The 72,089-nt window shown below is 39.3% G+C and overlaps 1 protein-coding gene and 1 pseudogene across 2 annotated transcripts; both read left to right on the forward strand.

The window, feature by feature from the left end:
- Positions 1-20,114: 20,114 nt before the first annotated feature.
- Positions 20,115-21,881, forward strand: LOC141564642 (elongation factor 1-alpha 1 pseudogene; annotated as a pseudogene).
- Positions 21,882-24,197: 2,316 nt separating this feature from the next.
- LOC141564645 (platelet glycoprotein VI-like) lies at positions 24,198-27,035 on the forward strand. Of its 2 annotated transcripts, XM_074307372.1 has the most exons (7): positions 24,198-24,314; positions 24,923-24,958; positions 25,139-25,414; positions 25,714-25,998; positions 26,100-26,203; positions 26,410-26,475; positions 26,725-26,863. In XM_074307372.1, exons 1-6 carry the CDS (start codon positions 24,248-24,250, stop codon positions 26,452-26,454), a joined length of 813 nt encoding a protein of 270 aa, XP_074163473.1. In that variant the 5' UTR covers positions 24,198-24,247; the 3' UTR covers positions 26,455-26,475; positions 26,725-26,863. The 2 variants fall into 2 exon arrangements, with proteins under 2 accessions (XP_074163473.1, XP_074163472.1); XM_074307371.1 differs by lacking the exon at positions 26,100-26,203 and having other exon boundaries at positions 26,725-27,035.
- Positions 27,036-72,089: the final 45,054 nt, after the last annotated feature.

A 72,089-nucleotide genomic window follows, 5' to 3' on the forward strand; every position in this document is an offset into this window, starting at 1 on the left:
CTGGGAGGAGATCCCACGGGGAGGGGGAGGGGGGCTAGCTCAGGCCTCAGCCACAAGGCTGCCAAAAGCCTGGGGGAGACCTTCAAGGCTCTGTTGTGGGCCACTGGGAGAGGCCTTCAAGGTCATGCTCTGGGCTTAGGGAGAGCCTTCGAGGCTCTGGATGAGGACGGGCAAGGCCTGCGAGGCTCCTGCCCAGGGGAGGGGGAGCAGCCCACCCCCTCCCCTTCTCCAGCTCCTCCGCAGACTCCAGAGTTGGGGGGGTAATCACAGACTACTGCGAAGGAGGGTCCTCGGCACCCCGAGGCGGAGCTAAGGGGATGGGGGCCCAGTGGGGGGGGGAGGGCGGGATGGAGAATCCCTCCTCCTCGCTCCGCTCTCCCGCCCACGCCGGAGGATGCGCCGACCAATCAACAGGGGTGTCTCGATGACGTCATCGATCACCGGGCAGACTAGCGGATCTTACTGAGCCGGGAGCACGAATTTGGAACGGGCGAAGAAAGCATCGCCCCCTCCCCCCGCCCGCCCCCTCCCCCCAGTCCCCTCCTCCCCAAGGGTCCGCGACCGAAGGAGACAGAGACAGCTAAGGAATGAGAGACACAGAGACAAGACCCGGAGATACCGCGGGTTAGAGACACATAAAGGGAGGTGGGGAAGAGACAGGGAGTCAGAGAGAAACAAGGAGACAGAGACACAGAGAGACAGAGACACAGAGAGACAGAGACACAGAGAGACAGAGACACAGAGAGAGACACAGAGAGAGACACAGAGAGAGACACAGAGAGACAGAGACAGAGAGACAGAGACAGAGAGACAGACACAGACAGAGACAGAGAGACACAGACAGAGACAGAGAGAGAGACAACAGGCCCCAGAGAGAGCCAAGGAATGAGAGGCACAGAGACAAGGACCCGGAGATACCGCGGGTTACAGACACATAAAGGGAGGTGGGGAAGACATGGGGAGTCAGAGAAACAAGGAGAGACAGAGAGAGAGAGAGAGACATAGAGTAGAGAGAGAGAAACAGAGGGAGGAACAGACCCAGAGAGACAGAGGCAGAGATAGAGGCAGACAGAGGGAGAAACACAGAGAGACAAAGACAGAGGGAGAGGAGACAGAGACAGAAAATACCGGGGAGGGAAGGGCACACACCTTGTCCTATCCCCTCAACCCCCAACTAGGAAGCCTTCTCGGCCATGTTTAGGAGAGGGAAGGGAGCTGGAATTCTGGGATTTGGGGAGAGGCCAAGTCCCTGGGGTGAGGGATTTAAAGAGACTAATTTTTCATTCCACAAATAGAAGTCGAGGCACAGAGCACTGCAGGGTTCCCAGCCAAGGGGCCGAGAGCTCAGGCTGGGGCTGCCCCAAAGGGGCCTCCGTTGTCCCCAGAAGCCAGGACGCCCGTCTGCTTTGGATCTCCTCTCTGCCTGGTGGCTCTTTCCCATACTCCTCCACGGCCAGCCCACCCTCCCATGGCACCATCTTTAACTCTCCCCAGCGCTGTTGAAAGGCTTAGGGGAAGGCGCCATTTCCCCTCTCCGAGGCTGGGGCTTTCAGAGCTCTGGGTGGGGTTAATCAGAGATATTTCCCCTGCTCTGATTTCCTGAGTAATCTGTCACCTGTCCCCCCTCATCCCAGGGTCTGGGACCACCGTGTCCCCCACTCTCAAGGTCCTGCTGTGTCTCCGGGAACTCTGAGCAGGGGGAATTGGCCGTGGCTTATTCAGGACTCTCCAGGCTGGAACGGACCTTAGGGAGCGGCCGGTTTGGCCCCGAGACCATAGCTCCCCGTGATCTATCCTGGCGCACCCATGAGTTTGTGGGCACAGCCAGGCCTTGAACTTGTCCCCTGGTGCCCAGCCCCTCTCAGACCAAGCCCCAAGCCAGCCTTCTCGATCTTTCCCTGAAAGAGTCGGCGGGAAGGACGCAAGGGCTGCGTCTCTGCCGGAGGTCCGGGAGAGCACGGAGACGGGCGCCTGGCCAGAGGAGCTGGTGTGGGAGGGGGCTCCTGCTGCCCAAGCCCAGCTGGGCTCTGGACAGAGCCCGACTCTACAAAGTCCCCCAGAGGAAAGGTCTGAGGGCTAAGTCTTAAAGGGGACAGGAAATCAGGCCTGGAGTCAAGAAGACCCCAGTGCAAATGCAGCTTCAGATACTTCCTGAACTGTGAGACCCTGGGCGAGTCACTTAGCTCCTGTCTGCCTCAGTGTCCTTATCTGTAAAAATAAGGATAATAGTAGCAGCCATCTGGAATAAAGTCCTTAACACGGTGCCTGGCACATTATTATGACTCCGGTGGCACAAGGAGGGGCCAGTTTACTGTAACACCAATGGGGATCTCAGGCCACTGGCCCGGCCTTGCCATGGCTGCTGAGGGGGGAGCTGGACAAGTGCAAGACAGATTTCTCACCACCATCATCACTCTCTGCTCTCAAGTCCCACACCTGGAGCTCAGGACTTGGGAGAGCCACGGCTCAGTGGGATGCCCAGCCCCTCCCCCGTCCCTGGGCCCTGCCACACTCTGGGCCAGGAAGTCTCCAGAGGAAGGAGGGCAGTGATGGCCCCTGGGGGGCCCCAGAAAGGCCTCCTCTGCCCTCCCTCACAGGGCGCCCCCCCCCCCCAGTCCCCTCTGGGCCCAGGAGTCCCTGCCGCCCAGCTCCTGGGAAGCCTTGAGAGCAAGCAGGACACAGATCTGGGTGTGGGGCTGAACTTTCCCCTCCAGGGGGCTCAGGGTTAGTTGGTGAGGGGAGGCTCCCCCTTAACTCTCACCCTATTCCCCAGACCTAAGCAGACTTCCTTACTGTAACCTCAGTTGGAAAAATCAAGCCTTATATAAGACCTACACTCTCCAACTCAGTGAATTGGGAATGTCCCAGAATGCTCTCAGAAAAGTTGGCGTGTTTGTCTGACATGCTTCCTGCTCAGCCCTGATCCAAAGGGGGAGACCAAGAGAGGGGACAGACAGAAAGGTGGGGAGACAGGGGAAGGGGGTGCAGCTGCCACAGGCTCGGGGAGGTCGCTGGGAAAAGAACTGGGGAGGGGGCCTGGGAGAGGCAAAGGCAGCAGGTGAGCCTGCAGGAGACCCCCTCCCCAGTCTGTTTCCGTCCCCTGCCTCCCCCAGGCCAGAGTTCTGGAGTTGGGGGGGGAAGTGTCTCAGCTGTTGTCATTTCAGCTTCCTGAGTGACTTTTCCTAAGGAATATCCCTTCTTGCCCCTAACCCTGCTTCTAGCTTAGTGACACAGGGATCTGTGTGCAAGTGAAGAGATTTGGGGCAGTCATGTGGCAGATAGAGTCCCAGCTCTGGAGGACCAGAGTTTAAATCTGGATCCTGGGCAAAACTCTTAACCTGGTTTGCCTCAGTTTCCTCATCTGTAAAATGAGAAAGAAATGGCAAACCCTCCTTTCCAAGAAAACCCCAAATATGGTTATGAAGAGTCATTCAGGAATGAAACACCTCAAATGGTTTCCCCTCCCAGCCCTGGGGAATACATATTACGATGATCACCATGTTACAGCTGAAGAAACTGAGGCAGACTGGCTTGGCCATAACCCAAAAGTTAGTAGATACTTGAGGGCAAATCTGGGCTCAGGATTTGTATGAGCCAGCCATTGAACCACCCAGCTGCCTCTGATGGGAAATAGGCCCAACCCAAACAAGTCAAATCCTCAGAGTCTCCTTGCGGGGGCTGAAGACTCTCTGAGGAGGTAGAGCCCCCAGAAGCACCCTATTCCTCTCGACACTCCCCTCCCCCAACCATATCCCTGTCCAACCTTCTCCTCTTCCTCCTCCCTCGCTTTTCTGTGTCTATTTGTGTAGCCAGCTTCTGGGTGGTCCTTGTCTGGGCCCGAGTGTGCTGGAGTCTGGGAGGTGAATGTCCGGGTGTGGGAAGACCCAGAGTCCTACCTTCTCATCCCTTCCCCTTCCACAGCCAGATACCATTAGGGAGGCTCTCCAATGGGAGATGAAGACGCACTCTCCCTGTAATGGGACTGAAGGAATCCCCCAAACCTTCTTAAGGAACTTTCAAAGTGTTTAAATCGGGCAACACCCTGTGATTTCTTTTGACAAGGTGTGAACACTCCTCCTCCGAGTCAAGAAAGGAAGGAGGTGACTCCTCTGAGCAAATTAGCCACATCCCTGTCGCTTAAAACACGCTAAGCTACAGAGCTGTCTGAGGAGAAAATGCCTGTGGGATTAACAGGATTCCACTCTTGCCTTCTCCTGCCTCCTCCCGGTCAAGCCCCTTGGAAGAGCTTCTAGGTGGCCCAGTGGATGGAGCGCCAGGCCTGAAGTCAGAAAAAAAAAAATCTCTTCAGTTCAGAGTTCAAATCCAGCCTTACTACTTGTGTGACTCTGGCCAAGTCACTTAACCAGGTTTGCCTCAGTCTTCTTACTTATAAAGTAAGTTGGAGAAGGAAATGGCAAACCACTCTAGCATCTTTGCCAAGAAGGGGTCTTGAAAAGTCATATGACTGAACTAGGCGCTGTATCCTTCAGGAAACAGGCACATAGAGTCAGGAAATACGACCAGGGAGGGAGGGAAGAAGGAAGGCTATTTACAAATTCATGAAATGAATTCCTAGGTTGAAGGGTTTTTTGTTTTGTTTTTTTGCTGAGGAGATTGGGGTTAAGTGACTTGCCCAAGGTCACACAGCCAGGAAGTGTTAAGTGTCTGAGACCAGATTTAAATTTGGGTCTTCCTTCAAGGTTGGTGTTCTACCCACTGCACATCAGCTGCCCCAAAGGTTTGGTTTTGTTTTTTTTTCCAGATTTCTTCCCACCACCACCACCACCTTTTTTTCTTTGTTCTTCCAGAGCTATACTTTTTTAAACTTTTTTTTTTTTTTTTTTTTTTTTTTAGGTTATAACATGTGTTGGTCATGCAAAACATTTGTTAAAAAAAAAAAGATTTAAAAACGCTCAGGAAAAATAAAGTTAAAAAGGATCCTTCACTCTGTATACAGTTACCATCAGTTCTTTCTTTGGGTATGAATGGCATTTTTCATTGCAAGTCCTTCAGAGTTGTTTTAGATCTTTGTATTGCTGAGAATAGTTACGTCATTCACAGCTGATCTTACAACTTGTTACTTTGTACACAGTACTAAGTACTTTGTACTTTGCAGAATATTTCATTTTGTATCAACTCAGGGAAGTCTTTTCAGCTTCTTCTGAGAGCATCCTGCCCATCATTTCTTAGAGCATATTAGTATTCCATCATAATCATATACCACAATTTATTCAGCCTTTCTTCAATCTATGGGCGTTCCCTCAATTTCCCCAAGAGAGGAGTTACTATGAATATTTTTTCTACACAAGTCTTTCCTCTTTTTTAGAATCTCTTTAGTGATACAGACCTAGAATACTATTGTTAGGTCAAAGGGTATGGTTTTCTAGCCCTTTGAGGATAGATTGATTGAATCAGTTTACACTGTTCCTTATTTTTCAAATATATTTTATTTTTATTTATGTGTAAAGATAGTTTTCAACATTCATTTTCATAAAAGTTTGAGTTCTAATTTTTTTATTTTATTATATTAACTCAGCTGCCCTATGAGCAATTGATATTTTCCCAATTGTTTAGATCTGAATTTATTTGTGTCAAAAATAAAAACTATCCTATTTATGCAGGATGGCTCTCCAGGAAGGCACATGGGGAAATTTAGGCAGTATAAAAACTCAAGACATCAATACAAATTTTTGAAAAGTTGGGATTGACAGGTTCCTGACCAAAGTCCAAACTACACAAAATGGGAGTCTTGTTAGATGTTTTGCTGATCAAAATGAGGAAGATGGGGTAGGGGAAGACCTGCTCAGAGAGGGGTCACACAGAAGGAAGGATCAAGCCTGAGGAGTCCACAGCATCATCTCATCTTACCGAGTTCAAATCCAGCCTTAGACATTTACCACTATGTGACACCAGGCAAATCACTAAACTCTGTTTGCCTCAGTTTCCTCATCTGTGAAATGAGAGGGAGAAGGAAATAGAAAATTGTAGTAATAACCCTGCCAAGAATGAAGTCATAAAGCATCAGATGTGACTAAAATAACTAAAAAACTCCTTCCCCAACTCTAGACTCTTCCCTTAAACTTCCCTCTCTTGTTCCCCCCTCTCTCACTCACTCCCTGGTTAAGCTGAACCCCAAAGTCTGTGTGCTCCTACATGTCCCCAGACCCCCTTCTTCTTGCATTTGACTGTCCCTTTACAAAACTCCACCCCCATTACCCATGCATATATCTGGTAAATAAAAACTATTAAAAAACAAACAAACAAACAAACAAACAACTCTACCCTCTCTGAACTAAAAACCATAAGGAACAAGAAGCTGTTAGTTCCCTTTCTTAAAAGACTAGGGATTGGGAAACTCACTGCTGGGCTGACCTTAGCAGGATCTTCTGCCTCTTTCTCTCTGCCTGCCCTCTCTCCAGAGCCTGGAGCCACCATGGCTCCCATTGCCCTGCTGTGCTTTGGTAATACTTGGGGAAGGAAATCCATGAACACTCCAGGGAAGAGGCTCTTGTAGCTTTTACAGTGGTCTTGCATATTAGTGTGGCCATATCCTAACCCCGTGTCCCTTTTACAAAAGGAGAACCTGAAGCTCGGAGTGGGGACTGACTCACTCCAGCGAGTAGAGGCCTCCTGGAATCCCCCCAATACTCCCCCACCACTCTCCCCCCACTCCCTCCATTCTCTAAGTCCAGGCTCTGGCTTGCTTTTTCTTTCATCTGTAGGGCTGGGTAGGAAGGAAGCCATGTCTAATGGGGGAATCTTCCCCCTCAGGACTGTGCATGAGCCAAGGGAGCAAGACACAGGCAGGTGAGCCCTTTGTCCCATCTCAAGCCTTTCTGCTCCTGCCCCTCAGGCTCGGCAGCTTGGGCGAGGTTAAATGGGGGTGCCTATGGGAGGAAGCACGCTCTGGAATCTGATTCTTTTTCAGAGTCACTCCTTAGACCCACTCTGGAGGCTGACTCAGGTCAGGGGAACACCTGTCACCCTCAGATGCAAGGGACACCCTGGGGCTACTTAGTATGGATGAAAGGAGAATCTCATTCTCTAAATGTGTGGAATGGAGGTTCATTTCCTCCTCCCCTTTATGACAGAAGAGACTGTGGGGAGTTACTGCTGCCTCTACAAGAGCCTGTGTGGCTAGTCCAGGGCCACTGAGGCCCTGGAACTGGTGATGGCAGGTGAGGCAGGACCCTCCATCCCCCAGCACCTGGCTCTATCCACCCCTCTGCCAGGCCTGAGCCTGTGTGCCCAGCAGGTTCATCTTCCCCTCTCCCAATCTCTGCTCCTTGTGTGATGGTAAAGCCCTAACCCTGTGTGTGTGTGTGTGTGTGTGTATTTATGGGAGTAGGGGTGGGAGATGTTGGGGGGAATGCGATATACTACTACAGAGGAGATTTAGGGGGAAGAAAGGGGGGTTGATTATCAACGGTTATGGGGGTGAGGAAGTCTAGGGAGAAGATCCCTGGGGCCAAATTGGGAAGAGGATGCTGGGGATCCCAGAAGCCCGCTGGGGAGGAAATGCTGCCACAGCCTGTATGTTATGGCTGTACTCATGCCCTCTATCTTCTTGTTACCCCCAGTCCCACCCCAGCCCTCTGCCCCATTCCTCTCCTCATGGGGATACAGTGAATCTTGGAGCCAGAAGAAAGATAGGACTTTTACCTTAGAGAATCAGAACGGAGACCTGTTGATTCTGTTGTAGGTCTTAGCCTGAGCTTCCTAGGGAAGAGTAAATGGGCTGTCTCCCAGGACGGAACAGAGCCTTTATACCTGGAGAGGAAGAGGAGGATGGCCATATCCATAAGTCCTCTGTCATTCACTGTTGGAATACACAGGAGAGCTGCTGAAATACACGGGAGCCACCTGACAGTGGCTGCTGGAGATCCAACCCAGAATACATCTCCTCTTGTGAAAGGATGATTTAAGGAGACTGGGAGGCAGTTGCCTTCTCTGACCTCTCTTACTGAGAGGCAATGGCCTTGTATGACCTCTATCCTCCTTCCTCTGCCTCCAATTTATTTTGTTCCCAGTCCGCAACACCTGTGTCAGCAAAGGCTGCCCTGCAGCTCCTTCAGATGTTATGATCCACAGCTGTGCAGGCTCTCGGGGAATTGACCTGAACGACTCATAGGTGAGACCAAGAGCAGTGGCTGCTCTGTCATTCTAGGTTCTCCTGTCAGTAAAAAGCATTTATTAAGCATCTACTGTATGCTAATCTTTGGGAGTTCAAAAGACCTTTCTCTCAAAAGCAAGCAGACAAATTCTCAGCAGGATAAATAATCAATGGAGGGAAAGTGGTAGAAATCAGAGGGCTTGGGAAAGGCTTTCTGCTGCTGGGATCTTAACTGGGGCTGGCCAAAGAGGCCCCAAAGAGAAGGACATGAGGAAGGAGAAAACTCTGGGCTTACACAGGGCAGTGACATAAGAAAACTAGAAAGAGAGAAGGAACCTGGGCCATGAAGGACTTTGAATACCAAGCCAAGGAGTTTATATTTGATCCTAGAGATAATAGGAAGCTGCTGGATTTTACTGAGTAGTGGGAAACACGATCAAATCTTGGCTTTAGGAAAATCTTATTAGTGGCTGAATGGGGGATAGACTGAAGTGGGGAGGGCCTTGAGGCAGGCAGACCCCCTGGTAGCTCTTGTACGGGTTTAGGTATGAGGCGATGAGGGTCTGCACCAGTTTGGGGGCAGTGTCGGAGATGGAAAGATGCTCTTTAGGGAAAAGCAACAAGAGTTGGTATCACGTTGAACATGGGGGATGAGAAAAGGAGGAATTAGGGATGAAGCCTAGATGATGTGTTAAATGGTGGTCCCCTTGACAGTGATATGGATGTTAAGAAGAAGGAAGAGTTTGGAGAAACGATAATGTGTTCAGTCTGGGATGCACCAAGTTTAAAACGTCTACGAGATGTCCAGTTCAACACAGTCATTAAACAGTTGGAGATTGGAAGGCAGGAGAGTTTAGGGCTCTTCAAATAAGTCTGATATCCACCTGCCTGGACACACTAGCTAAAACCACAGGTGGAATATCATAGAGGGAGAGGAGGCCCCAGAATCAAGCCCAAGATTAACGGGTGTCATTTAAACGAAGATTCAGAAAAAAAAAATGAGGACTAGTCAGACCTGTAGGAGTAGAACCAGAAAAGGCAGGGGATTAGCATAATTTGTGGGATTAAATGGGTCAACAAAGAGAAGAAGGGGACTCCTGCAGTCTCTTACCAAGAAGAGCTGGGTGAGGAGGTGAAGCAAGGGATTGAAATATGAAGAAAGAACTAGGAAGGGGATCCCTGAAGAGCTTTGCTATGAAGCAAAGAACCAGTAGGAGACACGGAAGGTCGAAGGGGTGAGATGGGGGTGCAATCGGCTAAAGCAGACTTTATGACCCAGTTGAATTGCAATAAGGGAAATGTTAGGGTTACTAGGTGAGAACTCAGGTTGTCTGGACAGTGACAAGGTGAGAATTCAGGTTGTCTGGACAATTACAAGGTGAGAACTCAGGATGACTTGACAGTTCTCTGGCTCAGACCTTTGGTTGGGGCCTTTAAAGGGAGTTTTCACCTTAGGAATTCTAAGAGGAACAAGCTCATTGGTTGGAGTACTTCTTCCCAGAAGCCCTTGCATTATCCCACGCCCATTCTCTGGGAGGATAAAAGAGGACAGCACTCCAGAGATAGGAGAAGTCTCTGCTCTACATCAGGCTTGATGCGGCTCTCTGCAGGAAGGGAAGTCACTTCTCTGGATAAGAGTTAAGGGCAACTGTCTGGAGACAAAGGTTCTCTACAGGAAGAAGAATCTGTCCAAGAGATTTGAGTTGACACAGCAGATCTCCTCCCAGAGAATGGGCATGGGATAATGCAAGGACTTCTGGGAAGAAGCACTCCAAGCAATGAGCTTGCTCCTCCTAGAATTCCTAAGGTGTAAACTCCCTTTAAAGGCCCAAACCAAAGGTCTGAGCCAGAGAACTGTCAAGTCAACCTGAGTTCTCACCTAGTTATCCTAACAGGGATACAAGAATGCTTTGATGTTATGGAAAACCAAACACAGCTCTCACATGAAAAAATAAACCAGCCAGGTTATTTCCAAAGGGGAAGAAATTACAAAATGGAACACTTGTGTATGGAATAATCCTTTTAAAAAAAGAAAAGAAATGGGCACGAGAGGCGGGGAGACACTTTTTTTTTTTGCACAGAATTAAAAACAAATCTCAAAATGAAGATCTTGCATTACCTTCCCACAGAGACAGCATGCTTTTTCTCATTATCATTGTGAACAAATCAAAAATATTCCCTCTCCATAATTATTTGACATATTTCAGAAATGTCAACAATAGCAAGGAGACAAGGAAATAAGCAGTGTTAGCAGAAGTTATTTGCAGATGATGTAGCTACCCAGAAAACCCCAGAAAGACAGTTTATTGTCAGCTGTTCATTATTCCATTTGAGATTTCTTAGCAAAGATGCTGGAACAATTTGCTGTTTTCTTTTCCAGCTCATTTTACAGATGAGGAAACAAGATAAAAGACTAGCTCAGGGTCAAACAGCTAGTATGGATGATGAGCGTTTCTGACTCCAGGTTTGACACTCTATCCACTATGGTGCCACCTAGCTGCCCAAATGGAAGATGAATGCCCTGACTCCAGGTTTGACACTCTATCCACTATGGCGCCCCCAACTGCCCATCTGAAAGATGAGTACCCTGACTCCAGGCCTTTAGTTCTATGCACTATGGCGCCCTCTAGCTGCCCAGCTATAGGAAAGGAATGCCAGAACAAAGAGTCCCATCATTTTGCTATTTCATACAAGGCTAGAGAGAGAAGCAGTGTCTGAGATGCATCTGAAGCAAGCCTTGCACCACTTCTCCAAAGTGACAGCTTCCAGGAATCGTATGGAACTCTGTAGGGTCTTACAACATTGAAAGTCAGGTCCAGACCCCACGATGCCTCACACGATAAAGGCTTTTTGTGTCTTGTTTTGTTTAGGTTTTTTTTTTTTTTTTTTTTTTTTTTCTTTCTGAGGCTGGGGTTAAGTGACTTGCCCAGGGTCACACAGCTAGAAGTGTTAAGTGTCTGAGACCAGATTTGAACTCTGGTCCTCCTGACTTCAGGGCTGGTGCTTTATCCACTGCGCTTTTGTTTTTTGTTTTTAAAGGATTCATCATCAGAAGCAGATTTCCAGGTTTTACAAGTTTGGGGAATTTGCTGCTCCCAAATAAGCTCCCAGACGCCACTCATCAACAATGTTGGTGACAAGAGCCACTTTTGGAATATATCTATTTGCAGCATCGTCAAGGCACTCTATTAAAAATGATAATAACATTTATATAGCGCTTACTCTGTGCCTGGCACTGTGCTAAATATTTTTCAATTATTATCTCAGCTGATCCTTAAAACACTGAGGGGTAGAGGCTATTATTAACCTTTTTTTTTTTTTTTTTTTTTTTTTAAACATTTGAGGAAATTGAGGGAGAAAAAAGCTCAATGGCTTGCCCAGGGTCACACAGCTAGTAAGTGTCTGGTCTTCTGACAGCAGACCTGGTGCTCTATCCATTGCACTCTGCAGCTGCAAAATTATCAACCTCATATTCATAATGCATGGCTTTTAATTTGTTTCAGCTGCGTACATGCACATCAAAATTTCATGAAGAAAGAAGTACACTTTTAAAGCCTAAGTCCCCGTTTCCAGGACTATTCAGCGAGCCTTCGATGGCAGTGGCCCCAAGCCAAGAAGTGGCCTTAGGATAGAATGAGACCCTCCACTATCGGGCCCAGAAGGTTTTTGACTCATTAGTCTTCCCAAGGAGGGAGGGGCCAAAAGCTCTCAGCTTCAAATCCAGGGGTCTCAGCCCTAGTTCTTCGTTCCAGTTGTGACTGCTGTTTACAGGGGCATTTATCAATGTTACGTATTTCACACTCAATATCCCTACCTGTGATCTATCCCCAGTGACCCCTTGGAGCTCAAGGTCACAGGTGAGGGAGTCCTTCTCCTATCTTTTTTCTTCTTGATGTCCCCCCACTGGTCCTGGGTCCCAGCCTAGCTGCTCAGGGCTCAGAAAGTCTGGGGAGAGGAGTATCCTAGGTGCCTGAAGGAGGGGTATGTGGGTAAAGAAGGAGGGGTGGAAAGCTCACAGTGGGGCCTCTCCTCTCCCCCTCTGCTGCAGATCATATGACAGTTCATCCCCGAAGGTTTCCCCTTTTTCCCGGAATCTTTGCCTTTTTTGGCGTCCCCAGCATTCAGCATGATGTCTAGCACACAGTCGTGATTATAAAACCCTTGATGATTGATGGATTGACGTGAGAATGAAGTCAAGGGGAGACACTGACTGAATAAATAGTTCTACATGTCAGCAGTGGAGAAATGACCGTGAAGATCATGGAAGTCAATAAGGTCACAGAAAGTGAAGGTTTTTGAGGACTGGAGCAAATCTGAGCTTGTCTGGAGAGTAGCTGGAAGGAGCCAGTAAATAGAAAGGTTGATGGTTCTTTGGGGAGGGGGGCATTTGTTTGAGGATACAATCTCCTGGAGAAAATGGGAGGTGGTAGGCTCAAGGGCATGTGTGGAAAAGTTGGCTTCAGCAAGCAAAAGGACCGTCTCTGCCAATGATTGGAGAAAGCAGGAGAGAGCAGGGGTGAGGTCAAGGTAAAGAGGAGAAAGAGCTCACACCATAAAGGAAGGGGTGAGGTCCACTCTGCGGGTGGGATATAGGAGACTTGAGGAGGGAAGAAAAGGTTTGGAAGAGCTGCGGAGAGGTAAAATGGGGAAACAACCAGGAGGAATTTAAGACCGCTTTGCTGCCGTGACAGCCCACTTGAGGTTGGATACATGCCCAGTTGACATAATTGTGAAACTTCCTCCTGCTGACCTCGAAAGTGTGTGAGTTGAATGGTGTAAATAATGATGGCGTCATTAATCTAGCATCTGGGAATAGATGACCGATCAGAGGACAAAGGAGGCCGAGATTTAAGTGTAAAAGACATCTGTGCTCTCCTCACGACTGGATCTTTTCTTCTCCCACCTCCAGACTGAAGACCTCAGGGAGTACCCTATGTCCATCTGATCCACAAGACTCCCAGGCAGCCCCTTGAGAAGCTTCCTCTATTCCCACCAGGGGAGTCTGTCCTCCATTCCCCACTGGCCATCCAGTAAGCGTCCTGGTGGGACCCGCCTCTCCCCTGCCCTGCCTCTGCTTTCCTTGTGTGGGCCAGAATCTCAGCCACAGGACAGACTTCAAGGTCTCATTGATGTTGAACATTAGGCACTAGAAATTTGAACGCTGGAGTAGTTTCAGCCATATTCTGTAGATAACAAGACTGTTTCAATACAAAGTAGTTTTATGCTCAATAGACCAATCAAAACCCTTTATTAAGCACCTCTTATGTTCCAGCCACTGTTACACACTTGTATCCTTACCCAGTTGATGCCTTCTCTTCCTTCAATAAAATGTTTTCTGAATTTATTCTGCCAGAACAAGGGAACTGGAAGGAGGAAATAAATAAATGAATGAATAAAAGAAGAATGGGGCTGTTATTTGGTTCTTTTTTCCATTATCTTTCCCTGAGATTCCCCATTTGCAGCTTCCTCTTACCTGCCACTCACTCATCCCGAAGACTTCCCTCACCCCGAACCAATCTCCGTGTTTCCCTTTTTATCCAGAGTGACATCCTGTCTCTAGCTTACAGGGGAAAAACTGGGTTCTGTCCTCATCAGGAAGGTGGGGCTGGAGACCAGACTCATGTTTAGCTAACTGGCCACTCCTGTAAAGCTGGGACTCGTCTATGAGATTGTTTGGGAGAGACTGGGGCAGAGAGGCCCTGTCCAGCTGGTTTGGTCCTGGCCTCCTGGGCAAACAGAGGGGGAAGACTGGTGTTAATAAGAAGGATCTTATGCCCACCTCCCTCAGAACCCGAGCCAGCGTTTCTCAAGCAGCGAGATGGGACGCAGAGATTGACAATGAAGCAGAAGCTCAGGACTGCTGCCCTGGCCCTTCTCTGGTACCCATCTTCCAACTTCTCATGGTACTCCCCTAGCATCATCACCAGCCCAGGACCAACCTGCAGAAATCTGTCCACAGGCCATCTATCCACTGCCGTCTCATGGCCATCCACAGAAAGGTGAATATTCTGCCCTTTGAGAGCCTATGAAGAGTGTCCACCAGAGCCCATGTCTTGATCGTTGTTATTCTAAATTACTAATCGGGGCGATTGTCCCTCTTAGAAAGGATAAGGGAACTCACATCCCTGTAGTATAATGAAGACCCTACCTTTCAGGACTCAAATACTAGCTTTAGCCTAAAATTGTACTTGGAGTCAAGGAGGCTGGAATCTCCCTTATTTCTCAGCCTAACAATGATGTTCCCTCTATCATTGTAGTTGGTATTCTCCCCATAATCTATGTTTCCCTTCTACAGTACCCATTTCATCTGGGTTTTGCCTTTGATCATAGCTCCTCATCCTCTAAACTTATTAATGCTATTATCCCTCTTTCCCTCAGAAGTTATTATTAAGCCTTCCATTCTCCAAAGGGAGAAGATTATTTTCTGAACTAATGTCTTCATTTAGTGTTTGGGGTATTAGGACATATTCTACAGTCTCTGCTTCTCTTAAGAGATGGGAGCAGTTTTATCCTGGTTTAGGCCTGCCTTAATTGATAGCATCTTCATTTGCATAATATTGTCTATTAGTCCTGGTCTTTCCATATCTTTATTCAAATCTAAATATATCCATTCTACCAGGACCATTTTTAATGGCAAACTCTAGTTCTTCAGAAATAGCTTTTCATTTGTAGAAGGGGGTGGTGGTGGCTGTAACCTCTTCCCAGCTTGAAAAATCCAGTATAAAATAATGCTTTATTTATTCCTCTACCTTCCTGCTACCATTGTCTTAACTTCATGGGCCCGGGTCTCCTCTTTACAAATCATCCCCTGACTTTTAACCCCATAATCTTCTACCTTAACAGATTCACTCTCTGGTAGGTATTATCAGTTCCTCTTCTCATCTTAATAAGCAAGTCATCTATTTCCTCTGGTTTGGTTTGAGGGTTTTTTTGTTTGTTTTTTTAAGGAAGTTTTTATAAATCTGATCTAAATCTGCTTAGTTAACAGATTCTGGTTTCTAAAGCGGAAGGTTTTTCTTCTCTAAAGACATTAGAGTTAAATATGGGACACAAAAGGCCACTAGGGAGCACCATGTGTATAGAATACTGGGCATGGAGTCAGATTCTTCTTAAGTTCAAATCCAGCCTCAGACACTTACTGGATGTGTGATCCTACACAAGTCACTTCACCCTATTTGTCTTAGTTTCTTCATTTGTAAAATGAACTGGGGAAGGAAAAGGCAAACCATTCTGGTGTCTTTTGACAAATGGGGCCATAAAGAGTTGGATATGCCTGAAAACAAGAGCAAAACAACAATGTCCTTATAAGCTGCTGGCAGTGGTACTTACCTACCATCTACCTACCATCTAACAGGTCACTTGCCTCTCCTAGTACTATACATAAGAGCTGCTTGACTGAGAGCTTCTAATTAAATCCTGGTCAATTATTCATTATCCTGCCATTTCCTCAATTTATTCTCTATTTTTCTAGTGAAAGCTATACTTACTACATCTGAATCAAGTCTACTCTTTATCCCAACTTCTTAATTAAGAATTTTTCTTTAAGATCTAATTCACTTCCAGTTGGCCAATGATGGACAGAAACAACTACACCCAAAGAAGGAACACTGGGAAGTGAATGTAAACTGTTTGCACTACTGTCTTTCTACCCAGGCTACTTTTACCTTCTGAATCCAATTGTTACCGTGCAACAAGAAATTTGGTTTTACACACATATATTATATCTAGGTTATACTGTAACACATTTAAAATGTATGGGATTGCCTGTCGTCTAGGGAAGGGAGTAGAGGGAGGGAGGGGAAAATTTGGAAAAATGAATACAAGGGATAACATTGTAGAAAAGGAAAATTACTCATGCATATGTACTATCAAGGGAAATTATAATTATAAAATTAATTTTAAAAAAAGAATTCTTCTCAAACTTCAAGAGTAAATTTTTTTTGTTTTTTGCCATGATGGCTTTGGCATTAGAGAAATTGGAAATCCTCATCATTTTTTAGTAAGCTTTTATTTGCTATCCATGGTCCTTGAAGTATAACCCATTTCTGTCCTATTCTACCACTACAGCTGCTTTTTAAACCTCAACTTATTTCTACATTACCAGGGGAGATGAGTTTCATGCTATACTTTGTTTTGTTTTTTTATTAAAATATTTTGGTAAATATTTTATTTTTATTGAGATTTTAATATTTTCTTTTAATATCTGATTTTTTAATTTTTTTTTCACACAAAGCCATTTTTAACATTGTTTTTTTTTCTTTCTTTCTTTTTTTCTTTCTTTTTTTTTTTTTTTTAAAGGCTGGGTTAAGTGACTTGCCCAGGGTCACTCAGCTAGGAAGTGTTAGGTGTCTGAGATCAGATTTGAACTCGGGTCCTCCTGAATTCAAGGCTCTATCCACTGTGCCACCTAGCTGCCCCAACATTTTTTTTTAAACTTTGAATTCCAAATTTTTTTCCTCCCTCTCTTTCCACTCCCTTCCCTCATTGAAAAGATCAATACTTTGATTTAATTTATGCATGTGTAGTCCTGAAAAATGTATTTTCTTATTAATCATATTGTGAATGAAAAAACAGACCAAAACAAAAACATGAAAAAAATAAAGTAACATGGTATGCTTTGATCTGCATTCAGACTCCATCAATTTTTAGTTTGGAGGTGAATAGCATTTTTTCATAATGAGTCCTTCAGAACTGTCTTGGATCTTTGTATTGCTGACACTAGCTAAGTCATTCACAGCCGATCATTGAACAATGTTGCTATTATTATGTAACATGGTTTTGCTCACTTCACTTTATATCAATTCATGTAAATCTTTCCAGGTTTTTCTGAGAGCATCCTGCTTTTCATTTCTTACAGCACAGTAGTATTCCCTCAAACCATATAAAGGAACTTTTTCAATCGTTCCCAATTGATGGATATCCTTTCAATTTCCAATTTTTTGCCAATAGAAAAGCACTGCTATAAATATTTTTGTACATATATGCTCTTTTAACTTAAAAAAAATCTCTTTGGCATACAGATCTAGTACTAGTATTGCTGAACCAACGTATATGTATAATTTTATAGTCTTTTAGGCATATTCCAAATTGATCTCCAAAATGACTGAATCAATTCACAACTCCAACAGTGCCTTAGTATACAAATTTTTCCGTCCCCCCTTGAACATTTGTTATTTTCCTTTTTTTGTTACATTGGTCAAATTGGATTTATTTTAATATTCATTTCCCTAACCAATAGTGATTTAGAGCATTTTTTCATATGTCTATAAATAGCTTTAATTTCTTTTTCTGAAAACTACCTGTTTACATAGTTTGATCATTTACTAGTAGACTTGTTTCTCTATACATTTGAGAAATTAGATCTTAAATAGAGAAAAATTTTCTACCTGCAGTTTTCTGCTTTCCTTTTAATTTTGGCTTCTTTGATTTTGTTTGTGCAAAACCATTTTGATTTAATATAATCAAAATTATTCATTTTACATCCTATAATACTCCTTCTCTCTTATTTGTTCATAAATTTTCCCTTATCTATACAGCTAACACATAGATTATTCCATACTTCCTTAATTTGCTTATGGTGTCACCTAAATCATGGACCCATTTTGACCTTATCTTGGTATATGGTAAAAAATATTGGTCTACATTTACTTTTTGTCGAATTGCTTTCCAGTTTTCCCAGCAGTTTTTGTCAAATGGTGAGATCTTGCCCCCAAAGCTTGGATTTTTATGTTTATTAAACACTAAATCACTATTGTCATTTACTATGATGTATTATGTACATAATCTCTTCTATTGATGCACTATTTTATCATTTAGTCAGTAACAGATTGCTTTGATAATTATAGCATGGGATCTGGTATGGCTAGGCCACCTTCCTTCATTTTTTAAAATTAATTTTCATGATATTCTTGAACTTTTGTTCTTCTAGATGAATTTTATTTTTTTTTTCTATCTCTATAAAATAATTTTTAGAGTGAGATTGGTATGGCACTGAATAAGTAAATTAATTTAGGTAGATTTGAGATTTTTATTCTATTGTTTTAGTCTACCCATGGATAATTAATATTTTTCCAGTTGTTAAGATCTGACTTAATTTGTGTTAAAAGCATTTTTTAATTACTGGGTTTGTGTTGGTTGGTGCATTCCTAAGTAACTTCATATTGTCAACAGTTATTTTAAATGAAATTTCTTTTTTATCTCTTCTTGCTGACTTTGTGGGTGCAATATAAAAATACTGATAATTTATTTGGGTTTATTATATATCTATTGCAACTTTACTAGAGGTGCTGATTTACTCCACTGAATTTTTAATTAGATCTCTAGGATTCTTCTAGCATATCATATCATCTGCAAAGAGTGATCATTTTCTTTCTTTATTGTCTATTCTAATTCCTTCCATTTCTTTTTCTTATTGCTATAGCCAGCATTTCTAGTACAATATTGAAAAATAGTGGTGAGAGATATCTTCATTGTTATAATTTCCTCTTAATACTTGATCAATTTTTTTTCAGCTTAGGGTAAAGTTTTGCTTCCCCTCTGGACATATGTTTTACTGAATGCAGTCTCAAGATTAGAGGTGTAGGCTTTATAATGACTTGAGATAGAGACAGAGATTTTCTCTTCTGCGGAGCTCAGTGTTCAAACTCTCAGTCCTTCCTCTCTTTGGTGAAGCCCGATGATGACCAACAAAGCTCGATGAACTTATGACTCATCCATAAAGGTATGATTGCTAAAAGTCCTAGATCTGGGCCTGGTCAACAACTCATAATTCTAAAGGAGAAAGTGGGCTTTCCTATCACTTAAGACATGGAATTTGGCTATATCAGTCTTAGATGGTGTTCCATAGATCAAAGAGAAAAGGAAGAAAAGAAAGTCCCTGCCTTTGATTATTAAGTGACCCTGCATTTGCTTACTCTGGAGAAAACAGAAATTCTATCATTTCTATTCCCTGGTAGTGCATCTGCCAGGAAACTGTCTCAGCTGTCTTACAAACTAAAGAGAAGTGTCAGACTCAACTCTCAGCCTTGTTTCTCTCTACTGCTTTTCTATCCTATTCCAGTTAGATATTTTTAATTTTTTACTTTTAATATATTTTTGTTTATTTTGTTAAATATTTGTCAAATATATATATTTTAAAATTTCAACATTCTTTTTAAAAGTTCCAAATCCTTTCTCTTCCTTTTGCTCCTTCCCCATCGCCTTGAGAAGATAAGCAATATGATCTTGATTATACCTGTGAAGTCATGCAAACCATATTTCCATATTAGCCATATTTCAAAAAAAAAACCCACACAGAAATAAAACAAGAAAAATAAAGTGAAAAAGGATACTTTAATCTCTACTCAAGAGTTAATCATTTCCCTTCCTGGAGATGAATATTCTTTATTATGGTTCTTTTGGAATTGTCTTAGATTATTGTTTCCATCAGAGTAGCTAAGTTTTTCACAGCTGTTCATGTCACAATATTGCTCTTTCTCTATATAATGTTCCTCTGATTCTGTTCACCTTGCATCAGTTCATGTAAATCTTTCCATTTTTTTTTTTTTTTTCTGAAACCATCCTGTTCATCATTTGTGAAGACAGAGTTAGTACTCTGAATACTTTAGAATCAGCCGGGGTCAGGATAAACAGAAGTCCTTGGTCTTTATTCTTGGTTTTTAGGGGTAGAAGTGAAGGGAATGGACACAGGATCTCCACGATCTCCCTTCTCCTCCTCTACCACCAAAGTGACCCTGGCTTGTCTTACTCCACCCCAATCCCTCCTACAATTCTCTGTATTCTTGGAATCCAATACTTAACGTGCAACAAGAAAATTGAATTTACACACATATATTGTATCTAGGTTATACTGTAACACATGTAAAATGTATGGGATTGCCTGTCATCTAGGGGAGGGAGTAGAGGGAGGAAGGAGAAAATTTGGAAAAATGAATACAAGGGATAACATTATAAAAAATTGCTCATGCATATATACTGTCAAAAATTATAATTATACTTTTTTTTTTTTTTTTCGCAACGGGTTTGCCGCCAGAACACAGGTGTTGTGAAAACCATCGCTAAACCTCCACAAAAATGGGCAAGGAAAAGACTCACATTAACATTGTCGTCATTGGACATGTAGACTCTGGCAAGTCCACCACTACTGGTCACCTCATCTACAAATGTGGTGGGATTGATAAGAGAACCATTGAGAAGTTCGAGAAGGAAGCTGCTGAGTTTGAACTTTTACTCTTGCAGATGGGAAAGGGCTCCTTCAAATATGCCTGGGTCTTGGATAAACTGAAGGCTGAACGTGAGCGTGGTATCACTATTGATATCTCCCTGTGGAAATTTGAGACCAGCAAATACTATGTGACTATTATTGATGCTCCTGGACACAGAGACTTTATCAAGAACATGATTACAGGCACATCTCAGGCTGACTGTGCTGTCCTGATTGTTGCTGCTGGTGTTGGTGAATTTGAAGCTGGTATCTCAAAGAATGGGCAGACCCGTGAGCATGCCCTTCTGGCCTACACATTAGGTGTGAAACAACTGATTGTTGGTGTAAACAAAATGGATTCCACCGAGCCCCCCTACAGCCAGAAGAGATACGAGGAAATTGTCAAGGAAGTCAGTACTTATATCAAGAAAATTGGCTACAACCCTGATACAGTAGCTTTTGTGCCAATTTCAGGATGGAATGGTGACAACATGCTGGAGCCAAGCTCTAATATGCCTTGGTTTAAGGGATGGAAAGTCACCCGAAAGGATGGGAATGCTAATGGAACTACACTGCTTGAAGCTTTGGATTGCATCCTGCCACCAACTCGTCCAACTGATAAGCCCCTTCGTCTACCCCTCCAAGATGTCTACAAGATTGGTGGCATTGGTACTGTACCTGTTGGCCGGGTAGAAACTGGTGTTCTGAAACCAGGCATGGTGGGCACCTTTGCCCCAGTCAATGTCACAACTGAAGTAAAATCTGTTGAAATGCACCATGAAGCTTTGAGTGAGGCTCTGCCTAGGGATAATGTTGGTTTCAACGTCAAGAACGTGTCTGTCAAAGATGTCCGCCGTGGTAATGTGGCTGGTGATAGCAAGAATGACCCACCTATGGAAGCTGCTGGTTTCACTGCACAGGTCATTATCCTAAACCATCCAGGCCAAATCAGTGCTGGCTATGCACCTGTTCTGGATTGTCACACTGCTCACATTGCTTGCAAGTTCGCTGAACTGAAGGAGAAGATTGATCGTCGTTCTGGTAAGAAGCTGGAAGATGGACCTAAATTCCTGAAATCTGATGATGCTGCCATCGTTGATATGGTTCCAGGCAAGCCTATGTGTGTGGAGAGCTTCTCTGATTATCCTCCTCTGGGTCATTTTGCTGTTCGTGATATGAGGCAGACTGTTGCAGTTGGTGTCATCAAGGCAGTTGACAAGAAGGCTGCTGGAGCTGGCAAGGTCACAAAATCTGCCCAGAAGGCCCAGAAGGCTAAATGAATATTCTGTACAAAACCTGCCACCCCAGTCTTAATCAGTGGTGGAAGAACGGTCTCAGAACTGTTTGTCTCAATTGGCCATTTAAGTTTAATAGTAAAAGACTGGTTAATGATTACAATACATCGTAAAAGCTTCAGGAGGAAAGGAATGTTTTTGTGGACCATTTGTTTCGTGGCAGTTTTAAGTTATTAGTTTTTAAAATCAGTAATTTTTAAATGGAAACAACTTGACCAAAAATCTGTCACAGAATTGAGACCATTAAAACAGTTTAATGCGAAAAAAAAATTATAATTATAAAATTGATTAAAAAAAACAACAATTCTCTGTATTCACCAAAAGATCGAGCCAGCACAGAATAGTGGGAAGGGCCATTTTCTAAGCATAAGCTAATAGAGTATTGTCTCTTCAGTTGTCTGACGCCCAGTGCATCAACTCAGAGTTTCAGCCCTTTACAATTATTTTTTATAGAACAATAATATTCCATTACAATTGCACACCGCAACTTTTTCAACCATTCCTGAATTGATAGACATTCCCACGATTTCTAGTTCTTTACCACTTAAAAGAGCTGCTATAAATATTTTTGTAAATAGGTCCTTTCCCTTTCTCTTTGATCTCTTTGAGATACAGACCTAGTAATGTTATTGCTGAATCAAAATGTATGAACAATGGGACACTTTTACAAGCTTATTCTCATCATTTATTGTGATGCACACTGCAGATCCAAAACTGATTTATCATTATATATGCTAATTAGTATTTATTAATTAGTATTATTAATTATTAGTATTAATTAGTATTTATTAGTAATTAGTACAGTAGAAATACTAATTAGACTTATACTTCTCAGTGTTAACAATCAAATTTTATTCATCAGAAGCATGCAAAGTTGGCTTCTGTTATCTAGTAAAGAATTCAAACACTGACCCCATTAGTTCTTCCCAGTAAGGATTTTTCATACCCAAACTCAACAACAAAGTTCCCCTCCACTCAGTCAGAGATTGGCTCTCCAAGGTGATTCCCCTGCTAGTCAGCAATTCTGGGTCAGTCAACCAGCACTGCTCTCAACTAAGCGTGCTTGGAGGGGAGGGTGCAGAAAAGCAAACATCAAAATACTCCACCACAAAATGATGGCTTAGGGGCAGCTAGGGGGTGCCGTGGATAGAGCACCAGCCTTGAATTCCGGAGTTCAAATCTGGTCTCAGACACTTAATGCCTCCTAGCTGTGTGACCTTGGGCAAGCCACTTAACCTTAGCCTCATTATTGGCTTAATACAAGATGAAATTTATTATGTTGGGGCAACAAACTTCTTCTCACTAAATCTCATCACCCCACCAGTGATGAGACAACTATCACAGCAAGTCCTTTGTCTTTTAGATCTGGGATGAAGGTTGAGACAGGGTTAGAATTAGGATTAGATGAAGAACCTTAGAATCATTTAATAATAATTAATAATTATTTAATTTAATTTTTTATTATTAAAGTTAAAATTAAATTTATTTAATTATTTAATTTAATTTAATTATTTAATAATAATTATGATAAAAGTAGGGCTTTAAAGTTGGCCAAATCCTCACAATAGCCCTAGGGAGTGTGTGCAATTATTATAGATCTCATTTCACAAATGAGAAAAAGGAGGATGAGAGGGGTTTTGCTCAGGGTCACTCAGGCTCCATATGCATCACAATATTCATATCAACACCGTTCTTTGTAGCAAAGAATTAATGTTCATTGATTGGGGAATAGCTGAACAAATTATGATATGTGAATGTATTGGAAAAGTTTTTGTGGTTCAGCCGCTTCACGACTCCTTTTAGGGGTTTTCTTGGCGAAGATACGGGAGTGGTTTGTCATTTTTACAACTGAGGAAACTGAGGCAAACTGGGTTAGACAACTCGCCCAGAATCATACAGCTCGTCAGTGTCTGAGGCCTGATTTAAACTCAGGAAAATGAGTCTTCCTGACTGCAATCCAGTGGCATTCTCTCCATTGCCTCAGCCGGAAAATTATGAAGCGAAAAAACAATAAATTGAAAATCCAGTTAGGGAAAACATGAGGATGAATGCAAAGAGAATTAAACACAATGTTTACAACTGGATAAATGGAAAGAACCAGAAAAAAGCAATTCAAGTTGGATGTTGCCAAATTATAAAGACAAAACTTGGTACTCCAGAAGACCTAGAAGAAGACCCCTCCTCTCATTCTGTGTGAAGTGTTAGACAGAGGGCCAGAGTTTTTTTTAGGAGTTAATTAGTTTTGCTGATTTTTTTCCCTTTTTTTCCCTATTCTTCATTATAAGAATTATATTTCCCTACAGGAAAGAATAGGGGAAAGTGGAAATCAATAAAAAATTGTTCTTTTTTTGAAAGAGAATTTCAGAATCCTAGATTTGGGAGGAGATCAACTTGTACAAAGTAGGAAAATGAGGTAGAAACAAAAGACAGACAGGGATTGGGCCAAGGCTGTGTACCTGAGTCTCCCCTCTACCAGAACCTCACACACACACACACACACACACACACACACACACACACACACACACATGTGACCACATGGAGGAAGAAGCTGTCTCAAAAAAGCTAGGAGATTGGGAAATCTGGGTGGGGCTGACCCTGGCTGTTGTGTCTCAGCTAGCCTGCCTGACCAGTGACATGTCTCCCCTTTCCCCAGAGTCGGGACCCACCATGTTTCCTTCGGTCATCGCCTTACTGGGCTTTGGTAAGTGGGGAAGGGGTTGCAATGCGCAGAAGAGGCAGGAGAGGTATCAGAGACCCTGAGTCCAGTCTCCTTTTTCTGTCTATGCCATTTAGAGAGGGGAAGTCTGAGATCCAGAGAGAGGAACTGACATCCTAGAGATCACAAAGTAAATGGGGGCAGGGCCAGGACATGAACCCAAGAATTCTGCTGCCCAGCTAGCCATGCCCAGGCTCTAAGGGGCTCTCTCTCTTTTCTCTCTTCCAGCATTTAGCACAGCACCTGGGACATGTTTCGATCATTTTTTTCAGACATGTCTGACTTTTCCTGATTCCATTTTGGGGTTTTCTTGACAAAGATACTGGGCTGGTTTACCATTTCCTTCTCCAGTTCATTTGACAGTTGAGGAAATTGAGACAAAGTTAAGTGACTTGCCCAGGGTCACACAGCAATTAAATGTGTGAGGTCAGATTTGAACTCAGGTAGATGACTCCAGGTTTGGCACTCTATCTGCTATAGTGCCACCTAGCTGCCCATCTGGTACATAGTAGGCCCTTAATGCTTATTGATTGGCCGCCTCCCCAAGGTTTTGGTGGGAAGGATCCATGTCTGATAGATATCTTGTTTGGCAGGATTATGGTTGAGCCAGTGGATCAGAGCCCAAGAAGGTGAGTGTTTTCCCTTATACATCCTCAGCATACAGCCCCGCCTCTTATTCAGGCTCCGCCGGGGCAGCTGGGAAGGGAGGACATGGGACTGGGGGGTAGACCGATGGGCTATCTGGGAGGAGAACCCGGAGGCAACAAGGACAGAGATTCCTTGGACCTCTGGATGCTGATCTCTTCCAGGCACGCTCCCCAGCCCCACCCTCCAGGCTGACCCAGGCCCTCTGATCCCTCTCAAGAAATCTGTCACCCTGCGGTGCCAGGGATTTCCTGGGGCTGACAGGTACCGTCTAAGGAAAGAAGGAAGCGCTCAGTACAGAGATGTGTCCACAACTGGGAGGGAGGCTGAGTTCCCCATCCCGTCCGTGGTACCGAACACAACCGGGAGCTACTACTGCCTCTACAAAAGCCAATCCAATTGGTCCCAGCCCAGTGAGCCCTTGCGGCTAGTGATGACAGGTGGGAGGTACCCCCAAACCTTCCTTTTACCCATTACCAGGGGCTGGTCCTTTAGGGAGTCAGAGTCAATCTTGGGTCTGCAGAGGAGTGAAGGCTCTCCCCATCAGCCTCAAGAGACAGTTCCGAGATAGGGGGTCAGCTTGGGCTCTCTTGGGGGGGGGGGGAGACATGGGGCTCTACCAAAGCTAGGAGATTAAGGAGAAGGAGCCGCCTCTGCTCTCGTCCCTCTTCCAGGTCAGCCCCTGGAACAGGTCAGGAAGGAACCACTTCCCCTTTAACTTCGGTCTCCTCTCCCCCAGACTGGTATGATAAACCATCACTCTCGGCCCTGCCCGGCCCAGAGGTGTTCTTGGGAAACAACGTTATCCTCCGCTGTCGGTCCCAGCAGTGGTTTGAATACTATGTGCTGCACAAGGAGGGAGAAGCCGAATACATGCAGAACGAAGGAAAATGGTGTCATGCCGATTTCCACCTCTCCCAGGTGACGGCTGCTGACGAAGGCTCTTACAGATGCTACAGCTTTCACATGGACACCCTCTCCGAGTGGTCAGCCCCCAGTGATCCCCTGGAGCTCAGGATCAGAGGTGAGGAGGCTCCAGCCTAGATTTTTTTTTTCTGAGGCAATTGGGGTTAAATGACTTGCCCAGGGTCACACAGATTTGAACTCCGGTCCTCCTGACTTCAGGGCTGGTGCTCTACCCACTGTGCCACCTAGCGGCCCCCAGCCTAGATCTTTTTATGCTCATCAGACTGAAACACCCCAGGAGCCCAGAGGTCAGGAGCATTTGGGTAAGGGAGACCAGAGGGCTTTCTGGCTGCGAGGTCGGGATCCAAGGGAGTCACGATGGGGAGCTAACAACTATAGAAAATAGATGATGAAGCTTCCAAGGCCTGCCTGAACTAGGAAGGGGAAGGACGGAGGCAGGCGGGGAAGGAAGGGAGCAGACAGGAAAGGCAATCTCAGGCTGGCTCTCTTCTCTTCATCCCATTTCCAGCAGCCACTGATGACCCTCAGCTTCACGTTTCCAGCAAGCCCTTGAGTTCAGCAAACTCGACAGCTGGTAAGTAACCAGATCATCTCCAAACAGGACAGGTGTGTCTTCCCAACCCCCCTCTTCCCCTCTGCCTGGTGGGAGACCCAGATCAAGGACTGGGAGGAAGAGGAAGGTTTATCCTCTTAACCCGCACAACCAGCCCCTCTCCCCCACCAAGACCAGGAGCGGGGAGGAGGATCTGGGCTGAGTTATGGAGTGTGTAGGAATAGGAAGCCCACTTTCCTAAGTCACTGACAACCTTCATCCCATCAACAGACGCTGTGGCCCAGAATTACACTGTGGGAAATCTCATCCGCCTTGGCCTGGCTGGGCTGGTCCTCATCATCCTAGGGATCCTGCTAGTGGAGGCCTGGTATAGCCAGAGCGGAGCACTGAGAAATGCCCAGAAGTCGCTGCCCAAGCAGCCATCCCAGGCCACAGAGCGAGGCAAAGTTTAGGTCCAGTGACTTTACAACAAGATTTGTAAACTGCTTCTCTTTTTGGCCATCCTGAACGCTGACAGAATACCTAAGTGTCCGGTGTTCTCGTTGTTTGCCCAGATTTAATAAAGGGAGCACTGGGATTCACTCCTTCTCGTCTTAAAATTCCAGCTCCTGGGGATGGTGGTTAGGAGGGGAGATGGACACGCACTGTGTTTGGTCAGGGAGTGTCCTGTCCCTGGCAGCAACGTCCAGATGATGCTCAAAGGCAGGACCCACTAGGAGGACCAGCCCCCATTCCACCATTCCCATCCCTAGTCACTTGACTGCTCTGTCTGCCTCATTCCATATGTCCTGACTTCATAAGCACTCCCACTATTATCCAGAGGATTATTCATCCAGAATCGGAGGCATGGAGTCAGTGTAGACCCCAGTGTCGTCACTAAGACTCTGAGAAAGTAGTTCTGCTACATCTAAACAGAGCAAAGGGGCCTGGCCAAGCCCTGTTGAGCCTGGATCCTCTCTCTGGGGTCCCTCCTTTGCGTTGATTCCCCTGACTTATATATTGTTAAATTGGACTGATGAACCATCTGAGAGATGCATGATGGGACAGATGGGGCGGGATCCCTGGATCCTCTCTCTGGGGTCCCTCGTTTGCGTTGATTCCCCTGCCTTATATATTGTTGAATTGGACTGATGGTCCATGTGAGAGATGCATGATGGGACAGATGGGGCAAGATCCCTGGATCCTCTCTCTGAGGTCCCTCCTTTGCGTTGATTCCCCTGTCTCATATATTGTTGAATTGGACTAATGGACCATCTGAGAGATGCATGATGGGACAGATGGGGCGGGATCCCTGGATCCTCTCTCTGGGGTCCCTCCTTTGCGTTGATTCCCCTGTCTCATATATTGTTGAATTGGACTAATGGACCATCTGAGAGATGCATGATGGGACAGATGGGGCAGGATCCCTGGATCCTCTCTCTGGGGTCCCTCCTTTGCATTGGTTCCCCTGCCTCATATATTGTTGAATTGGACTGATGGACCATCTGAGAGATGCATGATGGGACAGATGGGGCGGGATCCCTGGATCCTCTCTCTGGGGTCCCTCCTTTGCATTGGTTCCCCTGCCTCATATATTGTTGAATTGGACTGATGGACCATCTGAGAGATGCATGATGGGGCAGATGGGGCAGATGGGGCAAGGGCAGTTCTTCTCTCATTGCTTCCTGTTAGTTTACTGTATGGCTGAGCCAGCACTGAGGATGGGTACAGAAGGCCTTTTGCCCTCCCTGGAGGCAAACAAGGTAGGAGCTGTTACGGGTAGGTGAGAGCTGGGTGATGGAGTGAGCATCCCTGAAGAGGGAGTGGCAGGCCCTCACATCAGGGTTCTAGTCCTCTAGAGAGAACAAATGTAACCTGTGGTAGCTGATGAAACCTCAACAAAAAAGGAACAGAGAAAGAAAAGGGAAGAGATCCAGGTCAGAGCTTTGGGCAGAATCATCTGTGAGTGGTCTGGGGAAAGAGGCTGAGGGGTGGCAGGCAGAGAAGGAGGGCAGAACCAGGAGAGAGCAGTGTTACCCACATTTAGGGAGGAGAAGCTCTTTAGGAAGAGATAGTGGTAGACAGTGTTAAAAGTCACACAGAAGACAAGAATGATGATGGCTGAGAAAGGAGCTAAGAAAGCAGAAATCAAGGGATTTCTCAAAATCTTGCAGAGAATAATTTTTCTTCACTGGTGGCATCTTGAAACCAGATGGTGAGGGGCTGAAAAGTGAGTGGGTGAGGCAACAGAGCCCAGGTGGAGGAAGCTTTTTATAGCTTTTATTTTAACACATTTGCTAATTTGAGGCGACTTAGGCCATCATGAGCCATCCCAGAATGGTGGGCGTGGGCTGAGAGAGCCCCGACTCACAGCCTTCTCCATCTGACTCTCCAAACCCAGCCCCTTCCCAGGCTCTAGAGCAGTGAGCCCAGATAGGCTCAGTTTTCCCTTTTCTTGTTGACGGATGCCGCCTGAGATCTTTGTCCTTACCATCCCCACTAAGCATGGGAGGAACCCAAAGTTGGGCTCCCTTTATTCTTTATTCTAAAACTCCTCTCCTGATGACTTCATCGGCTTCATGGGCTCAATTGCTACATCCCAAGATCCATAAGCCTCTTCTTTGAGTTCCAAATAGCCAAATGCCTTTTGGACATCTCACAGTCCTTAATGTAAAATGGTCCCAAAAGAAGTCATTCTTTCCTCATCTCCCAGACTCTTTTCTCTAACTTTGCTTTGTTAAAGAAACCACCATCCTCCCAGTTCCGCCATCTCACAATCTTTGTGTCACCTTCAACTCCTCTCTCCCATTTATCCCACCCAGAAAATTTGTTGCAAAATCCTGTTTCCCCAAATTTACATCTTTATTATACATCTCCTTCTCCTTATTGCCCATCATTCTGCTTCATTTCAATTTCATAAAAATCTCATCTGCTGAAATTCCAACCTTTTGATTGGAGGGTCAGAGGGCAGAGCAATGAACTCTTCCCAAGGTTTCCCTTTATAGAGGACTAACTTGATATCTCATCAAGTCTCTTTGCCATGCTCCCATACCTGTATCCTGTGATAGACATGTAAGTAGCTTCTTGGACCCAGCTCAGTCCAGCTTAGCATCTTTCCTCTAAAGTTTTCCTGTCTTTCTTATTGCTGTGCCCGGGCTGCCAGGCTTTGCTGGTTCAAACTGACAACCTCTGATCCCTCTCTGATTCCCTATTCTTCCCTATGAAGTCTTTTGCTCCCCATTTTCCTTGATAATAACTGGTACCTCCAAAATGTGTCCTTGGTAAGGTGATGACAATGGGTAGCCATCCACCGGTGAAGAGAAGGTTAATAAGTGGTACCTCCAAAATGTGTTGTTGGCTGCTCCCATTCTTAGTAAGGTGCTGACAATGGTAGCAATCCACCATTAAAGAGAATGTTAATAAATGTGTCCTTGGCTCTTCCCATTCTTGGTAAGGTGCTGACAATGGGCAACAATCCACTGGTGAAGAGAATGTTAATAACTGGTACCTCCAAAATGTGTCCTTGGCTCTTCCCATTCTTAATAAGGTGCTGACAATGGGTAGCCATCCACCGGTGAAGAGAAGGTTAATAAGTGGTACCTCCAAAATGTGTTGTTGGCTGCTCCCATTCTTAGTAAGGTGCTGACAATGGTAGCAATCCACCATTAAAGAGAATGTTAATAAATGTGTCCTTGGCTCTTCCCATTCTTGGTAAGGTGATGACAATGGGCAACAATCCACTGGTGAAGAGAATGTTAATAATTGGTAGCTCCAAAATGTGTTGTTGGCTGCTCCCATTCCTTTATTTATTTATTTATTTATGTATAATTTTTTTTTCCACAGTATATATGCATGAGTAATTTTTAAAAATAATATTATCCCTTGTATTCATTTTTCCAAAATTTCCCCTCCCTCCCTCCACTCCCTCCCCCCGATGACAGGCAATCCCATACATTTTACATGTGTTACAGTATAACCTAAATACAATATACGTGTGTAAATACCATTTTCTTGTTGCACATTAAGTATTGGATTCCAGAGGTATCCCTGGGTAGATAGACAGTAGTGCTAACAATTTACATTCACTTCCCACTGTTCCTTCTCTGGGTGTAGTTGTTTCTGTCCATCATTGATCAACTGGAAGTGAGTTGGATCTTCTTTATGTTGAAGATCTCCACTTCCCTCAGAATTCGTCCTCATACAACATTAAAGTGTACTGGCTGCTCCCATTCTTAATAACGTGCTGACAATGGGCAACAATCCACCGGTGAAGAGAATGTTAATAACTGGTACCTCCAAAATGTGTCCTTGGCTCCTCCCATTCTTAATAAGGTTCTGACAATGGGTAGCCATCCAGCATTGAAGAGAACGTTAACAAAGATATCAAAGTTTCTGCAAAATCATGCTTCCAGGCTATGGAAGACCATGTTAGGGGGTGGTAGCTTCAAGCCATTTAAATAGGTAGGAAGGTAATGGGAGAGTTCAGCCCTTCCCCACTTCATTCCATCCAATCCAGGAATGTTTCCCCAGAACTTTCTTCATAGCCACAGAGAACGGATCTCTTAATGCAATGCTTTTTATACCCTGAGGTGGAAACTGGATCCCTGTTCTCTTAACTCAAGAGAGAATCTTCTCCTTCCAAAGAGGCTCACTCCCCTTGGCAGAGCTCCCAGTGCGGAATGACAGTGCACCTCCTTCGAGGAGACAGACCTGAGAAAGCACACAGGATTCAGCCTGGGACACACTTTGATCAGAAGTAGTAGGCAGACTCTGCTCCTGCTTCTCCTTTCCCTATGGCAACTCTACAAAGGTTCTAAAATCCAACTTCTACCCTGTGGTCCGTCTTTTCAAAGATTCATAAAGGAGGAAGTCCTTAGAAGCTTCTCTTCTCTTTGGGAAAGGGGAATCAAAAAATAGTCTCAGAACCATGGCCCTTTCCTTTCTGGGGCCTTTGAGGGACTAGTAGAGGTCTAGTTTTATTTTTTTTTTAATTTTAAATTATATATTATTTTAACTAATTAATTAATTTTAGTTTTTTCAATGAACACAAGTCTGTTGATAACTGACAGTTCTCAAACCTGTGGTTGAATTATGGGGGTGTCTACTCCAAACATGTGAAGACTTGGCTGTGGAGCTGTGCAGTGAACTACACTCAGACTCTGATTAGACACTGAAGATACCAAGGTCATCCAGTGCATCCCACACTAACAGGACTTTTTTCCTGCCCCTGGACAATAAAGACTCTGGAAGAGAAAGCGAGGCTGATTACTTTGTGCAACTCTGCCTGGCTTAAATCCACTTCCCATTCACATGCAAATCAATACCTCACCTTTTGATGATTTGGTCCTCTTCAAAAACAAAGGACAAACCAAATGAACTGGAGGAGAAAATAGCAAACCACGCCAATGCCCTTGACCAGAAGACCCCCAAATGGGATCATGAAGACACAATTGACACTGATAAATGACAACAGCAAGGGAAGTAAGAAAAGATCTTTTTTTTTTGCTGCAGTGAGGGCACAAATAAGATTATGTAACATACATTTGTGATAGACACAATGAGTAGTTTTGTGATTTTTCACCAGTTGCGTTCAATAGGACAAGTAGGAGTGAAGGTACAAGATGGTGGGAGTAATACAAGCTTGGGGCTCAACAAGACAAGATTTTTGAGAAAATAATCAAATTAACAGCTAACTATATGAAATAGTGCTTATCATGTTCCAGGTACTGTGATTCTCCACTCAGAAGATCCTTACAGCAATGTTGGGAAGTGATGCTGTTATCACCTCTATTTTCCAAAAGAGGAAACTGAGCCAACTACTAATTATCTGAGGCCAGATTTGAACTCAGGTTTTCCTGATCCCAATCCTGGTTCTCTTGGTGCAGGGGTCCAGCCTCTGTGGGGTCCCAGGAACGGAGCAGAAGGAATAGGGTCAGCGTTAAAGGAAGACAGGAGTCGTGAAGTAGCTTGAGTGAGGAACTGATGGAAGTGATAATGCTTCCTCAGGCTCCTTCAGGCTTTATTTTTATACTGTATCATGATTACACTATTTTCCTGATTACATATGCATTTCCTTGGATCACATAGTCTTTAGACATGTGTCAGGTTCGTGGTTTACATTCTTCTGTCCATACATCAGACGGTTGATTTAATGACCTTTTCTTATCTGGCACCTAGCTCAATAATCCCTTTTCTTTTGATTTATTGACCTTTATATGTTACTATATTTGACATTTAACATTGGAGCAAATATTTCATGGTTAAATTTAATTATTGATTATATTATGCAAAGCCAATAAGGAAAGGTAAAAGTTATAGAAGGTTAAATGTCAGTGAATTTTGTTAGTTTATTTATGTCTTCTTTGTCAATCCTATGGATCGTTCAATCCCTCTATTTTCTTGACTTGGAACTGTGTACATAGGGTTAGGTACATTGTTTCTCAAAAAAGGTAATAAGACATTCAGAGCAATTCCTAGTTATACTTTAACCATCTATTGAATCCTAGACATACTGATCTTTTCTGAGTCCAAGTTAGTAAACACCATTGTTTCCTAAACCTTTGGATTCATTCCCTCCCATAGTAACAATGCTCTCCATGGTGTTCTCTTCCTGTCCTTCATCACTACAATCTCTTCTTTATTATCGCAAATTCCTGTATATGGTATTAGAGCCCCTGTTGTACTTTCTTCTAAACCCTGTTGATATTTCTCATAACGAGGTATATCCTCTACCGGGATTTGGAACACTTCATACTTTTGGAATGCATCCATCATTTGTCTCAGTGAGAGATTATTTTTATTAGAACAGAATATGCATGTGGAATAATTTCTAGTTAACTTGCCCAAATTCCCCTTGTCACCAGACTTTTTTGGTATTTTAGTGCTGTAACCAAGCCAATTATAAGTAATCTAGGAAATAGTAGTCCACTAATGAGAATCATAGAAGGAAATGTTGTTCCTGCATGAGTGCTGTGCACATTTGATCTCAGTGCTGCAGCTTTGCCAATCAGCTTAGAGATTACAGCTCTCAACACCTAGGTACTGCAGCACTCCTAGCTAGTTACGTAACACTTTCAACTCTGGTTGATTTCAACTCTACAGGAAAAAGAAAGACCTCCCAGTTTAAGAATCTGAATCCAGATTTCAATCACCATGCTGCTAATTCAACCTTGGAAACTCAGATTCTTTCCTACTTCTCTCAGAATTCTCTACCCTCTGATTGGAAGACTGGAGATGGAGTACTACACTCCTAATACCTTCCTTTATAAAGGGCAAGCTTTGGGTGTCCTGCTAATTCCATGCTTAGTTTTTAATTCCAGAGAATAAGATACCTCCATTTGTAGGTCTTTTCCCATTAGATTATAAATTCCTTGAAAGCAGGGATTATCTTTCTTTTTTATTTGTATCTCCAGCACTTAGAACAGTGCCTTGAATATCATAAATTCCTAGTGTTTATTGAATTAAGTTAAGAAATCAAGAAATGTGAGAGAAAATAACAGTGTAGTGTTGGAATGATACATCAAGGGGTCAAGATAGGGAAAGGAAGAGAATGTAGACAGTGCAAGAGTGATATCCTGGAAAAGAACTGGAGGGATTGAAGGTCATGGGGAGGAAAAGAAACAGAACCAAAAGAAAGCTAAAATGAGAAATGATTATAATCACCTAGAGGGAACTCATAGTATAAGAACAAATGCATTTGTGGGCAATGGCAAAGTCAAAAGTATGATTGCATCTGTGGGTAGCTGGTTTGGAGTAGAGGAGTCATTCAGAGTAAATGAATGAATTGTGGGAATCAGAAATTGAGGCATTTATGGGGTATCAATAAGTGTTGAAATCTAATAATGAGGGCAAAAGTTGGGGAGGAAAGACTGTGAGGTAGACCTTGACCTTATTAAAGAAGGAAAGTAAATGGAAATTGAGAACAGTAGATAGCAACTACCAGAATCTTAATTGGGTAATAAATTAGATTCAATTAATCTCAAAGGTTGTATTGAATAATAAATTGAGAATATGGAAGTATCAATGGCAAGGAAGGGAGTATTCTGATAAAGGGTATATCACCTAGTAAGAGGAGGCAGGAGGAGGGCATGAATGAAACTGCAACTAGTGCTGGAAATGTGGCCAGAGAGGCAGCCAGGAGGACATCAAGAGACAGCCAGATCTCAAGAAACAGAAGATAGAGGGAAAGAAAAAGGAAAAAGTTTAAGATCAAAGCAATGGGTTACCAATGAAGCAGGCACTCCAGAGGGCATAGTGGAAGGGGTGGTTAGATCTGGAGAAGTATATTGGATAGGAGAATTTAATGGGATGAGAGTAAGAGAATATTAGAGGGATGGGGAATGGGATTCACTGGAATGAGGAAAGTATGATGAGTTAAAAGAAGCTAACCATAGAATGATTTCCAGATTCTCAATAACTACTGAAAAAAAAAAAAAAACTCATTGATGGAAGCAGATGATTAGAGTGTGCAGGATCTTACATTGATGTTCAACCTGGTGGCAGGTAGTGATGTTAAGTCTTGTGAGACTCAGAAGCCCCAATTTAAAATAGGCAAGGAGCAGATGAAGGTACAGTCCAAAAAAGTTCAAATAGGAAGAAAGAACTAGCGATTCAAAGTGTATCTATTATGGGGAGTACCCTGCTTTTCAGTGTCCCCTCCTGAGCTTCACTCTCTGCTGGGATTCTTATTAAGGATTATATTTTAGAGGGGTGGAACCAAGATGGTGGAGAGTAGACAGATCTTTGTCTGAGCTCTTCCTGAAGTCTCTCAGATCAACACCAAATCAAGCCTCTGAACTGGTTTTGGAGTGACAGAACCTACAAATATTTGGAGTGTAACAAATTTCCAACAGAAGATATTTTGGAAGAACTTTAGAAAAGGTCTGTTTCAATCAGGCTGGGGCAGGATGGGGAGTGAAGTGGGGTGGGGGGTGGGGGGAGCAGTGAGGGGTGTGTGGCAGAGAGGTAGCCAAGCACTGGTGAAGCATAGAGATTCAGAGCGGTATGACATCGGGGCACCGAGAATCTACCAGGAGGCTCTTAGCCAAAATTATGTCCTAATTAGAAGCCAATGGATCAGCAGATTAACTGTGAGACATCCCAACACAAATACAAAAGGAAATAGTGTGCCTCTGAACCCCAGAATAATGTGGAACTTGGCCACATCCACTCAGCACCAGAAGGAAGTCAGCAGCACTGACCAAAACCAGGGCAGCATAAAGCCTCTGTTACCTGTAGAGGAACCTTAAGACAACCTCCTCTTTGCCTTAAGAGCAGACCTCAAGCTTTAAAAAAAATGAGCAAAAAAGCAAAAAGAAGTCTGTCCATAGATAGCTTTTATGGTGATAGAGAACAAACCTCAAACCCTGAGGATACTAAAGGCAAATCATTTCCAGATGAAGCCCCAAAGGGTGATAATTGGTCCCCATCTTACAAGGCTCTCTTGGAAGAATTCAAAAAGGATCTTAAAAGACGATTTGAAAGAATATAGGGAAAGGAAATGAGAACTTTGCATGAGAGTTTGGAAAAGGAAACAAATTATTTGAAGAAAATTCCTTACAAAATAGATTTGATAAAATGAGAAAGCAAATAATTCCTTACAAAATGTATTTAATAAAATGGAAAAAAGCATTTAACTCCTTACAAAATAGATTTGAAAAAGAAACCACCTCATTGAAAAACAGAATTTGTGAAATGTAAAAAAAAAAATAAAAATCCAATAAACAAAACACCTCATTTAAAATTTCGATTGGCCAAATGCAAAAGGAGATTCAAAGAAGCTAACTGAAGAAAATAATTCACTAAAAATTAGAATTGAACAAATGGAAATGAATGACTCAATGAGATTTCAAGAAGCAGTCAAATAAAACCAAAAAAAATTAAAGAATAGAAGAAAATGTAAAATGTCTCTTTGGAAATAAATGCCTGGAAAATAGATCCAGGAGAGACATTCTAAGAATTATTGGACTATTTGAAAACCACGATGAATAAAAGAGCCTAGACATCATCTTTCAGGAAATCATCAAAGAAAAACCCCCAGATGTCCCAGAACCAAAGAGTAAAATAGTCATTGAAAGAATTCACCAATCACTTCCTGAAAGGGACACCAAAATGAAAATTCCAAGGAACATCATAACTAAATTTCAGAATTATCAGATCAAGAATTATATTTTTATTTCAGAGATGTCATCACTTAAGAGTTAGAGCAGTTAGATTGATAATTCCTCTTATTGTTTGGTATTTGGTATTTAAATTTGGTATTGCTTGGTATTTAAATTTATATTAGCACCACTCATGGTTCAAGCTTTTCTTTCCCCATGTACAAGAATTAGATCCAGGGACTCTGATGCCAAAAAAGTAAGACTCTTTTTCTGTTTCTGTTCCCTCCAAAGAAGAAAACTCCTGAGAAATCTCTAAAATAGGTGACTCTTGTCTAGGGATTCTAGACATATGTAACTCACTCAAAAGTACTCAATGTACAATATGGCTATCAGGTATTTCCTCCACCACTAAAAATGCATCAAGTGAAAAATACTGGCAGGTACTTGAAGAAATATAGGAAACAAATTACTCCATAATCTGTTAGACTCCTACTAGGTAAAGACACTTTATATTAAAAAAATACCTCCTATCCACTTCAGAATTTTACTATGTAAGTGACTCACAGCAATTATCATGGAAGACTAGCAATACCCAGACTTTGGTCTCTCATGACATGAACGCTCCTCTAGCTTATAGGATGCTCCTTTTCTCAAAAATTGCACCACTTTAAAAAATTTCTCCCTCTAGTTGGTCAGACCCCAGTTCTCAACTATAAGAACTTTCAGATTCAGTATTACTAAGATGGTAACTACCAGGGTTGACAATGCCTATTCTCAGAATTGCTAGTCAACCCAGAGTGAGAAAAGGAAACAGAAAGTTAAAGGAAAGCATTCAGAAATTGCAACTCTGACCCAGCATTATCATGTGCTTTTCTAGCTGTTGTTAAAACTATTGCTATTATTGTTCTTGAGCAGGAGAGGAAAAAAAAATCGACTCCCCTACCCATCATCACCACTTTGTATCATGCCTGTCTGAGAGGTTGATTGTGAAGAAGGCCCAAAGGGTAGAAAAGTCTAGAGCTCACTCTCAAAGACCAAGGGAAAAAGCAATTCCTCTGACCAGAGAGAGTTCATCATTTTGGATACAAGTCAACTAATCATTAGGAGGCAACTTCAGTCACTAGAGAACAGCCAGAGCAGTGCCCTATGGTTTCTCTACAAAAGGCTGGGGAACAGGCCCATATCCATGGAAGCCTCACAACTTATGACCTTGTCAAATTGGTTGGTGACTCCCAAATTAATGAAAAGTCCTACTGATTATTCCTGTTTTACTATTTATATTACTAAGATAGGAATAGCATTATAGTGTAGAATTACTTTCGGAGAGTCCCCATAACTTTTAGTCTCAGGTCAAAACTATGGGTCTGGTTTGTATGTTCAGCCTTCCTGGAGAGCTAAGATCAAGACCAAAAAATACTAGAAGTCCTGGCACTCTAAGAGATTTAGGAAAACATAAAGTTGAATAGGAGAAGTTGGAAGAAAGAGAGATTGCACACCAATTCTAAGATTTGTTAATAGTTTCTAAGATCTAGATTTTTTTCCATCCTGAGTCATTCATTCAGAATTTGTGGACCATCTGATTTTCTCTGCTTCCATCCTCTCTCTCTCTTTTTTTTAAACCTCTCTCTTATTCAGTGTATCTCTCAATTTTCCTTCGGTAGCCTTTTTGTATATTTGTGGCACTTTTTAAGCCCCCTTCTTGGACTCATGAAGGAAGATATTATCCACTATCAGTGAAACAGAGAACAAACAAGCAGAGTACTTAGATGCATATAAATATATATGTGTATGTGTATGAGTATGATTATAGATATCTATGTATATGTATGTGTGTATATATGTACATATATATTTACACTTAATTGTAGTCTTCTTAGGGGAGGATGGGGAAGGAAGAGAAAAGAATAAAGTAAAATACATACATCAGAGAACAAAAGAAAACCTAAAAGGAAGCAAAGAAAAAGATAAACAGTTCTGGACAAAATGTGTAGTACTTCTTATGTAAACTTTCTTGAAATGGGAATTTATTGTTATATATTTTGTATCCTCTCTTATATTGTGTACACATAGCAATAGTCTTTTTTTTCTTTTCCCATTTTCTATTTATTTAAAATAAATTTTAAAAAATTAATTTGGAAAAAATAAGACTCCCTTCTTTCAGATGAGACTCCTGAGATAGCTATAGCAGATTCAAGATTCTAAAAAAAATAGCTTCTCTCCAATGTGTTTACTCTTTCCCAAGTCAGGCAGAGGCAAAGACAAAGACATTTAATGAAATGTGAGATATTTTGCAACAGAACATTTCCCACCTCATCCCTAAACTGAGGGCACGTACTCCCACAAGCAGACGTACCATCAATGGGGAGATTGAGCATATGGAAGGAGGCAGCCCACATGGAGGAGAGGGGCAGTGATTGCAGAAGACCAGTATTTTTCTCTGCTTCTGTGGTTTTTCTATGGGTTTTCAAGCTCCTCTTACTTGGCATTCTTGTCACAGGATACTCCACTAGACTCAGCACTCCTTGCTCCATGTTGCTGTTGCTCCCCAAGCAATGTTGTTTTTTGCTACTATATTGCTCTCCCGGTCTGTGAATGACATTGTTTCCTGCCGTTATCTTCATGACTCATTCCTTCAAGGTTAGCCAAGCCATTTCCACATTAAACCACTAGAAGAGAGTACCTCGAAGGGGCAGCTAGATGGTGCAGTGAATAGAGTGCCAAGCATGGGCTCAGGAAGACCTGACTTCAAATCTGGCTTTAGACACTTATTAGCTGTATGACCCTGTGTGTTTGCCTCTGTTTTCTCATCTGTAAATTGAGTTGGAGAAGGAAATAGCAAACCACTCCAATGTCTTTATCAAGCAAACTCCAGATTGAATCTAAAAAAGTCAGACATGACTGAACAACAATAATATAGGGCCCGAGAAGATCTAGTTTACAGATTTCTAGTAATGGCCTACAAACCCAGCAAACAAAATGGAGGGAGAGAAATTTAGAAGGGCCCAGAGAAGGACAGCAGGGATGTCAAATGACCTTGAATCCATGTCCCTGGAGGATCAGTCAAGAGCAGATGGGATGCTCAGCTTAGAAGGAGGTTATGACAGCTGTCCTCAAGCAAAAGAAAATGGACTTGTTCTGCTTGGCCCCAGCATACACAATGATGGGGAATGGGTAAAAGCTTCAAACAGGAAAACTCAGGCTAAATGTAGTAAAAAAGAAAAAAAACCTACTTAACATTTGGGGTTATCCAGAAGAGAAATGAGCAGTCTTGGGAAAGAGTGCACAGAAGCCCTCTCCCTGGAACACTAAGTCAGGGGGGAAAAGATTTCTTGGGTATTCTGTAGATTTGTTGTTCCTTAAGCCTCCAGGGAAGTGGCAGAGGTAAGGCAGCATCTTAGTTGTCCAACAAAGAGGTCCCATAAGAAAAAAGAAATGTATCAATAAAAAATGAAATGATTAACAAATTCAGGTAACAAATTAACCACAAAATATGAAACAGGTTCACCTAAATGATTAGTATTTTTACATATTATCAATCAGAAGGAGCTCAAAAGAGAAATTCCACTCAAAATAGTGGAATAGAAGCTTTAAATTATTTAGAAATATATCTACTGGGGCAGCTAGGTGGCGCAGTAGATAGAGCACCAGCCCTGAAGTCAGGAGGACCTGAGTTCAAATGTGGCTTCAGACACTTATCACTTCCTAGCTGTGTGACCCTGGGCAAGTCACTTAACCCCAATTGCCTCAGCAAAAAAAAAAAAAAAAAAAAAAAAAGAAGAAGAAAAAATATATCTACCAAGATACGCCTGGTAAATTATATGAATCCAACTATAAAACATTCTTTGTAGAAATAAAGACAAACCTACTGATTGGAGAAACATTAATTATTCATGGCTTTAGTAAGCAAATATAATTGAAATGGCAATAGTATCTAGATTATGTATTTTAAGGATGAAAACTAAATTATTTATTCAATATCATACTAATAAAATAAGTTGTGCTTGACTCTTTGTGACCCCATTGGGAATTTTCTTAGCATTGTTTGCCATTTTTTTCTTCAGCTCATTTTATTGATGAGAAACTAAGGTAAACTAAGGCTTGCCCAGAGAAAGTTAGTAAGTGTCTATGACAGAATTTGAATTCAGGAATTTGTCTCCCTGTCTGTGCACACTATTCTTTGTTGTGTCCCCTAACTCCTCCAACAATCAAACTAATAAAGAATTGTTTTATGAGATAGAAGAAAGAATGTCAAAGGTAGTAATGAGGGAAAGTAGCAAAGGCAAGGGTGGGTGGGCTTTTATTTTATTAAAGCTTTTTATTTTCAAAACATATGCATGGATAATTTTTCAACATTAACCCTCATGTTCCAATTTCCCTCTCCTTCCTCCACATCCTCCCCTAAATGGCAAGTAATCCAATATATATTTAACATGGTAGAAATATATGTTAAATTCAATATATGCATACATCTTTATACAATTTTCTTGCTGCACAAGAAAAATCAGATCAAACAGAAAAAAATGAGAAAGAAAATAAAATGCAAGCAAACAAGAAAAAGAATGAAAATGCTATGTTGTGATCCACACTCAGTTCCCACAGTCCTCTCTCTGGATGTAGATGGCTCTCTTCATCACAAGGTCATTGGAACTGGTCTGAATCATCTTTAAGGTTGAAGAGATCCCTGTCCATCAGAATTGATTGGCAGATAATCTTCTTGTTGCCATATACAATGATTTCCTGGTTCTCTTAGCATAAGTTCATGTAAGTCTCTGAAATCATGCTGCTTATTATTTCTTACAGAACAATAATATTCCATAACATTCCTATATCATAACGTATTCAAGCCATTCTCCAATTGATGGGCATGTCCCTAGTTTCCAGTTTCTTGCCACTACAAGAAGGGCTGCCACAAATATTTTTGCACATGTAGGTTCTTTTCAGGGGTGTGTGTGTGTGTGTGTGTGTGTGTGTGTGTGTGTGTGTAGGTATTACACAGTAAGCTCGGAGTATACAAATAAGAAAAACTTTCTCTACCAGAAAAGAGCTTCTATTCTAATGTGGGAAATAGAACACAAAAGGAAGCTGAAAAGTGGGAGGTACCCAGCTCAAGAGGATCATAATGATAGTAGAGTCAAAACTAAGCAAAGAAGATGATGGCAAATGAAGAGTTAGCTGGGACTCAGCACACTCTTTGCTGGGAAGCTTTAGAAAGAATCTTTATCTCTATCCTTAAAAACCCTTCAATCAGAGGAGTAGGGACAATTAAGGACACTGAGGAGGGGCGCCCGAGCTGGTGAGATTGAAAGGATTATGGGTTTCCTGAAGATAAGCTCCAGAAGAGAGGCATAGTGATAATGGAGTCAAAACCAAACAATGTAGGTGATCTCAAGCTCCCAACATCAAGCATTGATAATTAAAGTAATTACCTTAAATATCTAATATACAGAAGCAAGCAAACTAGCTTAATGTTTGACAGACTTAAAGTTTTTATCATAAAAATTTAGTGTATTGATCACTGTGGGAAAGGACTCACTATTTAACACAAACCAGAAAGTAGACTGACCGAAAGCAGGTCTAGACCAATGTCCCACTTTTTATACCAAGATGAACTTCAAATGAATATATGGTTTAAGCATAAAACATGACATCATATGCAGTTTAGAGGAGCAAGGAAGAAATTGCCTTTCGGATCTATGGAGAATGAAAGAGTATGACTAAATAAGCACACTGGAATGAGCAATTTTGTAGAATATGTAGAAATGAAATTTGCCCAAATTCTATACAGTTAAAAGCAGAAAAACAAGTAATTGGGGAAAATCTCTGCAATGAATTTTCTAATCCCCTATCTAAGATATAGCAAGTGTTGATTCTAACTAATTAACACCAAGAGCCATTCCCCAACAGACAAATGGTCAAAGGCTAGAAACAGGAAGGATAGGAAAAGGAAGAAATACAAGCTATTAACAATTATATGAAAATTTCCAAAAGATCAATAATTAATTATATGCAAATCAAAACATTCACAGCTTCTACTTTTGTACCCATCAGTTTGGCAAAAACAGAAAAAAGAGAAAAATGACAAATGTTGAAGGGGCTACACGAAAACAGACATTGTTGACAGAGCTGAGGATTGATCCAGCTCTTATAGGAAGGAATTAGTATCTATGTATCTTCTTTGACCCAACTACGCCATTACCAGATCCACAACACAAAAAGATCAAAGGAGGAAAGGAACCCTATATGCAAAAACTATTTCAAGAAGCCTCTTTCATAGTAGGAAAAGTTGGAATCTGAGAAATGACTGAACAAATTGTGGCATACGGATGAAATGGAATGTTAGCGTGTCATGAGAAATGGCAAAAATCACTTCAGATGAAATTCCAGAAGATGTTTATGATAGAGAGTGAAGCGAACAGAATTTGGAGAACAATTTACACAATGATAGCCTTATGGAGGAAAACAATTTTGGAAGACTTTGGAACTGCGATCAATGCAATGCTAACTCAAGAATCCACAAGACTGAAAATGAAACACTCACCTTCTGCTGGATCATACATATTTATTGTGAAGAACAATTTGTAATTGTCTTTTGAGAAGTGTGGAAGAGACCAATAGCAAGCTTGTAAAAATAAAAACAAAGGACTACAGATGGGAAATGTCTAAAAATCTGTCCTTGCTACATTTTGGCCACCAGATGGCATCAGACTCTTAGATGTTCAGATGTGTCTAGTCCCATTGCCATGTAATTTTTTTCTGTAAGCAAACTAAACTAAACTAGACTAAAACAAAACAAAATCAAACAAACAAACAAACAAAAACAGGACTCTGGCTCAGGCTCTGATTTCAAGCTTGGTGATTATTTAGGAAAGAGTTGGCAAAGAAATTGTATCTCCGGCTTCTTCCCCTTTCTCATATCTGGACTATTCTCTCTCAGTCAAACAACCTCTAAGATTCAAAAGATTCTGGCAATGAGCCCTCTGAAGCCACAAGAATATTGAAAGATTCTGGACTCACTCTTCCAGAGGGTGGCCAGCTACATCTCCTCCTCCAAGGTTCTAGGGATACCCCTGGGAGGATTAGCGCTATTTTTCTCTAATGTTATCAGCTCAAGCTTCCATTCCCATGTGATCTCCCTACTGGTAACCATCAAGGATTAAAACCTCAATTTCATTAAACCCTCACTCTTTCAGAAGTAAGAAGCACTTTCTGTGAGTCATTTGAGTCAGGAAGCAGAGTGGCCTGTCATTGAAGAAGAGCCATCCACCAAGGAAGATTCTTTATTGCTGTTGTTCTGTCATATCTGATCCTGTGAGACCCCCTTTTGGCTCTTCTTGGCAAAGGTACTGGAGGGGTTTGGCATTTTATTTTACAGATGAAGAAACTGAGGCAATGTAGCCAGGGAGACACAGCTAGTAAGTGTTTGAGACCAAATTTGAACTGAGAAAGATGAGTCCTCTTGATTCCATAGTGTTCTATAAACACTATTTAATCTATAAAAATTAAAATTATATTATATGTTAAAGTTAAATCAATCAAACTACCCAAGGATTATTTTATAGAGTGAGAAAAAATAATAATGAAACTCATATAGAGAAGCAAAAAGTGAAGATTTTCAGGGATAGCAGTTTAAAAAACAAAGTGAGAAAGAAGGTTTATTAGCACCAAGATGGCAGTTAGATGATACAGTAGATAGAGCACTGGCCTTGGAATCAGGAAAACTCAGTTGTATGACTGGATAAGTCACTTGATTCTCAGTCCTTTATCTGTAAAATGAACTGGAGAAGAAAATGGCAAACCACTTCAGTATTCTTGCCAAGAAAACTCCCAAATGGAGTCATGACAAGTTGAACATGATTATGAAACACCTGAGCAAAAAAAAAAATCAACACCAGCTTTAAAACTATGCTTTAAAATAGTAATTATTAAAATTATTTGAGCCTGGTTTTTTAGGATGCTAATCAGTGGAAAAGCTCACTATTTAATACAAACTACCAGGAAAACTAGAAAGCAATCTGGCAGAAACTAGGTATAAACCAAAACACCATACTTTATACTAAGATGTACTTCAAACAAATACATGACTTAAACATAAAATATGGCATCATAAACAAATTAGATAAATAAAAACACTGTCTTTCAGACATCTAGATAGTGAAAGAGTTTATGATTTAACAAGGGATAGAAAGGGACATGGCAGTGAGTCACTAATGAGTCAATGTGTCATGACTGAGTGCAGCATTCTTCACCGTTTCCTTGAATTTTGAGTATATAAAATTGAAAAGCTTTTGCATAAACCAATTTAATTCAGCTAAAATTAGAAGGGAAGAAAAGCAATTTGGGGTGAAATCTTTGCAGTAGGTTTTTTCTGATAAAGGTAATACAACCCAAAATTACATATTTGTGATTCAAGTTTATAAGAAAAAAGTTCAAAAGATACAATTAGGCAGTTTTCAAAATCATGTGAAAAAATGCTTCAAATCATTAGTTAATTAGAGAAACCTAAGTTAAAATAAATCTGAGATTCCACTATGCACCCTGGGATTGGCAAAGATGACAAAAAAAAGAAAATTGACAAATGTTGAAGGTACCACAGAAAAATAGACATACTGAGACATTATTGGTAGAGCTGTGAATTGGTCTAGTTATTCTATAAAGCATTTGGGAACTACACTCAAAAAGTTTCTTTAAATAGGCATGTCCTTTGTCATAACTCCAAAGAAATCAAAGGAGAAACATAATCATATATACAAAAATATTTTTAGCAACTCTTTTTTAGAGTTGTCGACCTATTGGGCAATGTCTACGCAGTTTATGATAAATGAATGTAATGAAATATCATTGTGTCATAGGAAATTATGAAATGGACAGTTTTAGAGGAAACTGGAAAGACTACTATGATCTGATGAGGAATAAAGTGGGCAGAACAAGGAGAATAATTTTCCATAATGATAAAAAACATTAGATAGAAAACCAAATTTTAAAATTCTTTAAAACTCTAATAAATGAAATGATAATCCAGAATTTAGAAAACTGACAATGAATCAAGTCACTTACCTTCTGAAAAAGAGTTATTAGACTTAAAATCCAGAATGAGATAACACATATTTGGACACGTCCAATGTAAGAATTTGTCTTGCCATTCTGTATTTACTGTGAATGTTTGGTTTTATGTTTTTATTGTATTGTTCTAGGAGAGGACACAGTGAGAGGGAGGGATCATAAAAATTATAAAAATAAAATTTTTAAAAATGAATCTTAGAAATAGGAGAAGAAAATTGAAAGAAACAAATCACCAGAGAAGAGGAAGAAGTAGATCTAGCACTGAGGTGTTTTGCCAGAGCACTGTTTCTTGCTGGACATTAAGACCTATGAAAAAGATGGAGAACATTTCAAATCTTTTGACGCATATTCTCAAAGTATAAATGTGTTTAAACCAGGAAATTCTTTAGAACAGTGAGTCAGTAATGAATCAATGTGTCATGACCAAGTGGGGCAAGTTATTGAATAAGCCTAGTCAGCAACTCTGTCCCTGAATTTTTTATCCTTCCAGTACTAATTTTTAAAGGAAAATATGATGTGGATGTTAATTTTGATAGTGAAGGATACCCAAGAACTTTTACTACATAAGCAAAGTGAAATAGAAAACAATAAATAATCCAGACAAAAACTCTACAATAAAATAACTTCCTTGGCTCATTCTTGGGTTTTATTTAGATTGGATAGGGACAGAAAAATTGTTAATGTAAGGATAGAAATTGCTTATATCATATGCGATATTACTTGCCCCTCCCTTAAATGATCCTTGTAATGAGAGAATTTCAGTAATGTTCTTACTTTTAAGATATTTATTCTTTATTAAGTTGAACTGATCATGCCCTATACTCCCCAACCCAGGGAGTTTGCCTTATGAGGAACCAGCTCTATCTGGATCTTAGTTTCTAGTGTCCTTTCCTGCTTCCACTGGGATTCATGACATGAAGAGTAAAACAGCCAGAATGAACTGGTTTTCCTTTTTTGGATTGCTAAGGGTGCTTGGGATCTCATGGCCAGGCTTTAGTGCTTCACCTTATCTCCTTCCCTTCATCTTTCCCCTCTCCTCCTAAAAATATAAAACCTTTTTCACAAGTCTCTGGTTGGAAAATCTTCTGGACACCCCCTGCCAGGGCAGCAGTTTTGCTGCCTTATTTATTTTCAATTAAAGATACTTTGTTCTTCAACTTATGGCTTTGGCTTATTTCAGGACTTGACTTTAGACATGTTGATTAAGTCCACTGAACAATTAGAATGTGTTCCTTACTTTTGTTAGGAAAAATGTTCCAAAAGGAGTGAATTGGCTCTAGGGGGAGAAGGGAATCTTACCACTCATCTAATAACAGCATTTATAGAGAAGATGACAAGAGGTGTTTTGCATCCATTACATTTTTTTTTTCTTCACAGAAATCCACTGAGTGTAGTACTACAATTTTTATCCTAATTTTCCATTCAGTAAAAAAACTGGCCAATATTTCCAATTTCTCCCTAAGGATCTTTTCTGCCATGTTCCAACTCTTCATCCTGAAGCCTCGGTTTTGGGATTTATACATTATAAATATCCTCTACTTTTGTGACCTCCAATTTGGAACTCCAAAATGTACCAACAAAAGAGTTCCATGAAAAAGTGTTTTATAATTTTAGGAGGAGAGAGGGGAGAAAAAGAGTATGAAGTTGCAAGACCTCTCTGGCCCTTGGCAGTCTAGGTAAGGAAAATCCCTTCATTCTGGCTATTTTACTCTTCATGCCATGAATCCCAAGAGAAGGGGGGAAGGACACTAGAAGCTGAAATCCAGCTTAAGCTGGGCTCCTCACAAGATAAACTCCTTAGGTGGGGGGACCTAGGGTTCAGTTCAACCAAGTAAAGAGTAAATATCTTGAGAGCAGGAATGTAAGGACAATTCTGAAATTCTGATATTACAAGCATTATTTAAGGGTGTGGTAGTTCATGTTATTTTTGATATTAACAATTTCTGCAATTATATTAACAGTATTTTGTTACGGAACCAGAGACATCCTTGTAGATTGTTACTGAAGTCCTGAGAGGATTTCCTCTAGGGAAGCCAATCCCCCAAGTCCAATGGAATTAATGAAGTACCTCAAAATGGGTATTACACTAGTCAAATAAGTGGATGAGATGATGCTTGTGCTTATTATTTATGCTGTTTAATTTCTTAAGGACATTCATTGATTGCTTACATAACTCTTGTCCCATGCTATTTGCAGCTTTTATGATTTCAAGGGGAATTCTTAACCAATGAATCCAGCTAAACTTTCAAATTCAAATGTAGTATCCACAACTACTGGGTAGTAAACACTTCTACTGTGAGCCAGAACATCTGTTCTACACAGAGAGGATTTGACCACAGTGATAGCACCAGAAACTTCAAATTTGGATGGAGGAACAGGTCAGATTGTAAATGACAAAGGGAGGGAGGGGAAATAGGGAGTTTGCCCACATGACTAACAAAAACATTAAGGCACCATCCCCATTGCCACAGTACTTTGTCTCCTATCTTGACCCAAGTTCCTTTAGGCTCACACTGGAATTTTAAATACATTGAAGAACAACTACACAATCTATTACATAAGCCTATCAGAATTTTAATCCCAATCTCACCATCATTGTGACCAGAAAATAAAGTTCCAGGAAAATCTCCCACCATTGCTTTGATGCACCTTGTTTTGCATGGCCCATTAAAGTCTTCAACTTACATTCCTTTGCCACAAGGAAAAAAAAAACACTCACTTTTTAGTTAGATATGTGTGTTAAAAGAATTAAAATGATAAAGATAGTACTGATACTCCCCACACCATTGTTTATAGTTCGGGGACATGGATCAGATGCTGGACAGCTCCTGAATAATTACTGGCTATGCATAGTAATGAATAGAATTCATAGATCATGGGCCTGGAGAGGTAAAATGCTTCCATCTTTCCTGCTCCAGTCTTTTCCTCTTGAAAGTGCCAAGGCCAGCCATGCTCACCACTTTGTCACACTTCATTCTTCACTTCTAACTCTCTGGACTTCCCCATCCCTTTCCTCCATATTTGAGTTCCCTTTTGTGTCTCATCTTCTATTTAAATAAGGTGCCTGAAAGTAGAGAAAGTCTTTTTTTTTTTTTTTTCCCTATATTCCAGTACCTAGCACAGAGCTCAGGACATAATAAATACTTTTTCTTTTCTTTTCTTTTTTTTTTTTTTTAAAGGCTGGGGTTAAGTGACTTGCCCAGGGTCACACAGCTAGGAAGTATTAAGTGTCTGAGACCAGATTTGAACTCGGGTCCTCCTGAATTCAGGGCTGATGCTCTATCCACTGCGCCACTTAGCTGCCTCCATAATAAATACTTAATTGATGCTTGTTGACTTGTTTCTTGTTGCTGATTTGACTGGAATGCCTGGCTAGTAATGTTATAAATAACCTGGGATGCTCTGCCTGAGTAACCAGGCTAGATTGTACAACCAGGCTAAATGCAAGTCAAACAATTTTGTAATAGGGATAATATATGGAATCCACCTCAGAGGCAGGCCCTGAGTCTTGAGTTTACCACCCTTGAAAATTGGCAGACATGCATAATTGTATACAGTGCTTACCCTGCATAATTATCATAATGGAGAAAAGAAATAAGAAAATTGTGGAATTGGGGGCCCTGGAAGAGTTTGGTGGAAACTACTGGGAGAAAAAGATGAGGTAATGGAAGAAGCAAAGTTGAGTGTGAGATGAAACTCCAAGTTGGTCTTCCATCTTGATATCATTTGCCCTCATCCAAATCCTAAATCCCTCCTGCAGAGAAAAGAAGTCAGAGAAGGAAGGGGAATTGGCCCAACTCTTCTCTGGAAGAGGCAGGAATCTTAAAGCATCCAGTTCTTTGCTGGCATACATGTTTATTTATTAAACATCTACTATGTTGTAGGCACTGTGCTATGCACTTTACAAATACGATCTCATTTGATCCTCGCCACAACCCTGGGAAGAACGTGTTATTGTTATCCCCATTTTACAGTTGAGGGAGATAGAAGTTAGGTGATTTGTCTAGGGTCAAGTGTTAAGTCAGATTTAAATTCAAGTCTTCTTGATTTCAATACTCTAACCATTGTTTTTGAAATCTCCTTTAAGATCCAGCCAAAGTCTCACCTACTGCAAATAGCTTTTTCTGGTTCTCCTTAATCTTAGTGTTTTATCTCTAAGACTACCAGTAATATATAAACTTATAACATATCAAATATAAGTTGTTAGATTTAGAAAAATATGGAAAGGCTTGGATTTATGAATAATGATGCTATCTACCTTCAGATAAACAGGATAAAAGTGTAGTATGGCCTTACATATATATGTATATATAATGTGTGTATGATTATATATATCTATGTATATGTGTATATATATATATATATATATATATATATGCATATGTGTACACACACACACACTGAATTGCAGCCTTTTGGGGGGGGCATAGGGAGAGAAGAAAAGAGGAAAGACTAAAATAAAGATCACACAGCAGGGAACAAAAGAAAACCTACAAGGAAGCAAAGAAAAGATATCTTTATCAATTCCACTGACTTAGCACCTTGTAAGAATCCTTGTTTCAAGTTCAGAGTTCTGACCCATAATAAGATTATATTCCATGTTCTTGTAATTTTCTTAGTAAATCTCTCTTTATATCCAGGTCACATATCCATTTTGACCTTATCTTTGAAAATGGTGTAAGATGATAAATCTTTGCCCACTTTCTGCCATACTGCTTTACAGTTTTTTAAATAAGGAATTAAAAAAAATAAATAATGAATTCTTATCCCCAAATCTTAAATCTTTACACTTGTCAAATACAGAATTATTATGCTTATTTGCTGCTGTAAATTGTACCTTTCTATTTCTTAAGCAGATAGCTTTGGTATTTACTGCCTTATATTATTGTTTAAGACCTGATACTGCAAAATCTTTTTTACATTTTTCTTCATTATTTTTTTGATATTCTTGATTTTTTTCATCTTCCAAATTAATTTTTAATTTTTTTAATTAAGTAAAAACATTTTTGGTAATTTAATTGGAATGGCTTTGAATATATAGTTTGGGTAAATGACATTTAAATCACATTATATTATTTATATAATTATATATTATAAGTATAATTATATAATTATATTGACCCTACTTATCCATGAACAATTTTTATTTCTCCAATTTTAAAAATTGTTTTACTTGTATAAAAACTTGTTTTTTATAATTTTGTTTACATAGTTCCTGGGTTTGTTTTGGTAGGTCCCAGATATTATATACTATCAAGAGTTATTTTAAATGGGGTATCTCATCTCTTTTTGTAGAGTTTTACTTGTGACATATAGGGAATGCTGATGATTTATATGAATTTACTTTATATCTCACTTCTTTGCCAAAATTATTACTTGTTTCAACTAACTTTTTATTGAGTCTTTGGGATTTTCTTAGTATATTATTATATTGTCTGCAATATATATTATATTATTACCTCATTCCCCATTCTGATTTTTTTCTATTTGTTTTTCTTCTCTTATTGATATTGCTAGGATTTCTAGTACACTACTGAATAATATTGGTGACAATGGGCATTATTTGTTTCACATTTGATCTTATTAAGAAGACTTCTATTTTATCCCCATTACAAATAATACTTTCTGATAGTTTTAGATGAATGCTTTTTATCAATTTAAGAAAAAAATCATTTATACCAATACTCTCAAGTATGTAATATATTTTAAGATCTGGTAGCACTAAAGCTTGTTCCTTTACATTTTTTCATTAACTTCTTTGATACTTTTGACCTATTGTTCTTCCAAATGAATTTTACTTTTTTTTCCTATCATCTCAGTAAAACTTTTTTTTTTTTTTTGTAATTTATTTGGGATCTTAAAACAGAGATCTCCTCATGGAATCCATTTAATGTTTATATACCCTTGGAAGAGTAAGTATAACTAGTGGTGAAAATCAACTTTTATTGTCTACCAAAAAATGAAAGAATGAACATATATGAGACTTATTCTAATGAGGTTCTGGGGATAAAACTCATCACTCAGTCTTTGACAAAGAAGAGACTTATCTATACCAGTTTTCCTCCTGTCCAGGACAATCTTGAAAAAAAGGTGAATCCATTTCCACTCACGGAGGAGTCTTTGAAGAATGACAGCTAAAATATTCTTTTATTCATTTTCTGTTAGCCACAAATAATAAAATGATTGTTAATTACTCAGAAACTGTGTTTCTCAACTTTTTAATATGTCATAGTATCCAGAAGCTATTAATATTTCTTCAATTTTTAAATCTGATTTTATTTAGTTAAAAAGTATTTTATAATTCTGTTCATGTAGCTTCTGGGTTTGCTTGGGTGGGTATACTCCCAGTGTTTTATATTATTTACAGTATTCCATATAGATTGTCTCTTACTTTCTCTTTTTGTCAGGTTTTGTTGGTGATATATAGACATGCTGATGGTTTGTTTAGGATTATTTTACATTGTACTAATTCCTGGAATTATTGTTTCCATTAAACAATTTTTAGTTGAATCTTCAGGATTTTCCAAATACATCATCATATTATCTACAAAGAGACATAACTTTGTTATCTCGTTGCTCATTTTGATTCCTTCAATCTTTTTTTTTTTCTTCTCTTATTGCTATTGCTAGCATTTCTAGTACGTTGTTGAATAATATTCATAATAATGGGCATTTTTGTTTTACTCCCCATGTTATTGGGAAGGCTTCTATCTTATGCCCATTACAAATAATGTTAGCCAATGGTTTTAGATAGATGCTTCTTATCATTTTAAGGAAAAATCCATTTATACTTATCTTTAAATTGGAATGACTGTTGCATTTTAATAAAAGCTATTTTTAAAAAAATCTATTGGTGTAATCATATAATTTTTGTTATTGATTGTGATTGTTAAAAATTCTGATTTTTAATCCAATTTGCTACTTATTTCTGTTTTATAGCTATTAACAATAATGTTAATAGTTGTCTTTCTGTGAAGCCATCCTTGCATTCCTGGTATAAATGTCACTTGATCACAATGTATAATCTATGTAACATATTGTTGTAGACTTTTAGATGTTATTTTATTTAGGATTTTTGCATTCTTATTCATTGGTAAAATTGATCTATAATTTTCCTTTTTTTCTCCTTTTTTGTGTGAGGCAATTGGAATTAGGTGAGTTGCCCAGTTAGTAAGTGTGTGAGCCAGATTTGAACTCAAGTCTGGTGCTTTCTCCACTGCACCATCTAGATGCTCTAATTGATCTATAATTTTCTTTCTTTTTGCTCTTCCTTTTTTCAATATCAGCACTATATTTGTTTCATAAAAGGAGTTGGGTAGAATTCTTTCTTTGCCTGTTTTTCCAAATAATTTGTTTCATATTGGAATAATTTGATGTTAAATGTTTGGTAGAATTCATTTGTATATCTGCTCCTGGTACTTTTTTTTTATGAAGCTCATTTATGGCCTATTCAAATTTTTTTCTGAAGTAGATTTATTTTAATATTCTGTTTTCTCTTCCATAAATCTAGGTAGTTTATATTTTATAAATCTTTTTATATGTCACTTAAATTATTGAATTTATTGATAATGGGCAAAGGAATTCCTTGTAATTGCTTTGATTTCATCTTCATTAGTAATATGTTCATTCTTTTACTTTTAATACTTGTTATTTGGTTTTCTTCTCTCCCATTTTTAAAGATCATATTAACCAATGGTTTAGCCATTTTAGTGTTTTTTTCATAGAACCAATTCCTAGTTTTACTTATTTCAATGGTTTTCTTACACTCAATTTTGTTCATCTCACTTTTAACCTTTAAAGTTTCCAATTTAGTGTTTAATTGGGGACAGTTAATTTCTTCTTTTTCTAGTTTTAAATTGGATATCCAATTTATTAGTCTGCTCTTTCTCCATTTTACTGATGTAAGGATTTAAAGTTATATTTTTTCCTCTATTGCTTTTGTTGCATTCCATAGGTTTTGATATGTTGTCTCATTGTTGTCATCCTCTTTAATAAAATTATTTATTGTCCTATTATTTATTCTTTAGTCTACTCATCCTTTAAGTTTAAGCTATTTAGTCTCCAATTAGTTTTTAATCTGTGTTTTCATGATCGCTTATTGAACTTAATTTTTATTGCATTGTGACCTGAAAAGGATGCACTTAGTATTTCCACTTTTCTGTATATAATAATAAAGTTTTTACGCTCCTATACATAAGGTCATTTTATGTGAATATACAATGTTTCTCTGAGAAAAAGGTGTATTCATTTCTATTCCCATTCTATCCTCTCCAGACTTTTATCACATGTAGCTTATCCAAGATTCTATTCATTCCCTTAATTTCTTCCTTTCTTGTTTTTTTGTTAGATTTATCTAATTCTGAGAGGATGAGGTTAAAGTTCCCCATTATTATAGTACTACTATCTATTTGCACATGTAATTCATTTAACTTTTCCATTAAAAATTTACATGCTATAGCATTTGGTGCCTATAGGTACATATTATTTAATTTTCTATATTATCTTTTATCATAATGTTGTTTCCCTGTTTAACTCTTTTAATTAAATCTAGTTAAGCTCTAACTTTTTCTGAGATGATTGCTACCTCTGGATATTGTTGTTGTTGTTTAACCTCAATTGAAGCATAACAAATTCTATTTTAGCTTTTTATTTTTATTTTATGTGTCTCTCATAATTAAACTGTTTCTTATAAACAACATATTGTCAAATTCTGATTTTTAATCCAATTTGCTACCTATTTCTGTTTTATAGCTATTTTCATCCCATTGACATTCAAAGCTATAATTATTAATTATTTAATACCCTTCATTCTATTTTTTTCACTCTTATCCTTCTCACATTCTATCCTTCCTCATAGTCTGATCTACTTCTAACCACTACTTCTCTAATCCCTACCCCTTTAAGAATTTCTCCCTTATTCTCTATCCCAACTCTTCTACTTCTTGATCTACATAGCTTTCTAAAAGTCACTCCCTCATTCTGTCCCCTTACTCTCCTATTTCTTTGTAAATTTAGACGACTTTTATACCCTGCTAGATGGTTGTGTTATTTCCTCTTTAACCCAGTTCTGATAAAAGTAAGGTTCCAGCACTACCAGTTCCACTCCTAATTCCACTGTAACAATTCTTCCATTCATGCCTCATTCATATGAGATAATTGCTTCATTTTACTTCCTCCTACCCAGTTTCATTGTTTTAGAATTATCTCATCATATTTAACTCAACCCAAGCCTTCTATTTATGTATATGTTCTTTCAAACTACCTAAGTAGTGATAACACTCTTAAGAGTATAGAAAATATTTTTCCCATATAAAGAAGTAAACAGTTTGACTTTATTGAGTCCCTTACGTCTTTAATGTTAACATTTTGTTCATCTTGTATTTTTATGTCAAATTTTCCATTGAGTTCTGGTCTTTCTGTCACAAATACTTGAAACTCTTTCAATTACTTAAATGCCCTTTTAAAATTTTCCCATTCAGGATTATATCCAAATTTGCTGGGTAAGTTATTCTTGGATACAAACTCAGCCTCTTTGCTCTTCAAGATATATTGTTCCAAGCCCTTCACTCTTTTAATGTAGATGCTTATAGATCTTCCATTATCTTGACTGCAACTCCACAGTATTTGAATTGCTTGTTTTCTTGTTGCTTATATTATTTCCTTTTAACTTCAGAGTTTTGAAATTTGACTATTATGTTCTTTGAGTTTTCATCTAGAGATTTCTCTTAGGTAGTAATTAATGTTTTTTTTTTCTATTTCTCTTTTACTATCTCATTCTAAAACTTTAATTTTCTTTAATAGCTTCTGAAATACCATATCTATATTCTTTAAAATAATAATTTTCAGAAATTCTTATATTGTCTCTCTTCGATTTGTTCTCTAGAATAATTGCTTTTCTAATGAGATGTTTCACATTCTCTTCCATTTTTTCATTCTTTTAATTTTGTTTTATTTTTTTCTTAGTGTTTCTTGATCTGTTGCTCAATTCTAGTTTTTTTTTTTTCTTTATTTTATTTTCTTTATTTTTTCCCCCAATTTAGGGAGTTATTTTCTTCATTAAGATTTTGGACAACTGTTTTGTTCTGAGTAGTTGACTTTTTTTTTTTTTCCATAATACTATTGATTTTCTTAGATTACTCTTTTTCCCCAAATTTCTTTCTTAACTTCTATTATTTGATTTTAAACACTTTTTAAAGCTCTTCCAAAAATTTTTTCTAGTCCTAAGTTGGAGGGGATGATGCTTCAGGCTTCAGATTCTTTGTACCTGTTGTTTTCTGAGCAATGTCTGGGGAACAAACTTCATCCCTGAGCTACAGCAAAGGCACATATCCCTGCTTCCTGTGGTCCCTCCCATGGCTGCAAACTTTAGTTCACCCTTATGTCCTGGAATCCAAACCAGGACTCTGCTTTCCTGCAAGTGCTTACCACCAGCAAGGTCCCTGCCCCTCTGCTACCAGATTCACTGAGCATGTGCTTCACCTATAGCTTCAACCCAGGACCATCAGAACAATTGTGTCTCCCACAATAATGGAATTTAGTCTTCCCTTATTCATCTGAGCAACACCCATACATAGTCCAGCTGAGCTTGTTGCCAACCCCAGCTGCCCTCAGGGCTTATTATTGTTGATTCAGTTGAGTCTGCCTTGAGAAGTTTCCACTTCAGTCTAACCAAACTCCACCCCTGCAGATTGGATCTTTCCTAAGGTTCTCCCAATTTGTTTTAGGAAGACAACTGTTTTACCATGACTTTGAATTATTTTGCTGTGCTAAGTTCACTTTGAAGCAATAGTTTATCTTATTTGTAGGAGAATTTTGGAAAGCCTGATATCTCCTTTCTTGTTTCATCACCTTCTCAGAATCCTCAATAGGTGTTGATACTGCCTCCCTCTGAGGTCTTTGTATGAGTATTAAATGACTTTAGGGACAGGTAACCTTGAGAAAAAAAGGATATCTTTTAAAGTTCTGTTCTCTCTCTCCCTCCTAAATATTTCCATCACTTAAATAAGCCTGTCCTATATTAAGGATTTGTAAACCTTAATGCTTCCAGGAAATAACAGGGTAGTAGAACCAGGCCTTTAGAGAGTGGTGATCCAAAATGCAATGGTCCTACCTACAGTTAATCAACCCCTCAGTGAGACTTGAGTGTCTCACTATCTGTTCTCTTCCCTTTGCTTTCAGTTGTTAGATTAACAATCAGAAATTAACTGGTCAAAAACCACTTTTCCCTTTACAAGCATTTTCATTTAATGTTTTTATTATAAAAGAGGGTTCAAAACAAAATTTAAAAAATAAACTTAAGCTCTCGAGGGTGTTTCTAAAACTGTACAGAAATCTAATTTGGGATCGTAGCTAACTGTTGTCTAAATACCCGCATCCCCTACACAGCTAAACTGTGTTTCCTTTTAATTTTTTGACTACCATAGCACAGAAACCCCACCTCTCAGCACTTAGTAAACAATTTTTAAAATGCTTATTGAGTTGAATTGCACAGCACTGAACTGAACTAAATCATCCAGATAAAGATAAACCTCTTTAGGCGAGATTATGTTTATAGTTAAGAGTCAGGTCAGAGCAGGGTTTGTTTGGGGGATCAGAATAATAATCATTCTTGTCTAGGGTTTTCAGGGGATTTAACATTTCTATCTGTTGTAGAGGATAGAAAATGAGACCCAGAGAAATCTAGGGATTAATTCAAGAGGACACAGCAAAGTAAGGTAGGAGTTAAACCAAAACTGGGGCATCTTGATGTCTCATCGAAGCTTTTCTCCCAACTGTTTACCAAGTGTAGCCTGATTATTACCAAAATGTCAAGTCCCTAGCACTGGCCTTTGTCTCCTGCCTTTATTTTTGCCTGAATCTACCACTCCTTAACACCTCCATTACCTGTACCAAGATGGATCCTCTGAACCCAGAACCATTGTGAGGAGGGAGCTGTTTATCCCAGCAGAAAGCCCAAAGGATTAGGGAACATGAAGTAGGACTTTCTTCTTGTTCCTGCCAAATATTGGGTCTCTTCTGTCCTTCCTTTTACCAGCAAGGAACACCATGTCTCTGAATACTGTTCTACTGTCCTGTGGTGAGTCCTAAAGGGAGGAACCCAAAATCAAGGCTAGAAGGAATCTTGTTTATCCTCTATTTAATAGAGAAGGAAACTGAGGCTCAAAAGGAGAAGTTAAAGCCTTAGGTTATGCAACAATTGAGAGCAGGAGCTGGGAAAGGACTGTTCTTGTGTTCTTAGTCTCTAACTGATCTTTCTCAATCCAGCTCCTTGGCCTGGTCTCTGGACCAGTTCTATCACCCTCCTCGAAGGAATTTAATGAGGAGGAAGGATATGGGGAATCATAAGCATTCACTGATGGGGATCTCTCTAAGTCATAGTGTCAAAATTTAATATGTTCATTTCTTGTTTCCAAATTGTCTCAAACCCTCTCTATAGAATGACAGAATCTAAGAGTGGAAGGGACTTCCGTGGCTCTCTAAAATAATCCATATTCCTGAGAGAAATCCAATTTTATAAATCTGTTAAGTATAATGTGCTGTTGTCTCCAGAAGCTGCCATTCGCTCTCTGGGAGGAGATCTGTTGTGTCAACTCAAATCAGATTCTTCCTGTAGAGAGCCGACTCAACTCTGGCCTAGAGAAGAGACTCCTCCCAGAGAGTGATTGGCAGCTTCTGGAGACAACAGCATATTACATATTGGTGCCCAACGTGGGGCAAGGACTTTTGCTTATCCTGACAAGGACTGATTCTGAGCCCTTCAGAAGAGCTAGAACTGGACCATCACAATTTGGTGCCCGAACAGTTAAGTGGTAATGAAGCCTCTGTTTTGAAGACTTCCAAGGCTGGGGAACCAGCCATCTTTTAAGACAGTCCATTCCATCTTAGGAAGTTCCAATTGAGTAGAATTATTTTTCTGCTACATCAGGTCTAAATCTGCTTCTTTGTGGCTTTTATTCATTGTTCCTAGTTTGTCTTGTGGGGCCAAAAAGAATAAATCTGGTCCAACCTCAGACTTTTACCCTGAGTAAATCATCTAACCACTGTCTGCCTTGATTTAAAGCATTTATTACAGGGCCAGGCACTTAATGAATGTTCTTTCCCTCCCTTCTTCCTCTTTATAACAAACTTTCAAATACTTGAAGACAACCATTCTGTACCCCACTCCCTCTGCTCATTAGACAATTTATTCTATATATAACTTGTTTGTACTTTTTTTTTTTTTTTTACAGATTGACTCCTTCATTAGATTGTGAGTTCCTTGAAAACAGGAACAGAAGAAGGAGAAGGAAAAGGAGGAGGAGAAACAGCAGGAGAAAGAGGAAGAGAAGAAGGAAGAGGAGATGGAGGAGGTGGAGGAGGAGGAAAAGAATAAGAAGCATAAACATTTAAATGTCACTTTGAAATTTACAAGTGCTTTTATATCTATTATTTTATTTGAGCCTCACAAGATTCTGTCTTGTGAGTCACACAACTCTTCTCTTTTTCTCAAAGTTCCCATAATTTCCACTCCAACAACAAATTCCTCCCTGCTAGTGAGAGTCAAATCCAAAATAGAATTTCCCGCTTTTTATATCTTTTTAAAGATGAAATTATTACCAAGAAGTAAAGATGTTTTTAGTATAGCCCGCATGCATGTGTGTGTGTATTTGTGAATTGTGTGTTTCTATGTTTCCACACTGGATCTGTTTAGAAATGTATTATCTAAAAGAATGTATAAATATCTCTGGAGCCTCCACCATTCTCCTTCAAGGGAAGCTTTACTTCTTACCTAGAGGAGAAACAAGGAATTGGGACCATGTGTCTAGCCACTCTGTCTCTTCACAGAAAGGTTTAAGGCTAAACTCTAAATTTATCCACTTTACCAAATATTGTTAGTCTAGAGAAAGTAATTTGGAAATCAGAAGTAATTTTGAAATCATAACAGTGAACTACTGAAATAATGATAATGAACTTCTGATAGTTACCTCTTCATGGAAAGCTATGTGGCTTAACCCCTTCCCAACAAATGCCAGTTACGTAGAGTAGCAAATAGAAAAAAAATTGAAATAAAAGCAAGAATACAGATGAAAATACATACCAGATAACCTCAACCATAAGAGAATCCTATAGCATACCCCAAGGGAAAATTCTTGAAAAGCGTAATAAAATTGAGATAGGGAGATGATCACTCTTTTCAAGAGTATTTCTCTCTGTTAAGGACCATGCCTAGTTGAAGGGGCAGGTCAATTCTCCCAGTGACTCCAAAGCTGTGAATCATAAACTTGAAGGAGTTGCAAAGCAGCCTTTGCAGGTCTTCTTTGTGAATTAGGAATGAAATAAATTAGAGGCAGCGGGAAGAGGAGAGAGGTCAGACAATGCAACTGCCTCTCAGTCTCCTTGTATCATCATCATCATCCTCTCACGTGAAGAGATCCATTCTACAGGTCTGAGTTAGACCTCCCGTAGCCACTAGCAGGTGGTTCCCATATGACAACATCTCTCCATTTGAGACCTGAAGAGAATCTGTAAACATATGTCTTCTTCTCTCTTGATGCAGAAGGCCAAGATGTCTCCTTTCTCAAAATTTCCATAACTCTACCACTTAGGCAGTAGAGGAACATTGATCAATTAATACCCTTCAAAAAAGGGAATCTTTTACAAATGAGCTCTGAGCCCTTATTCCATTTGGTTTTTGCAAAAGGAGGAAGGAAAAGAAAGTTCCAGCAAGTGTATAGATAAAAGAAGATACTTCTATAACTATCCCATCATGTTACTAAGCCAGACCAATCATCTGTTTCACCAGCTCTTTATCTACTTGTTTTCTTTTTCTGTTTCCTTGCCTTTATTTTTACATAAATAATATTTTATTTTTCCAAGTACATGTAAAGATAGTTTTCAACCTTCACTTTTTACAAGTTTTGGGGTTCCAAATTTTTCCCTCTCCCTTCAGTCTCCCCTCTCCAAGAGAGTAAGCAATCTGACATAAGTTATGCATGTGCAACCATGCCAAAAATTTCCACATTAGTCATGTTCTGAAAAAAGAAACAGAACAAAAGAAAAATTGCATACAACCCAAAGAATCTGCATTCATACTCCATCAGTTCTCAGTTCTTTCTTGGGATGTGGAAAGCATTCTCCATCAAGAGTCTTTTCAAATTGTCTTGGATCATTAAATTGCTGAGAAGAGCTGAGTCTGTCACTCAGTCATTACTATTACTGTACATAATGTTCTCCTCATTCTGCTCACTTCACTATCAGTGAAGACTTTCCAGGTTTTCCTGAAATCTGCATGCTCATCATTTCTTAGAGCACAATAGTATTCCATCACATCCATATACCACAACTTGTTGAACCATTTCTCAATTGATGGACATGTCCTCAATTTCTAATTCTTTGCCACCACCAAAAAAATGTTGCTCTAAATAATTTTGTACTTGTAAATCCTTTTCCTTTTTTTAATGATTTCTCTGAGATTCATACCTAGTGATCTTACTGGGTCAAAAGGTATATATAGAGTGAGTGTCCTGTGGATATAATTTTAATTGTTCTCTAACATGATTGAATTAGTTCACAATTCCACCAATGATACACTAGTGTCCCACTTTCCCCACATCTCCTTCAGAGTCATTTTAATTTGGATTTCTTCAGTCAATAATGATTTAGAACGATTTTTATATGACTATAGATGGCTTTAATTTCTTCATCTGAAAAGTGCTTGTTTACATCCTTTGATCATTTATCAACATATTTTTATAAATTTGACTCAAATCTCTGTTTTTATGGGAAATAAGACCACTAGAAACATTTGTAAAAAATTTTCCCAGCTTGCTGATCCATCTAATCTTGGTTGTATTAGTTTTGTTTGTATAAAATCTTTTAATTTAATGTAATCAAAAGTATCCATTTGCATTTCAAATTGTTCTTCATCTTTTGGGTCACAAATTCTTCCCTTCTCCAGAGAACTGGAAGGCAAACTATTCTTTGGTCTCCTGATTTGCTTATGACATTACCTTTTATGTCTAAATCGCATACCCATTTTAAGCTTATCTTGGTATATAATGTGAGATGTTGGTTTATACCTAGTTTCTACCATTCTATTTTCCACTTTCTCACTTTTTGTTAAATAGCGAGTTCTTACTTCAAAACCTAGAGTGTTTAGGTTTATCAAGCAATAGATTACTATAGTCATTTACTACTGTATTTTGTGTACTTAGTCTATTCTACTGATCTACCACTCTATTTCTTACCAAATACCTTTGATGTACCAAATATTTTAGATGATTGATTGCTAATTTATAATATAGTTTTAGATCTGGTAAGGTTAGGCCATTTCCTTTGTAATTTTTTTTCATTAATTCTTTTGATAATCTTGATCTTTTGTTCTCCCAGATGAGTTTAGTTTTTATTTTTTCTAATTCTATAAAACATTCTTTGGTAGTTGGATTGGCATGGTACTGAATAAGTAAATTAATTTAGGCAGAATTGTCATGTTTATTATATTAACTCAGCCTATCCATGAGCAATTGATATTTTCCCAACTGTTTAGATCTGACTTATATTTGTGTGAAATCTTTTGTGTTTATGTTTGTACAATTCCTGAATTTGTCTTGGCAGATAAACATCCAAAATATTTTATGTTATTTTAAATAACATAGTTATTTAACTGTAGTTATTTTAAATGGAAATTCTCTTTCTAACTCTTTCCCCTGAGCTTTGTTGATAATACATAGAAATGTTAATGACTTATGTGAATTTTTTATCTTGCCATTTTGCTAAAGTTGTTAATTATTTCAAGTAGTTTTTTAATTGATTCTCTAAGTATACTATTATGTCATCTGCAAAGAGTGACAGTTTTGTTTTCTCATTGCCTAGTGTAATTCCTTCAATTTGTTTTCTTCTCTTATTGACTAAGCTAAATTTTCTAGTACCACATAGAAATTTAATAGAGGAGATAAAGGACATCCTTATTTCACCCTTGAGGTTATTGGGAAACTGTCTAGCTTATTCCTATTATAGATGCTTGTTGATGGTTTTAGATAAATACTAACCATTTTAAGAAAAATTCTATTTATTCCTATACTCTCTAGTGTTTTTAAATAGAAATAGATGCTGTATTTTGGCAAAAGCTTTTTGTACACTGTAAAGGTCCTGTTGTCTCTTCAATTATAATCCTTCCCTAATCCAGACTCTCCTCAAGCTTCCCTGAAGTTCTCCCGGGAAGGACAAGAGCTGGAAGAGATTCAGAGCTCCCAAGAAACCTGCTCACAGAGAAAAGATTTTACAGAAAAGAGATCTCCTCCCAGAGAAGGATTATATACTTATGTCAGAAAAGGAATTGATAGGCTTCAATCTTTGCCTACTTTTCTAAATAATTTATAATTTTAAAAATTAATTGTTCTGGGGCAACTAAGTTGCACAGTAGCAAGAGCACTAGCCCTGAAGTCAGGAAGACTTGAGCTCAAATCTGGTCTTAGACACTTAACATTTCCCAGCAGTGTGACCCTAGGTAAGTCACTTAACCCCAATTGTCTCAGAAAAAAAAATAATTGTTCTTTAAATATTTGGTAGAATTCACTAATACAGCTATGTGGTCCTGGGAATTATTTTTCTTGAGGGAGTTCACTGATGGCATGTCCAACTTCTTTTTCTAAAGTGGGGTTGGCTATTTAAGTATTTTGTTTTCTCTACAGTTAATCTGGTCAATTTATTTTTGTAAATATTTATACATTTTACTTAGGTTGTCAGATTCATTGGCATACAGTTGGGAAAAATAGCTTCTAATTATTGCTTTAAGTTCCTTTTCATTGGTAATTAATTCATTTTTTTCACTTTTGATACTGGTAATTTGGTTTCTTCTTTTCTTTTCTTTTTTTTAAAAATAAAAGTAAACAAAAGCTTATCTAATTTTTTTCATAAAATGAGCTCTTAGTTTTATTTATTAGTTCAATTGTTTCCTTATTTTCAATTTTATTATTAATCTCTTTTTTGATTTTCAAGATTTCTAATTTGGTCCTTAATTGGATTTTTTTTTTTTCCTGAGGCTGGGGTTAAGTGACTTGCCCAAGGTCACACAGATAGGAAGTGTTAAGTGTCTGAGGCCAGATTTAATTGGGTATTTTTAATTTGTTCTTTTTTAAGGTTTTCTTTTAGTTGCATGTCCAATTCATTCATCTGCTTTTTCTCTATTTTATTTATGTAAGCATTTAGAGATATAAAATTTCCCCTAAGTATTGCTTTGACTGCACCCTGTAAGCTTTGATATGATTCCTCATTATGTTTGTTTTATTTGACCCAATCATTCTTTAAAATCTTTAATTGTCCATTAGTCTATCTTTCTATGGCTTTTTGTTACATGTATTTTTTGTTGCATCATGATCTGAAAAAGGTATTTTTTCTAATATTTCTGCATTTGTTTATGAGGTATTTGTGTCCTGATACATGGTCAGTTTATGTATAGCTTCCATGTACTGATAAGAAAGTAATATTTCTTTTTATTCTCAGTCAGTTTTCCTATCTAGGTCTGAAGGGAGGAAGAGATGGAGGTCCCCACTAGTACAATTATATGGTCTGTTTCCTTCTGTAACTCCTTTAATTTTTTTTTTTTTAGAAATTTGGATGCTACCCCACTTGGTGCATATGTGTTTAGTACTGGTATTACTTCATTTTCTATGGCACCATTGAGCAAGATGTAATTTCCTTCCTTGTCTATTTTAATTACATCTATTTTTGCTTTTACTTTGTCTGAGATCATGATTGTTACTGTAGATTTTTAAAAATTCAAATGAAACATAATATATTCTGTCCTCAGCCTTTATCTTTTACTTTCTGTGTCTCTGCTTCAAATATATTTCTTGTAAGTAATATATTGTAGGATAATGTCCACTTCTGTTTCATGGGACAGTTTATTCCACTTACATTACATATTTATTTCCCTCAATATTATTTTCCCTGTTTATACTTTTTCCTCTGTCTCCCTTCATCCTGCCCCTTTTTATCAGTATTTTGCTTCTGACCACCTCCTCCCTCAATCTTCCCTCTTCTGTTTGAGCAAACCATTTTTCTTTTCCTCCATCTTTCCTACATCCTATTAGAGGAAAATAGATTTCTATACCCAGTTGTATATTTGTTATTCCCCCTTTGAGCCAAATCTGTTAAGAATAAGATTTATCCCCCTCTCTTTTTTCCCTCTGTTGTAATAGGTCTTTTGTACCTCTTTATGTGACATAATTAATCTCATTCTTCCTCCCCCTTTCCTCTTTTCCAGTACAATCCTTTTTTCATCCCTTTTTAAAAATTTCATCACATCAGAGTCAATTTATACCCACACTTTCTGTCTATGTATACTCCTTCTAACTGCCCTAATAAAGATATAGTTCTTAAGAGGTACAAGTATCATCTTCCCATGTAAGGGTGTAAATAGTTTAATCTTATTTAATTATATGTTTTTTTTTTCCTTTCCTGTTTATCTTTTTATGTTTCTCTTGTGTCTTATATTTGGAGATCAAATTTTTTGTTCTGCTCTGGTCTTTTTATTAGGAAAGTATTTAAAGTTCCCTATTTCATTAATTATCCATTTTCCCTTGAGAGATTATGCTCAGTTTTGCTTTTAGTAGTTAACTCTTAGTTGTAATCCAAATTCCTTTGCCTTCTGGAATATCATATTCAAAGCCCTCCAATCCTTTAATGTAGAGAAACTACTAAATCTTATGTAATCCAGACTTTAGCTCCTTAATATTTTAATTATTTCTTTCTGGCTGCCAGCAGTATTTTGTCCTTGACTTAATAGTTCTGAAATTTGGCTATAATATTCCTTGGTGTTTTCATTTTGGGATGTCTCAGGAGGTGATTGGTGGATTCTTTTTTTTTTTCATAAGACAGAGGTCATTCTTTTTTTTAATATTATTATAGATTTTTATTTAAAAGCTAAATGCATGGGTAATTTTTCAGCACTGACAATTGCAAAACCTTTTGTTCCAATTTTTCCCCTCCTTAGCCCCCTCCCCCAGATGGCAGGTTGACCAATACATGTTAAATATGTTAAAGTATAAATTAAATACAATATATGTATACATGTCCAAATAGTTATTTTGCTATACAAAAAGAATCGGACTTTGAAATATTGTACAATTAGCCTGTGAAGAAAATAAAAAACGCAGGTGGACAAAAATAGAGGGATTGGGAATTCTATGTAGTGGTTCATAGTCATCTCCCAGAGTTTTTTCGCTGGGTTTAGCTGGTTCAATTCATTACTGCTCCATTGGTGGCCACATCCATCAGAATTAATCATCCTATAGTATTGTTGTTGAAGTATATAATGATCTTCTGGTCCTGCTCATTTCACTCAGCATCAGTGATTGGTAGATTTTTTCAATGCCTATTTTACCTTCTGATTTCAAGCTATAAGGGCAGTTTTCCTTGATAATTTCTTAAAAGAAGCTCTCTAGGACCTTTTTTTTTTTTTTTTTTTAAATTATGGCTTTCAGATAGTCCAATAATTATTAAATTATTTCTTCTAGTACCTATTTTCTAGGTCAATTGTTTTTCCAATGAATTTTTCATTCTTTTGATTTCATTTGCCTGATTCTTTATATTTAATAGAATCACTAGTTTCCATTTTTCCAATTCTAGTTTTTAAGGAATGATTTTCTTCAGTGAGCTTTTGTAACCCCTATTCCATTTGGCTAATCCTGCCTTTTAAGGAATTGTTATTCCAGTGTATTTTTCCCTCATTTGGCCAATTTTTTTTTTTTTTAGGAATTGTTTTCTTCAGCCAATTTTTGTGCTTCCTTTTCCAAGCTGTTGGATCCTTTTTCATGATTTATTACAAAGCTCACATTTCATTTCACATTTTTTTCTATCTTTTTTATTTGATTTTTCAAATCCTTTTTGAGTTTGGGGTTTAAGACCAATTCATATTGCTCTTTGAGACTTCACATGTAGGCATTTTATCATTGTTGTTCTCTTTTGAGTTTTGTGTTTTAAGCTTGCCTATTACAATAGCCTCCTAGGGTTAAGGCTCTTTTTGGCTTTTGTTTTTTTACTCATTTTCCATCCTATTTGGTAACTTTTAAAGTTGAGCTCTGCTCCTAGGCAACAGGGGTCAGTGCCCCAAGTTTCTTGCACTGGGGACTAAGGGGTTTGGTCATTGGATTCTGAGTTTTCAAGGACTTTTGGATTGCTCATTGTTCTGGGGGCGGTATGAGACCTAGTCACTCCTAAATTTGCTAGCTAGGCTAGAGTCAAAAGTCTCACAGCTGGTTTTCTGTGCTGCTGGCCTGCTGAGCCAGGACTTGAGGTTCCAGTTGCTGATCTTTACTGTGCCTAAAATCTTCTGCTGGCTTGCCTGGACACTGCCTGAGCTGCATTGTGCTTCTCTTTTACCCAATAAGACAGATGCCTCCTGCATTTTTTTAAAGTTATCTTGAATTGGCAAATTGTTTGACCACTTGTTTTTATGGGTTCTCTCATTACAGAATTCATTTAGAGGCTTGATTTAATGTTGTTTCAAGGGAAACTGGGAATAATTCAGTGAACTTCTTGATTTTACTCTGCCATCTTGACTCTATCTCCTTACATCTATTTTTTCCTTTTGTGTCCAAAATCATTTCTGTTTCACCAGCTTTAATTTTCACCCAACTTTCCCCTTCATCCTTTTGGTTTTCCCTATATGCTTGCTACACTCACACTAACTTTCCTCTTTCTTGCGTGTGAAGGCCCATCCAGAGGCATGGTACACTATTCATCCCATTGGAGTCTCAGTAACATCTGGAAGGTCAAATGTGGCTTGCCCATGTGAGGCCCTCTGGTTTCTGTTGTTTATTGCCTAAACTTGGGAATTTGGAAATGTATTTCCAAATATAGACCTCATCTTTTCTTGAATTTTTATTTTCTCAGAGTTTGTAGGCATCTTTCAGCTACTGCTATCATTTCCCCTTCTCTATGGCCACTCTATTATACCTATTTTGAGAAGCAGAGCTCAACTTTAAAAGTCATCAAATAGAGTGGAAAATGATGACTATATTACCTAAACTAATCTATTTATTTAGCACTATACCAATCAGACTCCCAAAAAACTATTTTAATGACCTAGAAAAAAATAACAACAAAGTTCATATGGAAAAACAAAAAGTCAAGAATTTCAAGGGAATTAATGAAAAAAAAAATCAAATGAAGGTAGCCTATCTGTACCAGATCTAAAATTATATTATAAAGCAGGGGTTACCAAAACCATTTGGTATTGGCTAAGAAATAGAATAGTTGATCAGTGATTCTCTGGCTCAGACCTTTGGTTTGGGCCTTTAAAGGGAGTTTACACCTTAGGAATTCTAGGGGGAGCAAGCTCATTGGTTGAAGTGGTTCTTCCCAGAAGCCCTTGCATTATCCTACACCCATTCTCTGGGAGGATAAAAAGAGGCAACATTGAGCCTGGAGAGCAGTCCGGCTTGGGAAAAGACAAGAGCTAGAGGAGATTCAGAGCCAGGATTCAGGAAGAAGAAGAGGCTGGCTGGAGGCTCCAGAAGCCTCCCAAGAAACCTGCTCATAGAGGAAAAGATTATACAGAAAAGAAACCTCCTCCCAGAGAAGGATTACAACTGAGAGACGATCAGAACATTACAGGGAATTCTTTCTGGTTGGTGCAGGTCCAATGTGAAAGAATTCACAAACACAAAAAGTCTGTATGGCAAAAGAGAAAGAGCTATCAATCTGTCAATCCTTTCCGTGTCCGGGCCGGGTGAGGTTTCCCGTGTTGTATAGTGATCAGGTTAGGTTCAAAGGAAAAAACAGTCAATAACCTTAATACCCTAGTGTTTGACAAACCCAAAGATCCCAGCTTTTGGGATAAGAACTCACTGTTTGACAAAAATTGCTGGGAAAATTGGAAATTAATATGGCAGAAACTAGGCATTGACCCACACTTAACACCATACACCAAGATAAGGTCAAAATGGGTTCATGACCTAGGCAGAAAGAATGAGATTACAAACAAATTAGAGGAACATAGGATAGTTTACCTCTCAGACTTGTGGAATACGAAGGAATTTATGGCCAAAGAAGAACAAGAGATCATTATTGATCACAAAATAGAAAAATTTGATTATATCAAATTAAAAAGTTTTTGTACAAACAAAACTAATGCAGACAAGATTAGAAGGGAAGCAATAAACTGGGAAAACATTTTTACAGTCAAAGGTTCTGAAAAAGGCCTAATTTCCAAAATATATAGAGAATTGATTCTAATTTATAAGAAATCAATCCATTCTCCAATTGATAAATGGTCAAAGGATATGAACAGACAATTCTCAGATGAAGAAATTGAAACTATTTCTAGCCATATGAAAAAATGCTCCAAGTAATTATTAATCAGAGAAATGCAAATTAAGATAACTCTGAGATACCACCACACACCTGTCAGATTGACTAGAATAACAGGGAAAGATAATTCGGAATGTTGGAGGGGATGTGGGAAAACTGGGACACTGATACATTGTTGATGGAATTGTGAATACATTCAGCCATTCTGGAGAGTGATTTAGAACAATGTCCAAAAAGTTATCAAACTGTGTATACCCTTTGATCCAGCAGTGCTACTACTGGGCTTATATCCCAAAGAGATCTTAAAGAAGGGAAAGAGACTTGTATGTGCAAGAATGTTTGTGGCAGCCCTTTTTGTAGTGGCCAGGAACTGGAAACTGAATGGGTACCCATCAATTGGAGAATGCTAAATAAATTGTGGTATGTGAATATTGTGGAATATTATTGTTCTGTAAGAAATGACTAACAGGATGATTTCAGAAAGGCCTGGAGAGACTTACAGGAACTGATGCTGAGTAAAATGAGCAGGACCAGGAGATCATTATATATTTCAACAACAATACTATATGATGATCAATTCTGATGGTCCTGGCCCTCTTCAACAATGAGATGAACCAAATCAGCTCCAATAGAGCAGTAATGAACTGAACCAGCTACACCCAGGAAAAGAACTCTGGGAGATGACTATGAACCACTACATAGAATTCCCAATCCCTCTACCTTTGTACACCTGCATTTTTTATTTCCTTCACAAGCTAATGGTACACTATTTCAAAGTCCAAACAACAAAATAACTGTTTGGACATGTATACTAATAATGTATTTAATTTATACTTTAGCATATTTAACATGTATTGGTCAACCTGCCATCTGGGGGAGAGGGTGGGGGGAAGGAGGGGAAAAATTGGAACAAAAGGTTTGGCAATTGTCAATGCTGTAAAATTACCCATGCATATAATTTGTAAATAAAAAGCTATAATAAATTTTTAAAAAGAAAAAAATAGAGTGGAAAATGAGTAACAAACAAAAACAAAAAGAGCTCTGACTGTAGAAAACTACTATGGCAATAGTCAAGATCAAAACATTAACTCAGAAGAATACAACAGAGTTAAAATGCCTACATGTGAAGTCTCATTCTGCCCAATTGATGTTAAGTCCAAAAAGTTTTGTTGGAAGAGCTAAAAAAAGCATTTGAAAATCAAATAAGAGAGAAGAGAAAATGTGGGGGGAAAATGAGAGCTTTGCAAAAAAATCATGGAAAAGGAAGTACAAAATAACTATCCCGGAGCAATCTTCCTTTTCCCCATCCATTTTTTTTTTCAGGGGACCTGAAAAGGAATATTGAAGGTTAAATTGAGGTGATAGAAGTGACTTACAGAAGGGTTTGTAAGAGAGGTCCAGAGAGATCTTGATTAATAACTACCCCCTGAAACTCTTTTTTAGAACACTTCCTAGTCCCTCCCTCTAAGCTGATCCAGAACCTCAATGATCCCCATGGGGAAACAGGTAAGTGGCATAATGGATAGAGCATAGAACCAAGTAGACTGATTTAGGAGAATTGTCATTTTTATTATATTAACTCAATTTACACATGAGCAATTGATATTTTCCCAATTGTTTAGATCTGACTTTATTTGTGTGAGAAGTGTTTGGTAATTGTGTTCATACGGTTCTTGGGTTTATCTTGGCAGGTAGACCCCCAAATATTTTATTTGGTTTACAGTCATTTTAATTGAAATTTCTTTTTCTGTCTCTTGCTGATGGTTTTATCACTACTATATGAAACCCTGTTGATTTTTGTGGGTTTATTTTATATCCTACAACTTTGCTAAAGCAAAGTTTGTTTCAGGTAGGTTTTTGGATGATTTTCTCGGATTCTCTAAGAACATCATCATATCCTCTGCAAAGAGTAATAGTTTTATTTCCTCATTGACTATTCTAATTCCTTTAATTTATTTTTATTTTCTTATTGCTAAAGCCAACAAGGTTGAATAACAATGGTGATAATGTGCATCCTTGTTTCACCACTGTTCTTATTGGGAATGCATCCTGCTTCTCTCCATTATAGAAAATGTTTTTGGTTTTAGAGATATACAGTTTATTATTTTAAGGAAAACTCCTTTTATCCCTATGCTCTCTAGTGTTTTTAATAAGAATGTTGTCAAAAGCTTTTTCTTCATTGATTGAGATTATCATATGACTTGTTGGTTTTGATATTGATGTGGTCGATTGTGGTAATAATTTTTCTGATATTGAACCAGCTCTGCCCTGAATCTCTTTCTTTCAGCTCTAATTCTTTCCATCCATTTGTTTGGCTGTAATTTTCCCTTTTAAAGATCAAACTCATGGGAAAATCCCAGACCTATGATTAGGTTCAGATGGGCTGATGGAGGGATGCTTACTTCCTCTATAGGAAGATTTCATCAGCAGCAAAACAAAGGATCAACAAGAACCCAGAGTCTTGCTAATGACGAAATACTGCTTCTACTTCCTGACCTACACAATTTTCAACCTCTTATGAGCTGGCTTCCCTCCAAACCCACACTCCTAACAACCAAATATGATGACTTTTTCCTGAGCCCTCATCTTACTTAAGCTCTAAAGTCTTTAACATTACTAACCCTCAGTTTTTGTGAGCCAAGCCAATCCAGTAAGGATTCTGTGAGAACTTAACTAGCTTCAGGGGAGTGCTAAATATTAGAGAGACCAATTCAAAACCAAAACAGTCTTTTTTTTCCCAAGATGCTTATGTTAGAGTCAGGGGAAAGTAGAGAGGGGAGAGGACGTATAAACAGATTGTATAAAACACAAATTCTTTCATCTTTGATCCCTTGAGATATAGGCTAAATAGTGATGCTATCACTTGTATGGAAGGGCATGCACAGTTTAGTGATGTTGGGGGCATAGTTCTAATTGACAACTCCAAAAAGTTGAGCCAACTCACAGCTCCACCAATAGTTATTTGTAACAGTCAGTTTTTAAATCTTTCTTTCTTTTTTTTTTTTTAATCAACATCAAAGATTTAGAGGAGTAGCAATAATGATCACCGCTACCACCTCAAAAAAAGAAAAAGAGGGCCACTTAAATGTGTTCAGCTGCACAGAGAACTGTTATAATTTTTTTTTTTTGTAAACATAGAAACTTTTTCCATTTTAAACATCTCTATTAGGTAGATCTGGGTCAAAAGTTATGGGTAATTCCAAA

Source organism: Sminthopsis crassicaudata, chromosome 3 (assembly GCF_048593235.1).
Source record: "Sminthopsis crassicaudata isolate SCR6 chromosome 3, ASM4859323v1, whole genome shotgun sequence".
NCBI lineage: Eukaryota > Metazoa > Chordata > Mammalia > Dasyuromorphia > Dasyuridae > Sminthopsis > Sminthopsis crassicaudata.

Coding starts and splice junctions, on each gene's coding strand:
- LOC141564645 (XM_074307371.1), top strand. CDS start 24,248: ATGTCTCCCCTTTCCCCAGAGTCGGGACCCACCATGTTTCCTTCGGTC. Junction 25,415..25,713: donor CTTGCGGCTAGTGATGACAG/GTGGGAGGTACC, acceptor CCTCTCCCCCAG/ACTGGTATGATAAACCATCA. Junction 26,476..26,724: donor TTCAGCAAACTCGACAGCTG/GTAAGTAACCAG, acceptor TCCCATCAACAG/ACGCTGTGGCCCAGAATTAC.